Source organism: Eulemur rufifrons, chromosome 10 (genome assembly GCF_041146395.1).
Source record: "Eulemur rufifrons isolate Redbay chromosome 10, OSU_ERuf_1, whole genome shotgun sequence".
Lineage (NCBI taxonomy): Eukaryota > Metazoa > Chordata > Mammalia > Primates > Lemuridae > Eulemur > Eulemur rufifrons.
Window position 1 is genome coordinate 3,688,360 of NC_090992.1, and position 70,337 is coordinate 3,758,696.

At 52.7% G+C, this 70,337-nt stretch overlaps 1 protein-coding gene across 1 annotated transcript; it reads left to right on the forward strand.

The window, feature by feature from the left end:
* Positions 1–6,989: 6,989 nt before the first annotated feature.
* On the forward strand, positions 6,990–37,844 carry TGFBI (transforming growth factor beta induced). The gene is made up of 17 exons (XM_069484071.1): positions 6,990–7,183; positions 11,535–11,633; positions 21,275–21,339; positions 22,214–22,374; positions 22,723–22,887; positions 23,099–23,245; positions 25,205–25,346; positions 27,812–28,024; positions 28,799–28,936; positions 29,526–29,671; positions 30,462–30,598; positions 31,354–31,484; positions 33,663–33,787; positions 34,938–35,040; positions 35,610–35,689; positions 36,700–36,724; positions 37,204–37,844. The coding sequence occupies exons 1-17, from the start codon at positions 7,050–7,052 to the stop codon at positions 37,242–37,244; spliced, it is 2,052 nt and encodes a 683-aa protein (XP_069340172.1). The 5' UTR covers positions 6,990–7,049; the 3' UTR covers positions 37,245–37,844.
* The last annotated feature ends 32,493 nt before the right edge of the window (positions 37,845–70,337 follow it).

Sequence of the window (70,337 nt, forward strand, 5' to 3'; positions counted from 1 at the left end):
CCCAGGCCCCTCTGTAGGAACAGGTGTTACCCCAGAAAGTTACCCCAGAAAGACTCGACCTTTCAAAACACAGGCATCTGGTCGACTGGTGGATCCGTAGATGTTAACTGGGCTCCGTGCTGACTTGTGGGGAGGCTGCGAATCAATCACAGGAGCAAACACACAGGCTGGCCGTGGTGAGGGACAGGAGAGGCTCCATCCAGTGGGGAAGCCCCGGAAGAGAGACCAGCTGAAAAAACAGCAGCCGGGAAAGGGTCAGGAATCTCCTGAGCACAGCCTCTCCACAGCGAAGCTGGCCTTGCAAACAGACTGTCCCGCATGTAAGCGGAGGGAGGAGGAGCACAGAGCTCCCCGCACAGGGGCGGCAGGGCTGTGGGGCCATGTGGGGGGTGGGGGACCAGGCACAGGCCCCTTGGAGCCCGGCTGGCACAGGGGCACATGAAACAGGTCAGCTGGATCAGAGAGGGGATTTGGGAGAGGACTTAAAAGTCAGGAACAATAGAAGGAGGGTGACACATTGCAGGTTCTTTTGGCACAGAGATTATGCATGGATGTTTTCCTTTTATCTAGCTGTTTCAGTGTTTTCCAAACTTCTTGTAATGTTGCATGTGTGCCTTTAATGGGGCAAGATGTCGAGGAGAGGATTAGATGTTCATTAAAAAAAGAAAACCAAGAAGTCTGGATTTTCTCTCCTAAGCCATCGGGAGTGTCCTAGGAGAGCAGTGTTTTGGTGGACGTGGTGTTTGAGGAAGATAAGACAGGGCGTGTTGAGAGATGGACGGCTGGGGAGGGGCGCGGGTGGGAGCTGAGGTCCGAGAGACTGGGGGGCAGGGAGCTGTGGTCTGAGAGGTAGGACAATGGGGATCTGGGGTATTTGAGTGGTATAGAGGGGAACAGACACTTGGGGGGGGGGGGGTTGGGAAGAAACACTTGTAGGGTCTTGGTGGCTGATTGCATGTGGGGGCCGGAATGGGGAGAGGTGAAACTGATGGAAGGTTTCCAACCTTGAGCAGTGCCAATGGCGAGAATGAGGAAATGAAGAAGGGGAGCTGGACCAAGGAGCCGGGGGTTCTGTCTTTGGGAATGCATTGCTGCCGGTGGTCTATTTCTCTGAGGCCCTTGCCCCCCATGCCAGAAAGCTTGAGACAAGCAGAAGAAAGGCGTGGGTAACCTCTGCTCCTCGAGCCAGCTTTCTTCGCCTGTGGGCATCACTCTGCAAAAGTATTTGAGGTCAGGCAATTAAAGCAACCTCAAAAGCACCTCTGAACCTGAGGCCTTCCGATTTCAAGATTGTTCTTTTTCAAGCACCAAAGGAGGCAAAAAATAAAAATAAAAAAAAGCTTCATCTTTTTCTGCTGCACTCCTTTTAATAAAAGGATTTGTTCTGTAAAATGTGGATTCAGTCAAAAGGCTGCAGTTAAGGACGTAGAAGGCTGCAGGTTTCCCACCCCATAAGCTGAGCCAAATCAATGAAACTCTCATGAAAAATCAATTTCCCTGGAAAATCAAGTTGGGTTCTAACCAACAAGAAGCATTTGGCAAGCCCTGATTAAGAAAGCCAGTGTTTGGAGAAGTTGTGAAAACAGCAAGTCATTTAAGAGAGTAAACACTGCTTGCCTAATGCCATTTCAGGGCGGTGACAGCTGTCCTGTTCCCATCAATCGTGGAGCCTGCAGCTGCAGGTTTGTTTTAAGTTCTTGCTGTTACAAACCTGTGGACCCTCCCTGCCCCCTCTGCAAACTCTGAAAGGAGAGAAGAATGGAAGATGGCTAAACCCAATTTCCTGTCCTGTTCAGTGTGGAAGACACTGAATATCCAACAACTGGACTTTGTCTGTCACCAAAGCATGCTGACAGTCATCCACAGAGCAAGCTGGGCCTCAGCGTGAGCTGGGATTTCCGCTGTGGTCATTTCACGGGCACAGATTGGCAGGTGTATTTCTTTTGCATAAACTAAATCATATCTTAATCTTGTCTGAGCTCTTAGCTACGTAACAGACCCTGTCTGTAGTCCTGTTTGTCCTATACAAAGAGCCCAGGGATCTTGAGACAACGCACAGGTGGACTCAGAAGGTTTGGGGAGGATCTAAGATTCCACCTTCTAAGGAGCCCTGGGTGGCGCCGATGCTGCTATTTGCAGATGACATTTTGAGTGGTGAGGTTGTGGAAGATCCTTGAAAAACCATATCCCAAATCCCCTAAATGGTACTACAGTCGCCCCTTAATTTTAGTAAACCGGAATGTTTCTTGCTTTTGTTTGTAAGGTAGATGGAGTAAGTGCCACGTGCAAAGTACTAAATGCCCTGTGTTATACCGGGAATGGCAGTTTTCCGCCAAATTTGACCCATGTGCTCTTTTCGTTTGGATATCTCGTGCCGAAACTCACCCTTCCTTCTCCCTAGCAAGTCCTGGGCAGCTGAATGCGCTGGGCTCTATTTACCTACCTGGTGGCTCGTTAGAAAAGCCAAGTGTCCTCTGGAAATGATTTTGACTGTGTCTCGGCCTCCCCTGCTGCCAAGCACCACCAGGGATGTTGGGGAGGGTGGCAAAGGGAGGTTGGCGGTGCCAGCTCTCCCACCAGCAGGCCCAGAACCAGTTCCTTTCTTAGGTTCCTTTGTGGGGAGCTCGTTGCAACTACTAATTCATCTTGATATGTAAGGCCCGTCATGCACTATAGCTGTTTTCAAAAACTAAACTGTTCTGGTGATCCTGTACATGCCACACAATGTAAAAGTAGTCATTTTTTTTAAAGTCCAGTAATTATTGTTCCAAACAAGCCTCACTTTCTCCTGTTTAGACTGACTAACCTGGAAAAAAAAAAAATTCCTTCTCAAATGAAAGGCCTTTTAGTGCGCTGTGTTTGCCTGGTTGGCTCTGGGTCACCTGGGGTCAGAGGGTCCCCTGCTGCCACCCCCAGCAGCGTCACCCCTGTCTCCAAAGCAGCAGCTTCTGGGGGGAGAACATGTCTGTATTCACAGGGCTTTGCTTTTCACGGTTTGAGAGAGGAGGGTGAGTAGGGCATGGAGGTGGAATTTTTTTTTAATATTTAAACGGTAAATGAAGTATTACTGTAATCTCTTTACTGAGCTCATGGAAAAACTCAAGTCATTGAATGTTAGTTGTATAAACGAGGTAAGTGAAGTCCAGTGAGATTACGTGACTTGTTCCAGAGCCCCTGTATCTTGCTAGAGGGAGAGCTGAGCCAGAAGGCCGGGCCCCCAGCCTCTGACGTAGCAGGGGCATCTGTCCTAGAAATCGTGAGGCAGCCAGATTCCACTGGTCTCGGGGGAAACTTCCGAGAGTTCGCCTGCCCTTGGATCCCTCTGGTGCTTCCCATCATCCGGTGCCAAGAAGTCAGGTTGAAACAGAAATGTTTTGCTTTCACTTAATGAAATAATTATCTCTATAGTTGCTCAAAACTATTATGTCTTTTCATTGACCTCTACTATTTGGAACAATTACTGAGGAGAGGTAATAATAATAATAGCAATGAATGTTTTATGGCCGTTTTACTCGAATTGTATCATGTGATCTACTTTAGCGTCCCATGAGGGAGATTTTATCATCTCTATGAGGATAAAGTACTAGCTCAGGGCCACACAGCTAGTAAGTAGCAGGGCTGGTATTTGAACCCAGGTCACCTGCCTCCAGAGCCTGTCCTCGACAACTTTGCTGTGCCAACGCCACTGCTCAGGCGAGGCTGGCATCTGACCTAGTGGGCACGGGCTGGGGTCCAAGCTATACGTCTAAACGACAAGCAAAGTTGCCAAAGGCTGCTTCCTCCCCCTCGGTGCATGCCCTTCCCAGAAGCTTTCATTTCTTACCCTACCCTTCTGGTCAGGACCACCCCCATTTTACAAAGGGGTTACTGGGACAGCAGCTCATGCTCAGATGCCAGTCCGTAGAGGCCACTGTGGTTTGGACCTTCAGCAGCCAAGCCGCCTCCCAGCTCCTGATCTTAGCGTCCACCCACCCTGAGCCACTGAGCAGACTCGTTGCCAGGGATGCCTGTCTCTGTGCAGGATCACTGGCTGTGTACACCGAGCAGATAGGAGCGGTGTTTATGTGGAAATTACCAGTTCTTCCTACTATGTTCTCTGGATTTTCTTCCTTGAGGCTCCAGGGAAAAAAATGATAATAAACACCACAATGAGGAAAATGATTCATGGACGAAGTGGAGCTAACTCCCAGGAGCCCAGACCCAGGACTCAGCCAGCATGAGCAGCATTCTCCTCTCCCAAATGATTGTTTTGGGAAAAATCCACTTATTCCAGACCAACACGTATGCTTGACAGTCCTCGCCGGTGAGCAGTATGAGCCACGTCAGGACAGAGACAGGACAAAGGGAACATTTTCCCCAAGGGGCAGAGGTCCCCAGCACTGGGACTGGCCCCCACCCGTAGCCAGGGGAGTAAGTCCCACCTCTCCCTTCTGGGGAGCTGGGGTGGGAGAGGTGGCAGGGAGGCCATCAGGGAAGGAGCTGGCTCTCCCCAAGATCAAAGCCACCCCAGAATATCCCCTTGTGGTCAATGCAGAAGATACAGGCTCAGGTTAGAATGTTCCAAGAGACTTTCTATGGTCTTGTAGTTTTTGGTTTCCTAAGTGCCAACCATACATTGGGACCCACTCACTGGTACAGTCCAGCTTGGACTCTTGCCCCACCTGGCAATGATGACGGCTGTCTGAAATTCTCCTCTCCTGTGGCCCCTCTGGATCTCCCTGGGCCTCTTTGTCCTTTCCGGGCTCCTTCTCAGCCTGCCCCTCAACCACTCCCACCTCTCCAGGTGGCTGTTCCCCCAGGTTCTGGCCACCCTCTCCTTTTCCTCCCCTTCCTCCTCCTCCTCCTTGCTTTCAACACATCCTCCCAAGGGATCTGATCTAATCCCTGGCTTTAGCTCCCTCCTGTCCATGGCCTCCTGGCAATGCAGGTGGCTTGCCATGCACAGTGTGAACACGGTGGAGTCACTCTCCTGGCACACCCAAATGTGCACCTTCACCAGGTGCCTCATGCAGGCATTGGGTCCTTCCAGCCATGAGCCTCAAGGTTACCTCTGACTCCTCCCTCTCCCTGGCCCTCCCTGCCCCAGGGGTTTCCAAGTCTAGTCAGTGCCACCACTGAAACCTCCCTTACCCCGTCCCCTCCTCTCCACTGGCTCCACCATTCCCCACCAGCCCTCCATAGCTTACAGCCCTCCGTGCCACACCCTCCTCCAGCGCCCAAGCTGCTTTGCTCCATGCCTCTCCCTGCTCCTGTCCCCTCACTCTCATTATCCCTCCCTCCCAAGGCTTTGACCCCTCCTTCCCACTTTCTTCCTATCAGCGTTCAACATCTCCAAGCCTCTCTTGACTTTTGTCTTTCCATGGCTTCTGTCGTCCTAACTCCCCCCTTCCCTTCTCAGATAAGCCTCTGGACAGGACTGTCTAGAAGCTGCTCGCTCTCCATCAAGCCACCATAACCTGGCTTGTGCCATCCTTTTCTCCACAGCCAGGTCCCCAGTGACCTCTCTGTTTCCAGCACAGCGGATGGGATGCGGACCTGTCCTGTGCGCAGTGTTCCTCGTTCCTGCTGTCAGCAGGGCCCTCCTTCTAGGCTCCCCTCCCCCCGCTACAGTGCCACACTCCCCACTTCCTCCTGCTTTCCTGTCGCTGAAGGATGACCCCAGGTGTGAATCTCCTTCCTGGATCCCTTGCTCAAGCCAGCTTAGATCTCATGGGATGCTCCACCTGGATGAATCACAAGCACCTCAAACTCAGTGTGTCTGAAACCACGTGTCTGCTCCCTGCAAGCCTCTGTGTCCCTCATTCTAAAAATGGCACCACCCTGCCACCATGCCCATGCCACAGACACCTCCATCATCCCTGACTCTCCCTTCTCCCCCACTCTCTCTGCACAGCCTCCGAGTTCTAGCGAATGCATTGCCTCCTAGGCACCCTCAAATTTGCCCACCTCTCTCCATCTCTGCCTCTACCATGATTCAAGCTCTCACACTGTCCCTTCCTGATCACCTGATTTTCCTGCCTCATTAAGCCTGCTCGTGACACTGACCATTTCATCTGTAGGACTCTTAGCTGGGGTCTGGCCCTGCTACACTCTACCCCTCCTCTTCCACCCTTGACTCCAACTCCCCATGCTTCAGACAACGGGGCAACTTGAGTCCCTGAACGAATGCCTTATCTCGCCTTGCTAACTCCTTCTCATCCTTCAGGCCTAAGAGCAGGTGTCTCCTCCTGTCGGGACAGGTGCCTCCTCTGGGCCCCCAAGGCCCCAGCTGCCCCTCTCCATGGCACATTGTTGGATGGTCCATGGATCTCCTTGACTATGAGCTTTTTCGGAAAGAGCCTGGGTCTCATCCATTCTTCCATCTTTGTGCCCTCAGGGCTAGCAGTGCCAGGTAACTGGTGGGTGATTAATAGGTGCCTGGGTGAGCGCTACCGCCCTAGCTACCATATGACTAGCTGTCTGCTTGCTCTGAGCTGCTCCAGGGCAGGGATCCTGCCTTTTCCATCTCTGCTCAGGTTTACCGAAGGAGGGAATGAGTGAGCACCAAGGTGAGGACCCCACCCTTCCCCAGAGCCAAACCTGCCCCACATTTTCTGGCTTCTGTCACTCGCAAGATTTACTCCTCGTCTGTTTCAATGAGCATGGTTGGGGGTGGACGCTGGGGTGGAGAGACAAGTCCGCTGGGCCAGGTGTCCTAGGGGTGGCGCTGCCGCCCCCTCTCAGGGTCAGCGAGGGGTCTTCGGGCTCAGGGCGTGCAGGACCCGAGCAGGGGATGAAGTTGGAGGCGAGCGGCAGAGACAGCTGCCCCTGCCCCGCATGTGGAAGGACCCGCGCGCCGGCGGGGGAGGGCAGCGGTGGGCGCGGGGCGGCGGCCCGCGTAGACGCGAGCGCGGCGGGGGAGCGGGGCTGGGAGGCGCCAGGCGGCCGCGCTCCCCGCCCTCGGCCGCTCCCCCCGCCGCTTACTTAACGTGGCTGGCGGCGGAGGCGTCCTCACTTTCGGAGCTGCCACCGCCGCCGCCGCCGCCCTCCCGGTGCGCGACCCCTGCTCCATGGCGCTCCTCGTGCGGTTGCTGGCTGTCGCCCTGGCGCTGGCCCTGGGCCCCGCCGCGACCCTGGCGGGCCCCGCCAAGTCGCCCTACCAGCTGGTGCTGCAGCACAGCCGGCTCCGGGGCCGCCAGCACGGGTAAGCCGAGCCGCCCTGCCGGGACGGCCGAGGGACGAGTCGCCGGGCCCCAGGCGCTCACCGCGGGGGCTTCCAAGCGGGCTGGGGGCGCAGGGGACAAAGATCGAACGGAAAGCAGGCAGCGTGCGGCTCTGAGACCAGCCCTGCACGCGGCGGAGGGAAGGAGGGAGGGAGGTGGGGTCGCTTTGTAGAGGAAGAAAGTGGGGGAGCTGACCAGCCACCGCTCGGCCAACGTGGGGCCGACCCGCGCTTTCAGCCTCTCCTCCCAGCCCACGGGAGGGAGGAGGAGTTGGCAGCTGTCTGCCCAGGGCAAGGTGGAAGCCCACCCAGCAGTTCACAGCCAGGTCCCTGGCCCGCGACTTCAGACAGGCGCCTGGGGGCCACACAAGGTGGCGGCATCCAAGGCGCCCCAGGTTCCTGTGCACCTGGCCGTGCCCTGCACTCACACTACCTGGGCACGGCAAAGGCACCCCGCCAGTGAAAAGCAGGAGAATTCACTGGGCCTCACACACATTGTACAGATGGGGAAACTGAGTCCCGAGAGGCCATGCCACTTTCCTGCGGTCCTGCAGTGTGCACTGGAGCCAGAACTAGAGTCTTTCTTAAAGCAATAGCTGGGTTTGTAAATATGGGACATTATCATTCCAAGTATTCCTTTGAGACACTGAAGGTGGGGTGGCTTTAGGAGACAGCCCAGGCCGATGCGCTCACGTGGTAAAGACCCTAGCACAGACCCAGGCAGAGCTGGGCAAGATTTCTGCACCCGACACCAGGCCACGCCTGCTTCACACACAGCCAGGCTTGGCTGCGGCTTCCAGCCTACCTGCACCAACGTCCTCTTCACAACTCGGTCAAACTGCATGTGAGTAAAGTCACGTCACGGCTCCTCAGAGGAAGGCCAGATGCCACTGGGGTCTGGCATTCAGAGCCCCAGGAGGGACTGGGCCGATCTGTGCTCTGATCAGAGTTCACTGTGGGGGTGACAGAGTGGACTTCACAGCCCCAGCAAAGCCCTGGCCCTCCACGCCCAGGAGTGCGCTGGGTGTGGGCACAGGCTGCCTGTCCTACGGAGGACTTGCCCTTGTTTCCTCTGCCTGTGGTTTTTATGGTCCAACGTGGCCTTTCAAGTGTTTAGGGCTTCAGGGAAGAGGGGCTGGTGGGAACAGATCTAGGCGCCCTGCAGAGCGAGATCAAGCCAGGCTGGGCCGCAGCCTCCACACCCTCCTGGGACAAGGAGAGCACAGGGCAGCCCCTGGGGAAGCAGGAGAATTCCTCTGACTTAGGCTGTGTGCACCAGAGGGAGCGGGCAGGTGGGAAAGACGAGGGGGGTGTGAGGCCTCAAAGTCAGGATGTGAGCCACCAGCATTTTTACTGTCGCTGTCCACCCCACCCTCCGTCCCTCTGCCTCTCTGGCAAATGAACCGTGTTGTGTTTGGGGCCACAGTCTGCCTGGGAGGTTTCTGTTTCTTGTCCACTAAGTCAGGAGAAGATTCCCATAGCATGCCGTGCGACACTGTCACCCGTAAGGGCATCTCTGGGCACAGCCACAGTGAAGGGTCCCCCAAGGTATTGAGGGCCTTTTCCCCAAGAACCTTCTTTTTAGCAAACCTCTCTTTCCCCTCAGAGCCCAGAGGAGACACTGACCAGCTGGAAAATAGGGCTTGTTTGTTTTTGTTTTTTTTTTTTAATGCAGATGCTCTTCATTATGAGTTTCAGATATTAGATCAACTTCCCCACCAACCCCTGCAGGCCAGTCCTCTTGGTTAACTTCTTGCAGTGCAGTTGGAAAGATCCAGAGTAATTTGTGGTGGGCAGAATGATCTGAGAAGTCCAGGGGTACCCCCCCCCAGTAAAATCTGGATGCACAGGCACACGAAGCATGACAAAAGGGTTGCAGGCACAGTGGCACTAACTCTGAACTAACTGTCCCTGAAAATACCACAGGGCTGCCTGGCCCTGCACACATGGGTGTGGCTCGCTGTGCAAATGGATAACCTTGTTCGAGCTCCAGCCCTTCATTCAGAGCGAGAACTGGTGCAGAGGGAAGGAGAAGTTCTTTGCTGTTTTAAGGAAATGCAGTGTGCTTCAAGCTGCGGTGAAAGAAGCACTGTGTCTTGTTGGTGTGTAACACTTGTCACCCATCACCACTGGTGCTTTCATCGTCACCATACAGTCAGATCTATTGCTCGTGTTCCCATTTCACAGATGCTGAAACATCAGCTTGGTGATTTAGTCCAAACACAGAAAGCTGTCGAGAGATTGTTATTACGACATGGTCTCTCGACTGTGTTGCTATAGGGAAGGGAAGGGGGAAAATAATACTGAATGAGAAGTAAAAATGTGATCGTATTTCCAAATATCAACAACCAAAGACTGGACCCAATTTCCTGAAGCACTTGATTTTTAAAGCCAAGTTGAACAGCAACACTGTTATGCTTGAGGCAGAGGGCCCAGGAACGGCTTGCTCATTTCAATTAAGCTTCAGCATAAATCTTGTACGTACACAGCCCACCCACACCCCCCTGATGTGAGAGGGAGAGAGAGGGTCACGGCCGCCCCCGGCCTCCGCTCCGGTTACAGGGGCAGCAGCGGTGGAAACGCTCTGCAGAGGAATGTTGGAGCCACATTCACAAGAGACTCGCTGAAGAGTCGCCAGACGCCTACGGAAAGTTGCAGGGAATTCATCGACAGTAATTGTTTCCTGCTTGGGCAGATAGAAGAACTTCTGGGATTGTACAACAATAAATAAAACCCAGGGCTGGAGGATGGCCAGCAGGGACTCCTCGGGGTTATTTGGGGACTGTCTAACCTGTGACTTCTAGGCAACAAACAGAGAAGCCAGGACTGTAGAAATCTGGGGGCTGCGGTCATTTGGTCAGACCCGGCTAGGACGGGGGAGGCAGGGACCCTCCCTCTGCGGGCTTGGGGTCTCTTCTCCAGAATTCCCCTCTCTCGCCCCTAGGTTCTTGCACTGATTCACTAATGCCCATGTGTCTCCTTGTCCTACTCCCTTTTGCCTATTAAAAAAAAAACCAAAAAACAAAAAAACTGGACAAGAGGTGACAGTCATATGATAGAAGACACAGGGCAGAGAAGGAAAGGGTGGGAATGAATTCCCAGCCGGTAACTTGACTGCAACTAAATGGTGGGCGGTGGTTGTAGCTCTCACTGTAATATCGGTGTGATACCCTGCACGGCAAATGAGGTCTGTGGGTTACATTTTTAATGTGACTTGAGAATTGACACTAAAGGAACACTCCACCCTTTGGATGATACCTGAAGTTCTCTGAGGCCTCAGTGTCTGTTTTCTTGGCTTTCCTCTGACCGGTGATTCAGTCAGATGAACTGCCTGCCTCCCGCTCGGGAAGGCTGACCCCTCCCGATTGTCACCACACAGCCACAGTCCCCTCCTTTCCCCAGTGGCTCCCGTTGAAGGTCCTGCAGTCACCTGGCCTGAGCACGGTTCCGGTCAGGACTTGCTACGCTAGAATGAAACTTACAAGAACAGAATCCTAAGGCTCTGGGAAAGGCCAGAACCCCGAGGTAGAACCCCAGGACGTTTGCACTCTGCTCTTCCACAGAGTTCCCGAGGATTCCTGTGATCTGGGTGGTTGGGGGAGCGGTATTTTCAGCGAGTTCATTCCAAGCTCCTCCTGTATCCTGACCGGGTGATAGGCCCCGTCTAGAATGTAAAAGATGGAACAAAACAGAACACTTGTTCTCAATGTTCTTTTGAGTGTAGTTGAAAAGAAGAGACATCTGCCCCACACACACCAGTGATGGGATTCTGTTTGGTACCCAGCATCAAACAAGGACTGAGTCCCAGGTCAGAGGGTGGAGAGAAGCATGTCACCTGGGACATTGGAAGAAGGCTGTCTGGGGGAAGTGGGACTTGAGCTGGGGTCTAAGTGACGAACATGGGAGATCACCCCCGTTCATGGTCCTGACAGCAGCCAGGCATGGCCTCTAGTTACAGGAAAGACACTCGTTACAGGTTGCTTTGGGGGCACCGGGGGGTGGTCTAGGGAGCCAGAGTATGTCTGTATGTGGGGCTGCCCAGAAATGCTTTTATTTACACTCACCAATTGCCCATGTCAAAAAGGATACTTACATGGCATTATACCAATGTGTAAGAGAGTCTTTAACAATTTTTAATTCAAGGGGACGCTTTCATGGGGACCAACGGGAATCTACGTAGACAGGCCAGCCCAGGTACCAAGACTGAAATGGCTGTCTCCTCTTCCAGTTCTAGAACATTCTAATGGCCCAGGAAGGCCAACCTGATGGGGAAAATGTCAAGGTGAGGTGGACATGCTAACCGTTTTGCTAACTCTGTTCCTTTTGTTTTCAGCCCAAACGTGTGTGCTGTGCAGAAGCTCATTGGCACTAACAAGAAGTACTTCACCAACTGCAAGCAGTGGTACCAGAGGAAAATCTGCGGCAAATCCACGTGAGTATCTGTAAGCACTCAGGGCCACCAGCCGCCAGGGAGGCCCCCTGGGTGCAAGCTGGCTGCAGGCGCCCCCAGGCCTGGGCGCGCCTTCTAGAAGGTCAGGCTGCCTAAAGAACCGTGAAGGTACATGCGCTAACATGTCGGGACCGTGTGCTGGGGAGTGGCATTTTTAGGAAACTAGGCCAATTTTATTTTGCATTTTTAAGGCTGCTGACAAGACTTGGATACGTTTTTGGTTGGTTTGGGATTGCAAGAAGCATGAAATATTGGCAGGGGGTGGGGTTCTCAATCATCACAAAATGATACCGATATTCAGTGGAGAAGCCACCTACATGTGACTCTGGAATAGAGAGCCCACTGGTGAAGCTACGCTAAAGAACCCACCCCTGCTCTGCAGTCCTAGGGCAAACACCCCAAAAAGACTTTGAGTGCCCAGACATACGCACAGTAGGAGACAGCACAGCATGTTTAGAACACTGGCTCAAACCCTGGCTCTCCACTTACCTGGGCGAGGTACATCATCTTTAGAACCTTCCATTGCCCTGTCTGTGAAGTGGGAATACCAAAAGGACCTACCTTCTGGGGCTGTTATGAGGAATATGGTGCCTGGCGCTTAGTCAGTGCTCGGTAAATGCTGGCTGCTGTTATTACCCCAGAATTTGCAAATCTCGACCACACAGGCAGAAGCAAGAGTGGCAACAGGGAGTGGAACAGTGTGGCTTGTTGGTGCCTCTGTTATAAGGAGGGAGCAGCCTTCGCTCCAGCTGCCAGCTGCCTGCTGGAAACAGGGGAGCATCGTGTTCTGACAGATTCCGGGGAAACATAATCTGTTTTAGCACTAACTGTCGACAGATCTCACAGCTGGCTCTCGCCTACAGATAGGAAGATGTGCTTTGGGAAACCTCCTGAGCCACTGGGGAGGGCCTGACCTTCCTCTTGTCTGCATCATAGGAGGATTAAGACACTCTAAGCCATGATCTTGAACACTTTCCAGTGTCAGGGATTTTTAAGTTTATTGCTTGTGACATTGCTTTTGAGCAGACATCTCCTCCAATTTAATAACCAATGGAAAGCAGGGAAAATGCTCTTTCCTTAAAAATACGTGGAACTAAATAGCCCAATGTGTGATCCTGATTGTGTCAGGCAGTTATTGATCCCAGTTGTCAATCCCTGAGAGCCTGACCAGGGCAGGTCCGTGGCAGCTGGCTGCCCGGCCTTTAAGCTAGAGTTGAGTGAGCTAGCACACACCGCCCGGTTTCAGTGAACAGATACCCAGCTACAATTCTTGCTGCCATGAGCAAAAAGATTATGCCAATTCCTCTTCCACCCATCCTTCCATTACATCCAAGATAAAAAAAAAAAAGGAAGAAAAAGAAATACCTTTAGTACCAATTGATTTTTTATGGCATATATTATTTCCTCAAACACACAGTTAAGTAATTGCTTAATTAAACATTAAGCCAGGCCCCACGAAACTGCTTCTTGGACCAGGAAGATGCCCAGCGCACTGGTGTCGAGCACACAGCTCCTCTCCATCTCAGCGCCTTCAGTTTCAAAGGGCACCACCTCTCTGTTAGTTCAGATTTCTCTAGAAATGCGGCCCACTGGTGATGCCAAGCTGGCCACAGGGCGGCACCGGCCGTGCCATTTCGGGCGCCCTGTGTTGGAGCACCTGCCCGCATGGTTAACAGCAGCTGGAGCTCATTCCCCGGCGGTTCCCAGGCTTTCCCTGTGGCTGGTGATGAGTCGCCTCAGCTATTGGCTCTTGCTACCTGCCTTTCTCCACGTGTGTGCCAGCAGCAGGCACCAGCATCGGAGCTGCGTGTTGGCACACCGTGCCAAGGCATCCCCGCTAAGGCAGGGGTGGCTTTGGGAGTTCAGTGACATGGGGCAGTGCCCTTCCTCCAGTGACCTCAGAGGCCAGGCACCAGGAAAGGGAAGAAATGTAGAGGTGGGGTGCGGGTTTCTAAACACGTAAGTGAGGTTTAGAGCAGCCTCGGGCAAAGCCCAGTGGCCAGGCCCAGCTCTTGGCCTGGTCTTGCAAAGCCAGAGGGGAGGTGAGACTCACATTCAACTCTCGAATGTGGCCGCTGCTTTGGCCACATTCAAAAAGAGGAAATGAAGATAGAAAAACATGAGTTGATGTAACACTTCATGATCCAGGACAAGAGAGGCCCTTCCTGGAACATCACGTGCAGTACCAGGAAGGTGGAGCTGACTTGGAAAAATCCAGAAACTCAGAGAGGGGAAGAGGAAGAGGTTGAACCCATCTCCGTTCTCTCGGAGAGCTGAGTAAGAGCAGCTTGGCAGGGCTCCTGTGGGCCTGGGACTGAGACCAGTGACGGGGCCGCTGTCCGACCACCGGGTGGCCAGAGCTAAGTGCCACGGGTGGTCAGGTGGGCAGGGGAGAGGGCTCAGGTGCTGGCTGGAGTTGACACCGTCCTGCGGAAAGGGGGTCCCAAATGCATCTAGCTGGGTGAGGACCAGACTGGGAAACGGGGCATGGTTGTGAATGATTAGAGCAAAAGAATTGTCCCAGCGTGGGGCCAGCGTGGGCAGGGGGATTTTCTCAGCAAGACTCCAGAGCAGAGGCTGGAGCAGAAGCATGAGCTGGGATGAAAGGGAGCGAAGTGTCCTCAATGAGGAGCCAGCACAGGTCATCGAGGGGCCGACTGAGGAAAGCAGACTAGGGGCAGCCAGCACAGTGGTGGCGTGAGGTCACAGAGTCACAGGGACAGGCCTGGTGAGACAGGAGCCTGGAGCCACCCACCTGCTGCTGTGGGGCCCTGGACTCTGTCCCCAAGGGGGGTCCTGGCCACACGCAGCACCGCTGTCCTCAGGCGGAGCTACGGTAGCCTCAGACAACAGCTATTCTGCATCTACAGGGAGAGCAGGACCCTGGTGTTCTGCATCAAGCCTGACGTTCGGATTTTATTACGGGAAGTGGTTACCAGTGGGGCCCTATTTAGTGGCTTGAGTGAATTTTATTACCTGGAAATTCACTTTAGCATTTGTTTCGGATCCTAAAGCTCACCGGAGTGATACAATGGCGAATCGAAGAAAGAGGGTTGTGGGGGGCGGACGGCATTCCCCTCCTTGATTTCAGGCCCTGGTTCGATTAGTAGCCATAAAATTTTTATATGTCGCACCGTGAGAAAAAGGTGCAGGAAATTGTGGTCAGGGAGCCTGGCTGCCTCTCGACAGGCCTCCTTTGTGCGAGCCCCAGGGAGAGGAGGCCTGTTTAGCAGCCAAGTCTGAGCTGACGTCACGGGGCTGGGACGGTCACAGCAGGAGCACAGACATCATAGACGTGGCACAGGGAGGGCCAGCGCGGGAGCTGGCGGGTCGGGTGGCAGCTCTCCGTTCCAAAGTCTTGAAATTGTTTCATGAGCGACACATTTCACAAGTGCAAAAGCCGTTCCCTGGAGCCTCGATGAGCTGGCAGGACACTCCGCCTCTGTAGTGGCGAGCCTCGCTTTGCCCAGGGGCTGAAAGCCTGATGCTTCTCGGGGCTGCGATAAAGCTGACAGATTCAACTTCACCAGAGCCAGCTGGGGCGTGGTCGAGCTTGCCATCAGCTGGCAGGGCTAATTCCAGCAGTTGTCATCCTGGGCAGGGCACCCAGAGACATCTGACACGATGCTGAGGAAGAGCCATCCTTTTCCTCCTGTTCTCATATCCCACGACCTTGGTCCCAGGGAAAAAGAAGAAGATGGTGAGGAGCCACCTAGGCTGTCCCCAGACCCACACCAGCACCTCCTTCCTTGTCACCTATTCCCTGTGCAGCCAGCTGGGACCCCCTGGGTAATTTGCTCCAAGGTAACTGAGACATAACCAAACACCAAATATCTTCCTGAAGGTTCCATCCCATTCTAGACACTAAGAGGCTGCTTAGCTGATGTGGAGTTTTGTTCTGTTGAACATTTACGTGAATCTGTGTACTACCGGAGGTAAGGGCCTGTGGTCGGTAGGAAAACGACCTCCCAAAGAGGTCCACATTCCAATCCCCAAACCTGTAGATATGGTTCCTTCCATGGACAAGGGGGCTTTGCAGATTTGATTCAGGATCTTAAAGGGGGGATTATCCCAGATTATCTGCTGAGTCCAGTGTAGTCATAAGCTGCCAGGTAAGAGGGAGGCAGCGGGTCAGAGTCAGAGAAGGAGGCGTGATGATGAAAGCTGAAGTTGGAGTGACATGACCACAAGCCAGGGAATGCAGGCAGCCACTAGGCGCTGGAAAAGGGAAGGAATAGAGTCTCCCCCCACAGCCTCTGGTAGGAACGTAGCCTTTGATTTTAGCCTCCTAAGGCCAATGTCTGATTCTAACCTCCAGAATTGTAAGATAATTAATATGTGTTGTTTTAAGCCACTAAATTTGTTACAACAAGCAGTGAGGAAGTAACACAGACCCTATCTATTGAGTTCTAGGGATGCGTTGTGGGGAGTTTATTTGCTACAATGTGATTTGATCAGTGGTCTGATGTAAGACATTGCTTCCAATGACGTTATTAACCTGGCCTCAATCTTAAAGTTTATACCTGGAGTTTTTTGTTTGTTGTTTGTTTTGGTTTGTTTTGTTTTGTCTTGCTTTTGAAATGGGGTCTTGCTCTGTTGTCTGGACTAGAGTTCAATGGCACGATCATAGCTCACTGTAGCCTCAAACTCCTGGGCTCAAGTGATCCTCCTAGCTTAGCCTCCCAGTAGCTGGTGCATCCCACCACACCCAGCCAATTTTTAAAACATTTTTTGTAGAGACAGAGTTTTGCTTTGTTGCTCAGGCTGGTCTCAAACTCCTGGCCTCAAGCAGTCCTCCAGTCTCCACCTCCCAAAGTGCTGGGATTACAAGTGTGAGTGACTGTGTTCAGCCCACAGTTTTTTTTAGAGGAAGCTCAACAACTATCACTTAGCAAATATCAATCATCACATGTAAGCTCATTCAATTCTCACAGTTACCCTATAAGGTCAGTATGGTTATTAGCTCATTTACAGATGGGGAGACTGAGGCTCAGGAAGCCATGTGACTTGCTCAAAGCCATCCGCTGGTCAGCAGGGCAGGTCAGCCCTCTCTTCTGTGCTGCCCCCAGGGACAGTCGAGCCCAGCAGCTGATGTCAGTGACTCAGGGATACACAGTGAGCAGGCCTGAAGGGCAGGCTGCCCCAGGTATGTCTCTCAACAGCCCTGAGCCCGTGGCTGTGGGTCCCAGAGACCAGCCGCCTCCGGGTCAGAGAAGGAAGCCTTTGGCTCAGTTGCCGACCTTCCCCTAGGTGCTCACCTGCTGCTGCACGGGGGCATCGAATGCGGGGCGTGGGAACTGAGACAGCATCCAGGAGCCCCCAAAATGCCCTCGCATGCTGCACACAGATTCCCACCAGAAACGTGTGTCTGTTTTCTGAAGACTCCACCCTCATCACTAAGCAGGCAGTGGACACCATAGTGCTTGAGGCCTGCGGTGTGGACGGGAGGTTAAAGCAAGCCCTGATTTCTGCCGGGAAGCTCAAGAATCAGCTGAGTTTCCAAGGCCGGGAGCGTAGACAGTGAACCGCTCCGGGCCGGCGGTCCATGGGGCGAGGCAGATGTCTAGACGCTGTGGGTCTGTTTGCTCTGCGATTCCTCTTGGAGACGATGTCACCGGAACGGTTGGCCGTTGGTCACAGAGACTGGCTTGCAGGCTCCACTCCCCGCGCGAGTGAGTCCCCGGCACTGACGGCCGGAGCGGCGGCCAAACCCGGGAAGCGCACTGGGAGAGAGCGATTATTTTAACGTACGTTACCTTCTTGGGAAATTACTGTAAGGAGATAAATACCAGTGATTCTCTCTATGCAGTCGTGAGGGGGAACGGCGAGAGCTTCCCGAACGTCTCCACACGAAGACTGTGGGTCAGTGCTATCCTTTTGCCCCTCCTTGAAATCTGCTCAGACACCTTTCCTCACTTGCTTTTTCAAATTATTCTTTTGACCTGGGAAGCTGATACAAAATAATTAGCAGTTCATTACTCTAGAAGGCCTGCTTTTTCTAACTTGAGGTTTTTCTTTATTAGACTGTGTCTGGCCACGGAGAAACCAGGAGCCTTTAATCAGAGCAGCTTTGGCTGATGAGATGAGATTCAGAGACCAACAGATTAGTCTTTTCTGTGCAGGGAAGCCCGGGAACTGCGGGTGGGGGCCACAGCCAGGAGGCCCTATTGTTTCTGTCCTTCCTGCATGCGCCCAAGAGAGATGGCAGCGGACCCATGACTCTGTCTGTCCCCCGGCCCATCATCTCCCCACAGAGTCTGTTCTCCTAGGACCAGAGCCCAAGTGGGGTGGCACGCTGGGCTGAGCCTGGGGGCAGGCAAGCCCCTGCGGAGACTGCCGGCCTGGAGAGGTTTGGTCGAGATTGTCTCAGTGGGCGGCTGTCGCCGTCTGCCGTTCACAGCTGCCCCGTGCGTCTCTGGGGCGTGCAGGCCAGTCCGGACAAGGCTGGTATTGCCAGGGCAGTAGGGAGCAGGCGACCTGCCAGCTGTGGCACCTGCTCAATCCACAGGCTGCTGTGCTCGGGCTGAGAGGCAGGGATGAGCCCGGCACTCCTCGAGAGTGGCGGAGGTGCCAGACCGTGGGCAGCAGGAGGACGGACAGGGAGGGGTCACCAGGGCAGGAGGATTAGGACAGAGCTTCCTGGCAGAGAGCCACACTTGGTTAGCCAGGAACAAGCCTCTGACTGGGGAGGCGGTGGCCTCAGGGACTGAGCCTCGGCTATGCGGAGTGTGTTACGCAAGCCATCCACTTGTGACAGCACAGCGTGGTCCAGCCACTGGGGGCCACAGGTGCAGAAAGCCCACGTGGAGAGGACAGTGAGTGCTGACAGCGGTTAGTCGTGATCACCTTGGAGACACCACTTGTGTCTTCTAGATGTCAAACTTTCCCATTCAGTTTACTGTCTTCCAGATACGTGCATTGTCAAGAGCAGTGGAGAGAGGACTGGACTTGATGAAATGCAAGGAGAGTTCTGGGCCTGTCCCTCCCCACCTGTGATCGAGCCCGTGCAGTTTTCTGATTGCGTCCTAAGTTACCCTGCTCCATGCGGAGACTTTTCTGCGTAGATCTGTCCCTGCCTCCCCAGCCCCTCAGCTCTCCTTTTCTCCTGGTGTGGTTCTCTGCGTTCCCCGCCTCCCCGCCCCGCCAACACACACACACAGACGTACACCTGGCTACAGACAAGTATGTTCACATTTGGGGAGTTGATTTTCTTTTGTCCTCAGTGAAATCCTGGTGAGGCCACTTGAGCCGTTCAATTCTTTTGAGGTTTCTTGGGGTGAGACTCAGAAGCCAGCATTATGGAAGAAAAGTCTTTGGCTGGCTCGGCTGAGGCTTCCAGCTGTGGGTATGCAGCACCCGTGTGCGTGGGCGCCAGAAATGAGGACCCTGAGCATAAGACCGTTGCTCCAACTGTGCTTCTCCAGCTCCGTGGAGTTTCACACAGACACTTTCAGAAAGAAACTAAGTTTGGGGGACTTGACCTAATCCCACCTCCCCAACCCCAGCCATGGAGCCCTGGCATTTATCAGAGAAAGCCTGGGATCCCATGCATGGGTGTCCCCTGGTCCTATGGGTCAAAGGCTTGGAGCTCTTCCTGGATTTAGCTGGAAGAAGTTGGCACTGTTCTCTGAAAAAGTGCATCTCTACTCCCTAGAAATAAGCCTTATGACTAGGATTGGGAGTGTGAGATTGGAAGGAATTTTAGAAATCATCTAGTTTAACTTCACCCCATTTTATAATCAGGAAACTGAGTCCAGAGAGAGAAATGGACTTTCAAGGTCACCCTGCTAGGTGCTCATGGATCACAAGGCAAGTCTCCTCATCCTAGTACCGTTCCTCTTAAACCAGGATGCCCCTGGAAATGTGCCGATCAAATCTTGCTTTGGTTGCAGGGGTGACTTCAGTTTCTGAAGATAACACTGTGGGTTGGTGAAAGTCGGTCCTGAGACCACAGCCTGTGTCGCCCTTATAAAGAGGGATGGCAGGGTAGGCAGGGACAGGGTGGGAGGAGGGCTGGAGAGGAGGTGGGGAGCGGAAGGCAGGAGGATGGAGCGAGCAGGGTGAAGAAGAGGGTGCGCAGCTTGTCACTCCTCAGTCATTTCCTGGGGAGCCTAACTCTAGCAAAGCCACAACTGCAGCTCCCCGGCCGCCTAGCTAAGCAATCCCCGAAACAGCCCCTGGATAACATGTGAGCTGGGCTTCAGCTTCACTTGACTGACTAAGTCTTCCCTGAGACGACTCCAGCTGAATTAACCAGGGCAGAATGTCCCGGGCACACTGAGCGCACCCCCAGAGCCCAGAGCCCCAGCCCTTATTTCTTCCCCATCTGCCCGCCTCTCTTCTGCTAACGTCGTTAAACATCCTGGAGAGCCCCACAGCCAGCAGTTCTGCGGTAAAACCCACTGCAATTAAAGGCTGTGCTCCCTCCTGTCCCGGAGGGCACATTGTGGATGGGAAAGGAAGGGGAAGGATGTGGCTGGTTGCGTTTGGCCCCAGGCCCGCCAAGGAGAGGCCACACTCACGCTGCTGTGCGCGGGCTGGCCTTCCGCAGAACTCGGGGATTTGATTTTAGGCGAGTCTGTTTTAGGTGTAGCCTCCCTTCCTTGCAATGTCATCTGAAATCCCCAGCCCTTTTGGGCTTCCCCAGGATACTGGGTCAGCTGAAGCTGTGTATTTCAGACCTCTGCACAGTGGCCAATGTCCCATGATGGACTGGTCTGAGTTAGGAGCAGAGAAAGTTTGTGGTTTTCCAGAACAAATGATTTCAAAGGCTGAAACTGTGCACTGCTGGCCTGGTATTTATCCAAATATGAAGAATCTTGCAAACTGGCCATGTTGGCTGACTCCTGCAATGACCACAGGATAGTTGAAGGATGAGGGTGGGTAGGGAACACTTTACTATATAAATTCCTTTGTATATTTTCAATTTGAACCCAGAAAAATGTTTTTATTAATTTGTTTAATTTTAAGAAATAAAAAAACCAAGCATATTCATAAGAGGAGCTTTGCTTTTTATTTTAATGTTCAAAGTTTGTGAAGACGGGGAAAAACCTGATGGTCATATATATGCTACCCTTTTTGGTTATGAAATCGGAAAGCTGGAAGGCCACGAGAGATTGAATCCCATGACCATTGCAGGGTACACACATGCATTTTACAGATGGGGAAACTGAGGCCCAGAGAGGTGACAGGGCTGGCTGGGGATGCCCCAGCTAGTTGGTGGCAGACTCAGAGCCAGGACGGGTGCAGGGCTCTTTGTGCTCCTCCCTGCTCCGTTTCAGGAGTGCTAACCACTGGGCTCCCCTGTGTAACGTTGGAGATCAAGTCTCGGTGCATGATGTTGGTTAATCACAACTTTGAATATGCTGCCAGAGTCATTTGTTGTCCCGGCTGGTTTGCTGTGGGTGTTGGTAACCATCAGGAACATTCTCTGAAGCTGAGGAGGGGTGAGAAGCTCCTTGCTAATGAAAGGCACAGATATGATTTAGCAAATGATCTCCCAGGAGGAGGATGTCTCACCCACTATTCCCTTTTCTTGGCCGGGAGGTGATTCTTCCTGGGGGGCCCCAAAGTGTGTGAGCAGCGGCGCCCCACCTAATATGTGCATGTTGGTCTCATTCCAGAGTCATCAGCTACGAGTGCTGTCCTGGATACGAAAAGGTCCCCGGAGAGAAGGGCTGTCCAGCAGGTGAATAAGCCAGGCCCGGCGTGCTGGCGTGGACGGAGGGCAGAGGTGGGAGAGAGGGGCAGGCGTGGCGTGTGACAGCAGTTGGTGGCGTGAGGAGGTGCTGGCGTTCTCCCTGTGTGCTCGCTGCCCGCCGCTATCTGCTGTTTTTTCAGTTAAGAATGTGAGACTGAGACTTGAAAGGGAGGGGGCAGTTGGGTTGGTGCCAAGGTCACGGGGAGGGCGTGGTTGGCCCGGGCAGTGGTTGGCCCGGGTAGAGCTGTGGCCATACAGACTCAAGTGCAAGGACAGGCAGGGGACTGGAGTGGGAAAAGGAGATGACTTGGAAGAGGAGCTCAGCCTCTGCATCTCAGTTCCAGCCCCTTCACTATGAACGTTCAACTCCCTGTCTGAGAAAGCCCTTCTAAACCTCAGGCTACTTTTAAGAAACAACATTTTATTAACTGCAAATATTCACAGTACTTTGAAGATTTACAAAGTTCTTTTATTCCAGTAGAGGCCATCAGGGAACCAGTTTCAATAACTAGATAAATCTGCAAGACTAGTTTGTGATTAGAGTTATCTATTTCTAATGAATATTCCTGCCTGTATTATCTAACTATCTAGGAACAATAGCTTTGCGCTGCTGTGTTTGAAACGATAAAAGTTCCCAATTAGTTGAGTTCACGGAGAGTGGCCTGTGACTCGCTGAGACATTTTAAGAAGCATGTAGCGAGCTTTCGGCTCCCCGGCGTTGGACTGTCTCTGGGCTTTGCACACACTCCCTTGTCCCTCTGCACCCGTGGGCACACCGTCACTCTGGCGGAGAAGGGCTGGGCTGGCCTGGCTGGGCTGGACCCCCAGCGGCACCCCCCTCCTCTGTCCTCTGCCTCTGCAGCCCTGCCGCTCTCAAACCTTTACGAGACCCTGGGTGTCGTTGGCTCGACCACCACCCAGCTGTACACGGACCGCACGGAGAAGCTGAGGCCTGAGATGGAGGGTCCGGGCAGCTTCACCATCTTCGCCCCCAGCAATGAGGCCTGGGCCTCCCTGCCTGCCGTGAGTGACCTCCTTCTGCCCAGGGGACTCTTGCCGGGGACTGCCTGCCTCCCCGAGGGGTGGCCATGAAGAACGGGAATCTGGAGCCATTTCCCACTGTTGCAGGAAGCTGTTCCCTTAAGCCCCCAAAGGGCACTTGTGTTAAAATGCTCCTCACCAGATGGGGCAGATGCCCCCTCCGCCACCTTGGACAGGCCGACCTTGGTGCTCCCTGGGGGGGGGGGGTTCCTGGCAGAAGAGAGGCCTGGGTGCCCAGGGGCTGGGGAGCAAGCTGCCCACGGTTGCCAGGACCTGCCTCTTGAACACGGGGTCTGCAGCCCCTGACTGTCACCCTGTCCTTCCTTGCAGGAAGTGCTGGACTCCCTGGTCAGCAACGTCAACATCGAGCTGCTCAACGCCCTTCGCTACCACATGGTGGGCAGGCGGGTCCTGACGGACGAGCTGAAGCACGGCATGGCGCTCACCTCCATGTACCAGAATTCCAACATCCAAATCCACCACTATCCCAACGGGGTAGGGGCACGCCCAGCTGCACAGCGTGGTCCTTTGTCACAGCGAGCCCCGTGCTGGTCCTCTGCGGGGCTGGTGTCTGGTGTTCCGGCCTGCGGTACCGATGGGCTGTAGGCAGCCCTGCCGCTGTGCCCGCTTCTCCTCAGCCCGCTAGTTCCACGGAGACTGCGCCTCTGCTGTGCTAACTGCGTGTCCCTGCTGCTTCTCCGTGCAGATCGTCACCGTCAACTGTGCCCGGCTGCTGAAAGCCGACCACCACGCAACCAACGGAGTGGTGCACCTCATCGACAAGGTCATCTCCACCGTCACCAACAACATCCAGCAGATCATCGAGATTGAGGACACCTTCGAGACCCTTCGGGTGAGAGCCTGCCCTGGGTGGAAGCCCGGGTGGGGGACACACCACCTCCCAGAGGGGCCTGGCAGGGCCTCTTCCGCAGGAGGAGCAAGTGCCCCTGAATGCCCGTGACCAGGGACAGTCCCCTCACCAGACGCTCTGCTTGACCTGCCCCGTGCAGCCCTCTGTCTGCCTTCTCCTTTGTGAGCCGGGAAAGGTCACTGGTTTGTGGCTGCAGCAGTACAGGGTGCTCCGAGCCCCGGGCCACCTGGGCCTGCCCCGCAGGTGCCAGAGGTGGGAGGGCCCTTCCTCCCAGGGGGCAGCTGCCACGAGGGGACTTCTGGACCACAGTGGCCACCCTGGGACCCCTGCTCCAGCCATTCCCATGTTTCCTCAGAGTCCAGACCAGCAGAGAGGCCACCAGCGTGGACACCAGAGTCTGGCCTGGCTTCTGCCTGCCCTGGGGCCTCTAGGACACCGTCCCCTCTCCCCAGCCTGGCAGGCGCTTGTCTCGCAACTGGAGGGGCAAGTGGTGTCCTCTTGGCAGCGGCTGCCCGGGAGGAAGTGGGTGCAGGCTGCCTTGTCAGGGCTTTTGCTCCGATTCAGGGAGAACTTCCTGACCACAAAGGATGCCAGTGGGAGTGGGGCAGGCCCTCCCTGGAGATCTCCAACACAGAGAGACAAACACGCTCACGCCAGCTGGCATCGCTGAGCCCCAGCAAGTGGGGACTGCTCTTAGCCGGCGCTGGGGAGTCCCGGGGGCCTGGCTCTCCAAGCCCTTCTCCCCTCGTTTTCTGGGTCACTCGAAGGGCAGTGGCCTGCAAGGGAATGATGTTCCCACAAAGTTGGTGGCACATGTGTTACTTAATGGCAATCGATCCGTTGAGTAACCAGCTTTTACTATTAATGGTTGGGTTTGGCGATATCCCGCCCTTCCTCTTGGACCCTCTCTCACGTCCGTCTTTTCTTCCAACACATGCCGCGTAGGCACCTGCTGCTTCCCAGCAGTTCTGTGTGCCGGGGGTGCGGAGGGAACCGAGGCAGACAAATGTCTATGCTCAGTGGAGCCAATATTCTATCTGGGGAGACAGACAAACAAATCGACGAGGTAGCCACAGATATGATAAGCAGTGTGGAGTGAGAAGTACGCGGTGAGCGGCAGTTGCGGGGGAGGCCAGGTGGGACTGCGGGGCCAGGCAGGTGTCGGGGAGGGTGGTCTCTGAGCTGAAGCCTGCCGGGTAGGGGTGGCCCAGTGGTACAGACACGGGGCGGGAGCACACCCAGCGGACAGGAGGGCGAGAGTGAAGGCTCAGAGCAGGACCAGCAAGGAGGCAGCCGGGGTCAGGGTGAAGAGCATGCAACAGGCTCGGGCAGGGCGGGGTGGCCAGGCCACGTCCTGCGGGGCCTTGCAGGCTGGGCAGACCAGGGGAGGGTCTGTCTCCATCCTGAGAGCAGCAGGATGCCACGCAGGCTCTTAGAAGCTCCTTCAGGCTGCCGTGCAGAGGACGGGTGATGTGACCCTTAGATGCATGGGGCTGGCGTAAGCCATCGCCCATCACTACCGAATTGCGGCGTGAGGAGGGCCGCAGGCTGCGAGAGTAGGCGCAGCCGACAGACTCACTTTCATCTGGGGGCAGGATGGCCTGGGAGATGTGCCACGTTGACGCTCCAGAGAAATGACAATTTAGTGGAAGAAGGAGTAGAGTCAGAGAAGCTAAGAAAGGGGGAAGGGAGAGGGAACAGCAGGGGCAGAGGCGCAGAGGGAAGGTCCTGTTAGTGCCTGGAAGGGGGCCCTGTGGCCAAAGCTGAGACCGGGCAGGGCCACCGAGGCTGTGGCAGGAGCGAGCTTTGGTTCTGTTCTCTGTTCATCCCGGGCTCCTGTGAAAGCCTCGCGCCCTGCAGGGAGGATGGTGAGGCTGTGCGCGCGGCTGGCTGCAGAGAGGCCAGAGCCCTCAGGGAGCACACCGTCCTTCCCTCCCACAGGCTGCCGTGGCCGCGGCAGGGCTCAACACCGTGCTCGAGGGTGACGGCCAGTTCACGCTCTTGGCCCCGACCAACGAGGCCTTCGAGAAGATCCCTGCTGAGACTTTGAACCGGATCCTGGGCGACCCAGAGGCCCTCAGAGGTGAGCACCCATCGGCCCCTGCTGCTGCCGCACTGGAGTGGCCAGACTGAGCCCAAGTCCTGCTCTCGTCCAAGATGGACGTGCCACCTGCCATGAGGTGACTCTCGGGACGTCCACTGCAGCTGTGGCTTAGAACTGTCCTGTCCTGTTGCTCCTTGCCAGCCATGTCTGTCCAGAAGCCACAGCAGAGCCCCACCCCGGCTCTAGGGGAACAAGTGCAAGTACAGAATCCAGGAGCCTTTGCCTGGGGACACAGTTGGGCTGAGAAGGGAGGCGGAGCTGGAGGTCCAGGCTGGCTGGGCCAGACACAGGGAGAGTGGAAGGCTCGGATGGCCGAGGCCAGAGCAAGGCCGCCAGGTGGAGCCACAGCTGGGAGGTGTGGGCGGGGACGGCAGGTCCCGGCATCCCTGGAATGGAATCCTCGTGCCGACCCTTATCTCTTCCTGTATGTGGCCACAGGCCTCAGGGATGAGCCAAAATGACAGGTAAAAACCGGTAACAGTTGACTCTCGACTCGCTGCTGGTGGTCCCATCCTCCCCTCCCCAGCGAGCTGCTGGTCAGGCGGTGCCCCTCTGCGGCAGGACCCCTGAAGGGCCGAGAGCGTAGCTGCTGCCTGCTGGTCCCAGAGTCCCCTGAAGAGGACAGCAGGCCCAGGTCCCCTGTGTACCCCCAACCACACTGTCCTTCCCCACATACTCCAGGGCAGCTCCCTTTCTTTTGAGTGCATTTAAACCCACCTTTGCGATGTGCCGTATGAAATGGCAAGCGCATTTCAGACGCTCTGTGAATTTAACATGCTCTCCTTGTGGCCACGCAGGGTGGCACAGGGCACGTTCTGAAAGCACAGGTGGGATCTGTTCTGGGTCCCGGTGACTGTGGGGCCTCTGTGTGCCCGGCCTGTGGGGGAACTGAGGCCACAGCAGTGAGGACAGGACAGTCTTCGCCTTCAAGGAAGCACAGGCTAGCGGGGATGGCAGGTGTCAAAGCACGCTGTCGGGGTCTGATGTGGTCACTGTGACAACAGAGATGCCCCCAGCATGTCCTGGGAGTGAGGGCAGGGGTGCGGCACGGGCCTCCTGCGGGAGAGGGGACCAGGCGCCTCTCAGCATCCCTTGCTTTCTGTTCAGAGCCACGCTCCCCACTAAAACATGTTTCGTACACACACAGTTTTATCTTCACCGATTTCAGAACTCCTTGTCATAAATTATAAGGGTGGGAGAAAAAGCCTCTAATTCATCCCTTTTGCAAATCTGCTTTTTCCTGCTCAGTAACCGGCTTGCTCAAAGCAAGGGCCTCTGTCCGGTGCTGTAGCTGCAGACTCGAAGGACAAGGGTCACGGTCCCCACCGACCCTGCTCACCCTCTGAGCGGCCCTGGCAGGGCCCCCTACGCCACCCTTCTCTGAGAAGCTAAATCCCCAAGGCCTCATCCCCACGGGGCCCTGCCACCCCTGCTCTTGCCCCCGGCTGAGTGTGGTCAGCCCTGCTGTCAAGGCCGTGTCTTTGGCAGCCCGATGCCTCTGCGGGCTGAGCTTCCTCCTGCCCGTGACAGTGTGGTTTCGGTTCCCATGTCAGGGACAGATTGAAACTCACCTCTTTGGTGAGAATGCGAGACAAGGAGTCTTGGTGACCCTGGGGAGCAGCCGTCCAGGAACCTGCCTGGCCTGGGGTGGGGCACATCCTCCTTGACTGGTCCCGTCCCGCCCGCCTGGGCCCTCCGAGGTGATGGAGGCCAGCGAGAGCCATGGACGGGTCAGGAGCCCCCTCGGGCCCCCAGCCCTGCCCTGCCCCTAAAATAATACTCGGACGAGCAAATAAACAATTGTAGTCATTACTTATGGGTGTGGTGATCGGGATGGCCCAGGCTGTGTCTTGCTGATCACCATTCTAACCCCTAAGACAGATCCCAGAAACTGGTCGACGCTTGGGTAAAATGAACACAAACCTGGACAAATAAAATGTACAAATAATTCAAAACTGTCATTTGCTACAGTTTCCATCTTTTCCTACCATGCTGTACGTTTTTATACAGGTCAGTAGGCTTAAAAAATCCCGTGGCAGGCTCTCTGGAGTTCTTCCTTCGTCCCTGAGATTCAGCTACTGACAAGCTACCTGCTAGCTGTGTTGTAAGGCGCTGCACCATGCCAGGTGCTTCACTTTCGGGATCTCACGTCATCCCTACACCCACCTTAGGAGATGATGCTGTTCTTATCTCCCGCTGACGGATGAGCGAAGTTGAGAATCAAAGAGGCTAAATGACTAACCCAGGGTCCCATAGCTGGAGGTGGCCATGGGACTCCAGCCCGGGCTGTCTGACCACAGAGCCGCAGCTAATGTTTGAGGGCAGCAGGCAGGAGGACAGGAGGATCTGGTCCCATGGTGCCCCAGCCGCTTCTGAAGGCCACACCCAAGAGAATAGGATCCTGGGGTGGACCCTGGCTTGACCTGAGTCCGTTTGGCCCCCAGACCTGCTGAACAACCACATCCTGAAGTCGGCCATGTGTGCCGAAGCCATCGTCGCAGGGCTGTCCGTGGAGACCCTGGAGGGCACGACCCTGGAGGTGGGCTGCAGTGGGGACATGCTCACCATCAACGGGAAGGCCATCATCTCCAACAAAGACATCCTGGCCACCAATGGTGTCATCCACTTCATCGATGAGCTGCTCATCCCAGACTCAGGTAGGCCAGGCCTCGGGGGGCCTCGTCCCTTCTGCCATCCCTGGTGACAGTGTTAGGGAGATCTTGGGGGGCCACTTCTCTGCCGAGACCCGGCTCACAGCCTCTCAGCCACCACAGAACAGGGGGGTTGTGGCCAGATTGTGAAGAGTCTTGAACTTCAGGCATGGGAGTCCACACTTGGTCTTGGAGGTAGTGGGGAGCCATTGAAGGTTTCTGGGGAGGGAGATGCAATCTCAGAAGCCTTTCAGGTCTGCCTGCTGTGGTTGTGCACAGAGGGCCATTTGCAGAATATTTGCTTTCTCAGTAGTGCCCAAGCTGTCCCAGGGTCACTGATCCAGGGTGAACAACTGGATGGTCTTAGGCTTGTGTTTCATTCAGCATCCTGGCCCCATTCTGGAATCCTGCCCCTGAGTGAAAGAATCTCATGGGAAAAAAGCACAATACTTTTTCTACGGGCGTGGCCCCTGGCCTTACTCTCCAGAAACCACACAGACAATGCCGCCTTCCTCCCCAGCGGGAGACAGGGTCCTGGCCACGCCTGCCCGGGGCCTGGGACAGAGGCTGACCTCTGCCGAGCTGACACGAACCTCGACCGGGCAGATTTTTCTGGGCCACCGTTTCCCTGATGACACAAACCCGCTGAGCCCCCACAGTGTTGAGAGGGATTGTTGACTCACGAGATGACATTCCTGCTGATGTATGTCATGCCGGGTAGATGAGTGATAAACGAAAACACACTTTTAACTTTTGAACCCACTTTCTCCTTCCTTGAAGCCAAGACGCTGTTTGAGTTGGCTGCAGAGTCTGACGTTTCCACAGCCATCGACCTTTTCAGACAAGCTGGCCTCGGCACTCATCTCTCCGGGAGCGAGCGGGTGACCCTCCTGGCTCCCCTGAATTCTGTGTTCAAAGGTAACATGGGGAAAGCGTCCCGTGTGTTTGTCCCTGGAGGCGGCTTCCCCGCCCGTCACCTGCACAGCCCTCTCCCTGAGCTGCAGCGCCCCACGGGACCTTAGAGCTTCCACCCAGCTCGGCCGAAAGCAGATGTGACATCAGGAGGAACTTCAGGGCTTTGTTAGGCAGAGCAGAGAATGCATTTGGGGATCGGTTCCTCAGAACGCAAGGCTTTGCTCCTGCCAGGAGAGCAGCGGAACAGTCCCTTGGCTTTTTATTTGCAGGGTCAATTGCCAATGTATAGCCAGGCGGTCAGAGTGAGCTTACAGCTGTGCCGCAGCCGTGGGGAGGGCAGAGGAGGCCACGTTGTGTGCGCGCCTGCCCTTCCCTCCTAGGGCAAAACTCCAAACACCCTTGAATTTCTGGGGTTTTTCTCCCTCCTCCGCAGAGGATGCCAGATGTTAAGGAATATTGGCAGCCTCCCTTGATTTCTCAGTCTCCATTTCCAGATGCTAGGAGGGACGGGCTTTTCACTGTATCTGTCTCTCGTCATCCTCTTCGTCTCAAGAGCACGTCTCTCCGGACCTAACCACACCTTCTCTTGCAGATGGGACCCCTCCAATTAATGCCAATACGAAGAATTTGCTTCTGAACCACATCATTAAAGACCAGCTGGCCTCCAAGTACCTGTACCATGGACAGACCCTGGAAACCCTGGGCGGCAAAAAGCTCAGAGTGTTTGTTTATCGTAATGTAAGTTCTGGGTCCTGAATCTCGTTCCTTGTTTGGCTCAGCTCTACGAAGTGCAAGTTGTATTCGTGTAAAACAGACAAACAAAAAAGTCCTCAATAAGCAGGAGCTTGTATGATAAGGAGGGAACTAATTTCTGGGAAGTCTACATGGTATTGGGATGAGATCTTGCAGGATTAGAATCTCTTTTCCTGGAGGCCTTAGAGAATAAACCACACACCTGTCTGACCGGGGTTGTTAAGCAGTAAGTCCACCCTGAACTCAGGGATGAACGCATGGAGGAGGGTTTGGAATCTTCTGAGCTTATGTGAAGAGAAACCCCCGGGGCTGAAGCCCAGCCCTCCTTGGTCGGGAAAGTCTCTTCTCTCTTCTCCTCTCTTCAGCTTCAAACCCGACATTACTCTGGAACATCACTTAGGAACTATAGCTCAACGCAGCTCTTTCCTGGGAGCAACCAGCGCCATTTGGCTAAGGATGGTCGTCATGTGTTAAATCAATACATAGCTGGGCTCGGTCTACTTATTTGCTTGTGGTCAGTGGACCTCAGGTGTAACTGCTGTTCTCATTTTAGGACTTCTGTGTAACTCTCTTGAGGCCTCTATGGCCAGTCTTTCCTCAAAGATGACCATTTTTATTGTTTTATTCCCTGGAGAAAAATATTATTACATCACTTTATCCCAGCTTCAATTCCCCACCCACTATACACTCATTGCTCTTTGTGGGTGAAGCCATCAGCGCGTGCCTGAGCCGATCAGGAGGCCGACAGCCCCCTCTCTCCCGCCCCTTCCGGCAGAGCCTGTGCATAGAGAACAGCTGCATCGCCGCCCACGACAAGAGGGGGCGCTACGGGACCCTGTTCACCATGGACCGGGTGCTCACTCCCCCCATGGGGACCGTCATGGATGTCCTGAAGGGGGACAGTCGCTTTAGGTAAGGGCTTCTGCCAGGCAGTCATGCCGGGCAGGGCGTGGGGGGCCCCAGCTGTGTCAAGCTGCCCCCATCTCCGGGGTTCAGTTAACACTGTCGCACACTGGAGCGACCTTCCAGGCAGGGGCAAAGGGTGAGGGTCACTTCGAAAGCCTGATCTGGGAAGCAGAGTTACTGCTGGGGGTGTGACCCTCACGTCCACGGGAAGCAGGGCAGGGGCTACGTTTTTATCATTGAATCTCGAGGAAAACCTCCCTCTCTCCTAAAGTCCCAAGTGAGCAGAGAGCGCCTGGCTTGGAGGATGTGACGAGTGTCTCGCTCTCTGGCAGTGTCTACACGGCAGCTGAAGCCCTCAGTCAGCGTGCCTGCTTCCTTGCCTGCCCTCTCCGTCTCTGACGTGCTCGTTCACCCCTGGGTGCTTCCCTGTCACTGGCTTCAGCCACCTGCCTGGGCTGGAGACCCCGAGCCTGCTGCCCGCCCCGCCCCCCAGAACCACATGCCCAGGCCCAGTGGTGCCTCTGTGCTTTCCTCTCCTTCCCTGCCCTCCAGTCTCTGACTCCCGGCCACCTAACTGGTCTTAGCGTTCACACCTGGTGGGGACCAGACTGGAATCGTCCCCCTTGTGCACAGGGAGCGCGTGAAAGCCGAGCGGCGTGCGCTGCGGTGGTCTGGGCTCTGCCCCCCCAGTGGGGAGGGACTGGAGGAAAATGCCCCCGTGCCCTGCAGGCAGGTGACGTGTTCTGTGTGTGCGTCTGCAGCATGCTGGTGGCCGCCATCCAGTCTGCAGGGCTGACGGAGACCCTCAACCGAGAAGGGGTCTACACGGTCTTTGCTCCCACAAATGAAGCCTTCCAAGCCTTGCCGCCGGGAGAACTGAACAAACTCTTGGGTAAAGACCGACTTACTACATATTCCTGCTTTTCTGAAGCCACATTCCGTTGGGGTTCCTGCAGGAACCAGCTGGCACATCACAAAGGGGTTGACTCAAAGGGATTTAATGACGAGACTGTTTGTACGAGTGTGGGCAGGATTCAGGGAACCAGCAAAAGGTGGTGACACGCAGGCAGTAGCCGCCGGGGAAGCCTTTACCACCCCAGGCCTTGGGGCTGAGAGGGTGCGGGCAGGAACCGGGGAGGGCTGAGCCTTGGACAGAGGGCGCAGGACAGAGGCCAGAGCCATACGCAGCCACTGTTGGAACCATGTCAAGGGGACACTGAGTGTCCCAGCCTCCCCTTCCTCCCACACGACAGTTGCCCACGGGGCCCCTGTTAGTGGATTACAGGGGGTGAGGACACCTGGGTGACATAGTTCGCAGCGGGCAGCCTCCTGGGCCCCCGGCCAGGCAGAGAAGAGAGGAAAGGAGCTGAGGGTGGGAACGACCAGCCCGTTCACTGAAGCGTGCTTTCCGCTGGTGACCTGGGAGGACAGTGATAACGAAGCCAGTCACCTGCAGTAAATGTCCCTGGGGATGAAAGCTTCCCCTGGGAATCTAGTTGAGACTATCTGGGAGGCAGCCTAGTGGCTAAGAAACAGGAGGACGGTCAGAGTTCCTCGCTCGCTGTGTCGTGAGGTCCAGGGTGCTGCGGTGCGAGGCACTTGTGCTCCAGCAGCAGCAGCTCTGATGACGGGGACGCGGGCAGGAGCTGCAGTGCTTGGCTCTGATGCCTGCCTGCGAGGGACACTGCCACTGTCCCCCCAAGGTTAGTCTGAGCAGGAGGAGGAAGGACCTTGGCCAAACCTCGGGGCCCGTGTTGCCGATTGCAGGCAGCTCCGAGGTGAATGCTTGTCCTGTTTAATTTTCTGTATTGCTGAATGAAGCCTGTGTCTGCGATGCTGACGTCCGTTCCCGAGGGAGAAATTCCTGCTGAATGTAAACTTTCCATCCTCTCTCTGTCCAGCTAGAATGGAATATTCCCCAGGTGGCCTGAGCCTGCTCGGCTTCCTGTTCGTTTCTAATTGTGCGGGAACAGAGGAAGGGCATGAGGAGAGCTTCCCAACATGCCTTCCGCAGGCCTGCAGGCACCCGTTGGGGAGGGAGGGGGGTCCAGGAGCTGCAGATCTAGAAAGAAGGTGGCCCCTTGAGCCCCGGAGGCTAGCTTAGCTCTGCACCTCCGGGCAGTATTTTTATGGAAGGGGAACTTTGTCAGCTCCAGGTTAGGGAAGTTTGGAAATCACTTGGTACCCGGTGGCTCCATGCCCTGGAATTTGTCCACAACCACTGAACTCCCCCAAATGCTTTAAAACTTCCTCCATTCTCAGTTTCAAGATGCTGGAAATTGCCATCCAGAAGCCCTGGAGAAATTCAGCCATTTGGTGGGTGACGGGAGCGTCAGGGATGAGAGGGCAGCTGGAAACGTTAGGAATCGCTGCCCACACTTAATCTGGGAAATGCCTGTGCACCTTTATGGGCAACCAGATGCCTGGCCCAGTGGCCAGAGACGCTGATGTGGGCTGGAAGGAATGCTGAGCCGTGCCCGGGAGGGACCCCGCGGAGGGAACACCCCCTCAGCCCTGACCTCATCGGCTCCCTGGCTCCTCCACCGTGCAGCTGTTGACTCTTTCAAGTTCTCCTTTCAGGAAATAGCCGTCTCAAACAGAATATGCATTTGAGGGCAGAATGTGTAAATATTGCACTACTGTGTTATAAACGCCGGGAGCCACACTGATGATGAAACGTCCCAGATGCCGGTGCTGGAAAAGTCCCTGGCTTTCCAGGCAAATATTTAGCTCATGGAAACATGAGTCATGCTCACAGAGGAGTATGGATTAACTCTTTCCCGGCAGCCGGGAGCCCCGCAGCCCAGAGAGTACGTGTTTAACCCAGCAGCCTGCCTGCTGCGGGGGCAGATTCGTGGCCGTGGCCACGTGCCTTGTGTCCACTGACCATTAGGCAGACGGTGGGTCACAGAGCTGGGCACACGCTGGGTGCTCCCTGAGTGCTCATTACCTGGGCAGGGAGCTCTCCATCTCAGGGGTGACTGCTTGCATCTTCTCCTCTGGGCCCCCCTTGACCATGTAATTCCCAACCTTGGGATTAACTCTGTCCCCTTTTCCCACAAACCTGCAGGAAATGCCAAGGAACTTGCCAACATCCTGAAATACCACGTCGGCGATGAAATCCTGGTTAGTGGAGGCATCGGGGCCCTGGTGCGGCTGAAATCTCTCCAAGGTGACAAGCTGGAAGTCAGCTCGGTGAGTGTGCCTGCCACCAGGGCTCCAGGGCACAGCTCACCCCTGGCATTAGACACAGACACAATCTTTAAGGTGTAGCCTGAATCTCTGAGTACAATTTGTCCAAAGAAAGAGAGAAAAGAGAGAATAGGATCTTCAGGGAAATCAGGTGAGACTGTAATTAGACATGAGTGAGAACTTCCAGATTTGCAGGGGAACAGAGCATCTGATTTGGCATCTGGGACAGGCAGTAGATCTTCCTTCCCTTAAGGAGATGGTAGGCAATTACCTACGTGGCTTGCAAGATCAATGCCCTGTCCTCAGCCCACCCCCAAACCCGGGGGTTCCCTGAGCCATGCTGTGCAGCAGACCCTCGCAGCAGACCCTCGCGGGGGGCTGTTTCAGGGCTGCCGCCTGCTCCATGCGCCGTCCCTTGCTCCGCTCATTGACACTCGTTCCATGCTGCAGCTGTGCTCAGCATCCCTACCCTGGAGGGAGAGAACAGACAGCTCAGTGTCACAAACCTCTTTTCTGCGCTGGCCAAGGCCTCTGACCTCCTTTTGGAGGCCACCACTCAGGGGGGGCTGGCCTCTGCCCCTCTGTCCTGACCTCCAGCCACCCTTTGCTCACCGGATCCTCTCGGGAGCATGGGAGTGACTTGTTTGACCTCAGCTGGCCATCCGAAATCTCCCAGCATCTGGTTTCAGGGGCTGGGGTCCTGTTTGTCCCAGGCTTCAGTGCCCCCTTCCCCGGGTGTCTGTTGCATGGGCCCTTCAGGAAGGCCTGAGGCAGATTCACCCCGGGCGGGCCTCCTGCGACATCTGGAGTGGGCGCCCAGGCACAGGGAAGGAGCTGGGGCCTGGCTCTGCCCCCAGCTGTCCCGTCTGCTTAGCTTCCAGGAGACACTTGCCCTCTCTTGAGTCTCAGTCTCCTCTCCTGTTAAACGGGACAGTATCTACCGTCCTTGCCACACGCTGTGAGGACTGAGTGGCAGTGGCCGTGTGCTGCAGCCACTCCAGGGTTAGAGCGGATCCCCAGACTCAAGGTCATTCACCAGAGCACCCCGACACTTCCGCAGGACCTGGCAGATGTCAGTGTTCGGGAAACGCTCGCTGAATCCATAAAATAAACATTTTTGACATTCAACAACCACTGTCCATTTTTCTCTTAGAAAAACAACGTGGTGAGTGTCAATAAGGAGCCCGTGACCGAAGCCGACATCATGGCCACGAACGGCGTGGTCCACGCCATCGCCAGCGTGCTGCAGCCGCCAGGTACGCCCGAGTGTCCCGTCCCGCCGCCTGTGCAGCTGGTCCTTCCCTGCGCGTGGCCGCTGGTGCTCAGGAGAAAAGCTGAGCTAAGCGACATGCAATTGCGATGGTCGCCCTGTGCCCGCGTGGGTGGCATCCCTGTGGCTGACGGAAGGGTGAACTGGGAACTGCTGGTTTCGGAGGCAACACAATAAGGAAAGCGAGGACACACTGCTCTTTGCAGCAGTGCCCGGCTGTCTCAGCTCCCTCCAGACACAGCCCCATCGTCATTGTCATGTACGTGTGGACGCTGGTCACGTGGTTCCAGCACTGCTCTGTAGCCTCTCGCCTTGTGTGCCCTTTGCCTCCAGCACACTTGAACTTGAGTCCCGCCTCCCTCCTCACGTGTGCACTCACCCTTCTTGGAGCTCTCCCATGGGCCAAACGCCACCATGAGCCATGACAAGCTGTAGAGGAAACATTTATTTGAAATGCCAGCTGGAAAGCCCACCGGTGCCTCTCAGTAGCACGCTACGGATGACGCGCTAATGGTTTCTCTCCCTTACTAAGGCTGCCTTTTCTTACCTCTCCAGCCACCAGACCTCAGGAACGAGGGGATGAACTTGCAGACTCTGCACTTGAGATCTTCAGACAGGCCTCAGCATTCTCCAGGGTACGTTGCCTGTGAGGGTTGCGCCTCACCGGAGCAGCTTCGGGCCTCTGCAGGGCTTTCCAGCCCCCGTCTCCCTTGGCTGCCCCCTGGGCTCTCTCAAAACCTCTCCCCACTCCCACTGGGCATCCTCAGCCCCAGCCTGGGTCAAATTCAGAGAAAGGAACCCCGGCAGCTCCAGCTTCCTCTGTGGGCCAAAGCCCAGGCCTTTGCACAGGCCTCGGAGCTCTGGGTCAGGGGAAGCCACTGTTGGTGAGAAGAGGTGCAGCTCGGAATCCGCCTCTCTGAGTCTGTCCTACAGTGGCCTGGCCTGGCCTGGCCTGGCCTCGCCCGGCCTCCGAGTGGCTCGTCTGTGTTCTGTGGCACTGCCCGTCCTGGGAGATGCGGGGGCTCTCCTGGGCAGCGTGTGGACTGGGCACAGGGACACTGAGCCAGCTGTGGGTGTGGAGCCTCAGCCCCACCTCCCTCTCAGAGCCTCCCCGACTCCTTCTGAGCTTCCTCTCCTGCTCCCCAGCTTGCCCAGGGCCCGGGAGCCCCACTCGGGCTGCTTTGCTGCTTTGGGTTGGGTGGAGCCTCAGGAATGTGGGCGCCTTACGGAAGGTTTGCATTTCCAGAGAAGAGGCTGCAGGGTGCGGTTCTGAACCCAGAGGCCTGGAGCTCTAACATGTCATTTCACTCTTGAACAGAGGAGTCTCCATAGTGGCCTCAAGAAGGGATCTTGGCCCTGAGCCACTGCTCCTGAGAGCCAGCCTTGTGCAGTCCCAGGTCCCCCAGCGCTAGGCTCGGGGCTCAGTGGGAGAGGCTGGCTTGGGGGTCTCCCAGGAATGTCCACCTTAACCCCCACTTGACAGGGGCTTCCTCACCTCCCTGGGGCCCATCAGTTCCACTTTCCCCTTCCCCTTCCTCTCCTGGCCTTTTTTCTGAGTAGGGGTGGCAATGGGCAAAGCCACTGCCATAGGCAGGCACAGGTATAATTTTCACTAGAAAAGCTGACACCTTGTGTTTCCTTTCAGGCTTCCCAGAGGTCTGTGCGACTAGGTAAGTCGGGCTGGGTTTGAAGTCCTCGCAGACCTGTCTGAGCCTCACCCCAGCAGGCCCGAGCCTGCCATCTGCTGTGTGCAGATAAGAACATCAGGGTGCAGGGAAACAAGCCTGGCCTTTGGGGTCAGTGCAGCGGGGTGCATTGGGGTCAGACCCAGAACACCCAGTTTCCTTCTGCATGAGACGGAGATAACAAGAGTAATGACCTTTTAGGGTTGATGAGAGTTTTTGGCTTTACGAGCCTGGGAATACTGCACAGGGGCTTGGCAGGAGCCCACGGGGAGGACGTGACTCCAAGCTGGTAGATGTAGAAAACCCCAGGACATCAGGCATTGAGTAAGACATGACGTTTCACAAACCAAAAAGCACCGTCTCTGTGCAAGAGCACTCGGCCCCTGCCCCCAAGGCCCTGGCAGCGTCCTAGACAGACGTGGGGAAGTCTGCATCTCTTTTACCTTCCCAACTTCTCTTTCCAGCCCCCGTCTATCAGATGCTACTCGAGAGGATGAAGCATTAGCATGACGAACGCCGCAGTCTGCACCTCGGCAGCTCCCCGCCAGTTTCTCCCAGTTTGCCAAAGAGACTGCTTGAATGTTTCTGAAACCGGATAGCACACTTCAGCGTGCATGGGCCAAACCGTAATGAGATCTGAGCCTCGGGCGGTCAGGGGGGAGGGAAAGCGATGTACCTTTTTATTTTTTTCTTCTCCCTCAACATGGCTGTTAATCCACTGCATGCAGAACCTTGGATGTCACTGCCTGACATTCACTTCCAGAAAGTCCCTGTCCCAAACATGGGATTTCGTGCCTATGCCGAGTGCCTGAGGAAGGGAGCTGCGGTACCGTGGGGCTCACAAAACGTGAATCAAGCAGCGCAGCGTCATGGGAAGTCCTGGCACGGTTTTTGTAAAGCTCTTGCGCAGCTGGAGAAATGGCATCATTATAAGCTGAGTTGAACTGTTCTGTCAAATGCGTCTCACATCTACATGTGGCTTGGACGCTTCTGTGGGGCCCTGTCCAGGTAGAAAAGCAATGGTAGGTAGAGCATGTAGAGCACAGATCCCCCAAGTGTGACGGCGCCATGGTGTGTTTGTAATAATAAAACCAAAGAAATGTCTGCCCCACTCGCGCGTGGTGCGGTGTGCTGGCCTGGGTGCCCGGGAGGGTGCGTTTCTGTCCTCAGGAGCGGCCCCTCCTTCCCGCATCAATTCGGGGAGGAGCCCTGTGAGGGCAGGGCTGTGGGGGGTTCCGGCAGCGGCCCTCGACACCCAGACGGCACGTAGGGGGTTGAACTGAGTCTTTTCTGAACTCCTTTGCATTTCGCCATTCACCAGCACCGGGCTTTCAGGTCCTCGGTGTTTGCTTCACCCAGCACGTCACCCCCTAATCTCTCTGAAGCTTCTGCCCCCCAGCACTATGGTCCCCTGCCTTTGTGTCGGCCTTCTGAATCCCCAGGACTACCCTGTGAAGTGGTCACCAGCACAGTCCCATTATACAGATGAGAAGATTGAGGCTCTGGAAAGGGAGAACCACTGGGAACCCACGTCTCCTGACTGCCAGGGACCCCCCATGTGACAAGAGAGCAAGTTCAGGTTTTCCAGGCCTGTCCGCTCTGTGACAACCCATGTTCACATGCTTTCCCTGCTCCTTCAGTCTCCACCTAGAATGTCCTCGGCACTGACAGGCAGGATCGTGTGGCTGTGGTGTCACTGCTCCCTACCTGTGTGGCCTTGGGCCAGTCACGTGACCTCTCAGGGCCGCCTCCTCTGTAGCAGGGAGATGCCTGTCACATCTATGTGGGCCTGTCACGAGGAAGAAATGAGATGACCCATATGAAATGCTGTGAGACGTTAGGTGGCCTCACTGTTACCGTGCCATGCAGGACTGCTCAGGCCCGGGGCAGCTGCGACCCCTGTCCCTGTGTTTCCCAAAGGAGAAGGGGACAGACCCCCACTTGCCCACAGCCCCTCTGCCATGGCTGATTCACTGCAGCAGGTGGAGCTCGGTCCGATTCCTGGACCCAGTGACTCAAGACGTGTCCCCAGCCCGTCACCGCTGGGGACAGAGTGACGGTGGAGGCGGACACAGTCCCTTCCTTACATAGCTCCCAGCCTGGGGGGATACAGACATGACATCAACCCCTGAAAGTCATTCATCCATTCGTTCCACAAATATTTGTTGAGGGCCACCTATGTGCACCCCCACATTAGGGCCTGGGGGACACACATGTCCTTGTTCCCATGAGGCTTCCCTACCGATGGGGAAGAGAATCGTCAGTCCGCTGATGGCACTGTGGTTCTGTGGCAGACAATGAAGGGAGCAGATGAAGGGGCACCCAGGAGCTCCCAGAGTTGGGGGAGAGGAGAGAAACGGAAGGGACATACCTGGAGGGACGGTGTCCTGCAAGGTGAGGCTTAGCCATATGCGTGCACCTGGTCCCGGGACGCCCACGGCTCTGCCCTGCTCAGCGGCCTCCCGGGCAGCCACGCGGGCTCGGACTGCCAGTGCTGGCCTCGCCGTGCTGGGTGTCCCGCAGCTGTGCCTCGCTCTGAGCACCCAGAATACGCACCGGGGCCTTCCCAGGACACCATCAGAACCTGAAGAGATGACTGGTATAACTTTTAAAGATGCTTAAGTTTAAAATAAAAACCACCACAAAACCCCTTATAAAAGCCAAATGCTAAAATGTGTGTTTAAGGCCCTTCCCACTTCTCCCCTCCACTTGTCCCTGCCACCCCCGACCAGCCCTCGCCCCAGCCCCCCATAAGAGGGGCTCCACTCTGCTCTCTGAACTCTCCCTGCAGAGTCCTCCTGTGGCTAAGAACCATGTACACCCTTCCCCGCCCAGCCAAAGGCGGTCAAGTTCCCTTTTTGGGGTGCTAAACACCCACGCCCCTTCTGTTTCTCATGGAGACCCTGCTGGGTGCTGATCAGGGCTGCCACCTGGAGGATGGGCCCCTGGGGGTCAGGGGTCAGCCAGGGTACTTCCGGGGCTGGTTGACTGGGGGAGGGAGTCGTGCGCTGTCCCGTGCTCCAGCCCATCAGAAGGCCAGAGGGCAGCTGAGCCTGAGGAGGTGGCCCAGGCCTCAGCTGAGTCCTGACCTCTGAGCCCCAGCCAAGGAAGAGGAAGGGGAGGGAGGGGGGAGCGGGGCTCTGGTCCACTTCTCTCTCTGCTGTTGCTCTGGGACTGCAAGGCCTTCTGGGATATGAAGAGGACTGCACAGACCCTCAGCGTTGGGCCCAGAGACCTGCGGGACAGGGTGTGCCTTCCCCACGCAGGAGGCAGGGACTGTCTAAGCCCGGACTCGTTGGCCAGCTGCGAGGCCAGCTCAGCTAGGGGCCAGAGTGGCCCACTGCACTGGGCTGTGACAAGCACCGGCTTGTCTATTCCTTACACCAGTGCTGTGACATGGGTGAGGACTGTTAGAATTCTCACTTTACTGCTGCGGCAATGAAAGTTTAGAGAGCTAAGGTAGTTTGCCAGGTCACAGCACAGGAACACAAACCTGGCCCATTTCTCTCTGGAGCTCACACTCTCAACCGCTGCCCCCTCTGCCCAACCACCCCGGGGTCCAGTGAGCTGAGCCCAGGCAGCCCCAGGCAAGTAGACGTGGGTGCCAGTGTGGCCAGAAAGGGCTCAACCCCCCAGCCCTCCTGAGAAGCCCCTGCAGGCCTGATATCTGCTTGCCCCGCCTGGACCACAGCTCGGGAGGGAACCCGTTACTACCCGGGATGCCCGGCTGCGTGTCAGGAGAGAAGAGACAGGAAAACAAGCCTCTGTGCTGGAAACCATGATCCGCTGTTGCGCTCACAGCGCGGCTGCCTGGAATACTGTGCTCAGGATTCTTTCCAGAGCCAGGAGGGAAAGCCATGGAATGAGGGATGGGCCGGGGCCCCGTCCAGAGAAGTCAAATGGGGCCGCCTTTGGCCATCCCTTCCTGGCGAGGAAAGAAACACATCCACCCAGAGAGCCCGTCCAGAGACTAAGCGGGAGGAGGCCGGCTGGAGTCTGGGTAAACCTGTCCCACACATGCACGCACACTCACACACACCCACCCACGCACCCCACGGGTGGGGCGGGGACTCCGGGACCTGGGGGAGGAAGGCGGCAGCCCGCGCTGCGGCCTCAGGCCTGTTGGCGGGGACCCAAAGCCGTCTGCACCTTGCCAGCCGGGCAGTCCCGCCAGGCCCTGCCTTGTGAGCTGGCCATTGGTGGCAGAGGTGGGGGAGTTTACCGGGGCCTGCCAGGAGGAGGCGGCGGGGAAGAGAATGGGGAAGAGAATGCACGTGGGGCCTAGAGAATAGTGCTCAGAGTCTCCGCCGCAAGTGTGAGAGCGTTTTGTGTGGCTACCGGGGAGAGGGGAGAGAAAATTCCTCCGGTGAGAGGTCCGGGGGCCGGAGTGAGAAAAGAAAGGGCAGGAGAGAAGGAAACATTTTCTGGTGTAAGGGCTAGAATGGGCGCCATCTTTCAGGGATCCAGACCCCACAGGTACATGAAAAACCGGAAATCCGCTGGTTCAGCCTCATCCTTCATGACCACATCAGAGGCCCCTCCTTCCACCCCCCTCACCCCCTGGGCCCCGTGCACCCGTCACTGCAGCCCTAAGACTCCTCTGGGGTAATTTCCCTCTTCCTTGGTGGCCTTCCCTGCTCGGGGTGAGCTGCCCAGAGGTAAGTAAGAGCTCCGTCCGGCGCCCAGCACAGGGCCTGGCAGGCAGTAAGTGCTCCGCAGGGGTTAACCCGCAGCCTGGCTTCCGGAGAGCAAATGGCCCCTTCACTCCACAAGGTGGGCTCAGGCCCCTGTTCTCTCTAAAAATAGAAGAGCACACACTCGATGAAACTTTCTGGGGGGCTCTCGCGCATGTGGGTTGGAGGAAGCCTGCACCCAGGCTGTCCCCAGGTCTCTCTCAGGAAAGCAGAGGGGCCTGCAGGTGCCCCCACCCCCAGGGAAGGCCTCTTTGGCCAAGAAGGCTCCCTGACTGAGAAAGGGCACCCGCGGGCCAGCAGGCCCCGGCCCAGGGCGGGGAGAACACTGGGTCTGCAGAACATACAAACGGCTGCCCAGTCACACTGCAGAACGGGTCACTTCATCTTGAGCAGGTGACCCCACCCTCTAACCCTTTGGGGAAGTTTCCTGCTCAGAGGGTTTTTCCCTGCTCCCAGGATCCTCTTCCCCCGGTTCTATCAGAAGGAAGACAGAGGGGAAAGACTTGTAATTAGATAGCCTCATTTGGGCAGAAATGAGTTTTTGAGTGAACAGATGGAAAACTACTCTCTTCCCCTGTCAGTGGGGCCAGTGAGTCCCTGTGGCTTCTTGGCCACAGCCCATAAATAATTCAAGTTCAAGGAAGCCATCTGCACGCAGGGACCTTTCCCCAGTGACAGCTCTCCGTCCGGCTCCAGCGGGGAAAGCCCTGCTGGCGGAGCTGTTCTCGGCCGGCTCTGGAGTGGAAACGGCTTGGCCACTCCTGTGGTGGGGGAGGGGAGGAGGGCCAGGGACAAGCACCCCCGGGTCCTCAGTTCTTCAGTCGTGCAGGGGCAGCCCCTCCCAACATGCTGAGAACTAAGAATAAACAGGGTCCTCCTCGCAGCTTCGAATCCCAGCCCTACTTGGAGAGGTATCACCTACATTCCAATTCTATTCGCCTCCAGCCTAGATCAGAAGCCCCTAATCCTCCCTAGCCGGGGCTCCTGATGAAAGCCGTGGACCCGCCCCTCAGGAAAACACACAGGTGTCTGCAACACGTGCGGTTTGGCTGGAACCTGCCCCTGAGCCCCCACTGGAGATACGTTTCACACAGACCTGATTCTGCGGCACCGTGTGCGCCCGGCAGGCAGCCAGCAAGCGCTCTGCCCCTAAGGCATCCGGCTTAGACGCTGCTGCACGCAGCAGGCCACGGAGAAATGCAGAATGACAGGGCCTTTCAGCCACAGCCCGGTTTCTTTGCCTGCAACGGGCATGGAGGCTGTTCCTCAGTGGCACAGTGGGGGCCCGACAGCAAGAGAGGGAAGAGAAGGGCAATAACTGGGTGTGCAGGAAAGGCCCCCAGACAGAGCTCAGGGTGCCACCCACCCCAACAGACGTACGCGTGGACAAACCCTGTGGATGGCAGGACTGTAGAGGACCTTTATTCACAACACGAAACTGTCAACATCAGGAAACGAACGAACACCGGTGGGAAACCCTGGGCACTTAAATAACATGGAACCAGCTTATCTGTGGTTTATCATTTACATACTCCAGAGAATTCAGCCAGGTAGTAAATCCTCAAAGGCATTCATCAATGGCCTAGCCTTTTTTGAAGATCATGGCATTTATACCAATGAATGATTTATTAATAAAATAAAAAAGCCCTTTTCTCATCTTTCTAATCAGATTTTCAGCTTTAGGAAAATCATACTTGTGAATTTAGTTCTTATTTCCTAATGTGTCTATCATTTTCTTTTTAAGTTAACTTTTTAATCCAATTTGAATTTGATTGACTCTACGATGGAAATTCAGAGCCCTGATGAATTATGTCACCTCACAATTTAGCCCATCATCAGGAATTTATCACTCACTCATTGCATCGTTCTGCCTCCTTGGAGGTAAGTTTTATTCTCACTGGCGAGCTGGTGTGGCCACGGTTCCTGTGCCTTTGATCTACATACCTGTGCTCACACCTGCACCGCACCACTTAAATTGGTGTTAATTTAGTGTCTTTTAATGTCTCACTTAGATCTCTTTGCTTTGGAAGACAACTTTTTTCTTTTTACAAAATTAACACTTTCTCCTTGCAAAAGTTTTAGAAAATGTAGACAAGCAGAAAGAATAAGCGAAAGTAGATGATCATGATTCTGACCGTGACAACCATTGGCAGATCACTGACGCAGACCCTTCCAGATTTGGTTTTTGAGAAAAACGTGAGCACACATAATATATTGCAATCTTCCTTCATTGTGCTGTAAGTCTCAAAATAAAAATAAAACGGGCATTGCGGGAGGCAGAATTTTAAGTAAGATGGCTTCATGGCTTTCACCCCTTAGTGTTATTTTCTTGATGACAAAAAGGAGATTACCCAGGTGGGCCCAATCTAACCCCACAGCCCTTTAAAAGCAAAGGGTTTTCTCTCCAGCTGGTGGCAGAAGTGGCAATCAGAAAGCTTTGAAGCCTGGGAAAGGCCTGCTGGGAGGTGCTGGTTTGAAGACGGAAGGGAAGGGCGTGAGAGCCCTAGGGGACAGTGGCCCAGGGCTGACAGCCAGCGAGGACGAGGACGTGGGACCTCAGACCTTCAGCCACAAGGAACTGGATTCTGCCACCACCCTAACTGCACTTAGAAAGGGAATCCTCTCTACAGCACCCAAGTAAGAGCCCTGCTGACACCGCGGTTTCTGCCTGTGAGACCCTGAGTAGAGAATCTAGCTGAGACCACCCAGAATTCTGACTTCACAGAACTGTGAAATAATTGATGGGTGTTGTTTTAAGCTACTGAGTTAGTGGGAACTTGGTAGGCGTCAATAGAAAACTAATATAGATATGCCTTTAAACTAGTGAATGATAGAAAAGCCCATTTATCATCTAACTATGTTTTTAGCATTCGAAAAATCATATTTGGGGGTAATCTTGTGGATTTTGTTGCATTTTATTCACTCAGCATCTGCAGAGGCCTCTAAGTTGCCTTTGCTCCACAGAACGCCCAGGCCCCGGGCCAAGATGGGGTCTCTGGGCCTGGGAGTCGGGGCCGGGCCCTGTGAAGCCCTACTGTGCAGGTAAAAGCCCTTCCTCCAGGAATCAGGGTGATGTCCCCAGCCCTCACGCCACCCCAGAACCAGCACAGACTTGTTGAGAGCTTGGATACAAAACCCCCTGCAGCTTTGGGGGCACCCCTCTGCCACATCTGTGTCCCTGGGCTCCCTCCCTGGTAGGCTGACAGCCCAAGGACGTCCACACAGTGGGATGACATTTGACTGACAATCTGTGATCCCCATCAGCTAAGCCTATGAGATTTCACAGGGCCTTCTGGGAATAAGTGCCCACCTTCGCATTTTAACACATTTAATCTTCAAATTTCTGCTCTATAGCAGCTAAGTGTGGCCCTAGGGCTGGCTGGAGACAGAGAGGCTCAGGAACAAAAGGTCCTGGCACTCCTCCAATCACACCCTCTGAGGCCAATGGTATCAAAGCCACCTCTTACCGAAGGCCTGGTTTGTACAAAGCCTCATACTGAGTAGTTTATACTCACATTTGCATTTATTATCATATTGTTTCTAGTTTGTAGAGGAGAAAACTGGGCTCAGAGAGGTGGAGTCAGTGCTATGGACTGAATGCTGTGTCCCTCCAAGGTCCACATGTTGGAACCCTAATCCCAGCGTGATAGTATTTGGAGGTGGGGCCTTGGAGAGGTGATTGGGTCATGAGGGTGGAGTCATGACGGGATTAGTGCCCTTATGAGAAGGGGCCGGAGAGCTCCTGCTTCCCCTTTCTCTCCACCGAGTGAGGACACAGCAAGAAGGCTGTATCCAATTTAAGGCTGTTTCTCAGTATAATGGAAATTGTAAAAAGGGCATATACTAGAAATTGAATTGGTTGGCACCTTGATCTTGGACTTTCTACCTGCAGAACTGTGAGTAATCTCTTTTGTATAAGCTACCCAATCTATAATATTTTTGTTATAGCAGCCTGAGCTAACACAGTCATTTACCCAAGGAAACACTAGTCAATAAATGATGGAGTCAGGATTCTGCCCCAACTGACTCTAGACGCTTCTCACCACTACCTTGGGTGGCCAATGGGGGAGGTGTGCATTCAGCAACGGCACACGGAGAGGTGGTTCTCAATCCTGGCTGCATGTTGGAGTCCTCTGAGGAGCTTTTTAACATTCTGATGCTTCGACCTCAAGTCCAGAGATTCTGATTTTTAATTGGTCGTAAGGGAACCCAGACCTCAGCAGTTTTAAAACCTCCCCAAGTGATTTTATTGTTCAGAGCAATGGTTCTCCAATATTGCTATGCATAAGAACCCCCTTAGAACCTAGTTACATATGATGAGTTTCTAGACCTTACTCTATCGGATTCTGTTTTGGGGGTGCCCAGAAATTAGCATCTTCAATATACACCCCAGCTCAAACTTGTTAAAATGAAAATTCTGATTCAAGAGATCTGGGATGGAACCTCAAATTCTGCATTTCAAACAAGTTTTCAGGTGACACTGCTACTGGTCGAGGGGCCACATTTTAAGGGGCAAGGGCCCCAGCAGGTTTGGAAAAACTGTCCTAGGCCAATGTTTCTCAAAGTCTAGTCCTGGGAACTTGTCAGAAATGAAAATTTGGGGGCCCCTCCTCAGCCCTGTTGGATCAGAAATTCAGGGGGCGGAGCCCAGCAGTTTTGGAAAGCCCCCCAGGTGATGCAGGTACAGTCTGAGAACCCCCAGAGGAAGGGCCACGTCGGCCGAGGCAGCAGCTCAGGGCCGGCAGACAGTGAGCGGTGGCTCTCAGAGGTCCCTTCCCTGCTCCAAAGGCAAAGCTGTGCTTCCCCAGGGGCCCATCAGGTCGAGCAGGCAGCAGAGTAGGCTCTTGCCAGCCGCATCTGGACCCCAGCATGAATTCTCCAGTTGTCTGACAAGGTCAGGGCAGCCACATTGGTATCATTATGTAAATATGCAAAAAACATTCTTGAAGGAAAGGCTTTGACTTTGATTTCAATGAGATCTGGCTCAGCCCTCGCTCCAGATGTTTATTTCTGCTTTACCGACAGCCGGCAGGGAGATGCAATGCAGGGTTGATTTGTTTTTTCTCAATTTAATGCAGTAGTTTCTGAAGCCTAAACACCCGTTTTTGGAAAGCCATGGGATTTCCGTGGCCTGAGGAGGCAGGGAAAGTTAGCATCTCCCCGAAAGGAGGGGGTAGGATTATCATTCTAACATTCATTCATTCTTTCCATAAATGCGTGTTGAATGCCTGTTGTGTGCCAAGCACTACGCTGGGTACTGGAGGGAGGAAAGGCAACATCATTTATTGTGTTAGTTAAGGGTGTCTTTATAATTATTATTTTCTCACCTCACCTTTATGAGGTAGGCAATATCATTATTATTAACCTCCCCTTTGCCAGTTTTGCAGATGGATAAACTGAGGCTCAGAGAAATCGCCAATACCCCAGGTCATGCAGTCAGCCAGCGGTGGGGCTGTGGGGTGGGGAGGAGGGTGGGGAGCAGCCTGATTCATCTGTTACCTGGGGTCCCTACAAAACCCTAGACTGGGGCACTTGGTCAACAATCCTAAAGGAGACGGTTACTCGTCCTGTGAAGAATTAGCCTGCTTGTCTCTGCTAGGTTAGCCCACGCCGACTCCAAGTGCCTCCATGCCGGCCCCAGGAGCGCTAGAGAAGGGAAGAGCGCTTCGACTCTGAAAGTCCTCCTCCTGAGACAACTGCTATCTGGTAGGTCACCTCTGCGTCATTCATTTATTCACTGTCCCTTCATGGTTTCTACTCCCTACCAGTTGCAGCTGAACATGGAAGGAGGAGGAGGGAAAAACAAGGGCCATGGGGGTAGGGGGGCAGAAGGGGCCCCTTCTGCTTTCCTGGGGAAAGGGCCCTGGCCTGCAGCTCCTCACCCCCTGGGCTCTGGGGCTATCACATGAGGCTCACATTTAAAGCCCAGCTGCTCCCCTTGGCCCTGACACGGAAGCTTTTAAAAACCAGGACACCAGCAAGATGGGCCAAACATGCAGCAAGACACAGCCCCACCCAGAAGTCTCTTGTAGCAGAGAGATGACCTCTTCACTAAGAAGAGAAGTTGTGTTACTATAATGCTATTTCAAGTCTGAAACAAAGGGAGCATTAAGAGTCACACACTAACTAGCTGCACTTGAGCAAAGAGAGGAGCGCTCTGTCTCCGCCTGTCTTCTGCCAGATGCGTGCATTTTTCATCAGCCAGTGGTTTCCTGCCTGAGGCTCTTGCATTAACATGGGGTGTGTCCCCAGCCGTCCTCCCAAGGTTCATATCATCTACCCATATCCCTCTAGGCCAGCTAGCTTCTGTATCCTAATATGACCCAGTAGCTTTGAGCATTTCCTTCCCTTTTTCATAACAAAACATTAGAAGGGAAGATCACTCCGCTGTGTGCAGAGTGGGCTGGAGGATGCTACAAGAAAGCAGGGAGCCCAGATGGATGGCTGTCAAGTAGTCCCGGGGAAACGGGATGGAGTCGGGATTTATTTGGACCAGATTGCCATGGCAATGATGAGAAGTGACTGAATTCAGGATGTGTTTCAGAAGTAGAACCAGCAGGACTTTGTGAATGGAGTGAATTTGGGGTGGGGAGGATCAAAGATAGCACCTAAATTTCTGATGTAAGCAACCAAGTAGATGGTGGTGCCATTTCCTGAGAAGGGCAAGATTAAGGGTAGAACCAGTTTGGGGGGGAGTGGGAGGGGATCAAGAGTTTTGGTCTATCAAGTTTGAAATGTCTCTGAAACATTTCAAGTGGGGAATTAGAATTCAAAGGTCAGAAAAGACCTGAGCTTGAGGTATATACTGGGAAATCCTCAGACAGTTTAGTGCCCCAGGACTGAATGGGGGCACAAGGGAGACAGCAAGGGAGGAAGAGGCTTGCAGAGCACTGGGCCTGTGGAGGGCTGCAGAGAAGAGCCAGCAGGAATGCGGGAAAGACTGGCCCCCGACGTAAGAGGGAGAGGGAAGGGTGGTGTTGGGGGTGCTTGGAGGAGAATGTGTGGCCACGGTTGTTGGGATTGTTGGGATGGAATCGGATTAAGGAGAGAGAATTGGATTTGGCCTGAGGTCACCTTATTAAAAGCTAGTGGCTGGTAGAAAAGCATTTGGAATGGGGTGAGAAGAGAATGGAAAGCAACAGAGATGCTTTGCCAAGAAGAAGGCCAAGAAAATGGGGTGTTGTCAGGAGCAGACATGGTTAGAGGAGGTGTGTGTGGGGGGGACCGTATCCATTTCCCACTGATGGACAATATCAGGTAAGTGTACAGGCCGACAGGAACAATCTGGCAGGGGCGGGGAGCTGGTGCTGTAGGTTAGGGCCTGGCACCCAGAGTCGAAGGGTCACCTGTGGTGGACGCCCGGACACCTTCTCCCCTGGAGATGGAGAGAGGCGGCAGACAGTGCAGGATGGGGTGGAAAAGGCATTGGCTTAGGTGGTGGCAAGCCCAGTTCCCACTACCCGAGGAAATTCTCCTGGATTCACACGAACTCATTTAATGAAATACAAGGCAGAGTCAACAGCTGGGGAGGAGTTTTGAGAGGGGATGTATGGAATAGTCCCACTAGAGTTCTTTAACCATGCGAGTTCCTGGGCACCACCCAGTTTGGGGGGATGGGCGAGTCTGAAGTTTTAACAAGATCCTCAGTTGATGTTTGGTGTGGGGAATCCTTCCCACAGCAAAGATTTGTTGTCATTTTTGTTTTACATTAAGTAATCTGTGTTCTTTATGGGAAATAGGAAAATGAGATTGACCAAAATGTCAGGCTGAATCCCCCTACCTGCTCGCTCCACCATCACCACTGCCAGGATCTCAGCCTCCAGGCTGGGTCGAGCTCAATAGTTTCCCTGTTGGCTCAGCTCTCTCCCTTGCAAGGTTCAAGGTCGGCTGGTAGTTGGGCCCCTCTTTCTGCACCAGGATTGTCTTTCTCCCAGGTGGAGGTGCTTGCTCCTGGCGGGTCGCTGCTCCTAGTCCCCGTGGGGGATCCTGCGGCTGCTTGGATGGGGAACAGAAAGGGTGTGCGAGCCCCCAGGGCCCTCTCCCACCTGCCAGACAGAGGGAGGGACTCGGGGACTCGCGCCCCACTCCGCCACCTGCTGGCGCTAGGTGCGGTCCTGCCGGCTCGCTGCCCAGGTGCGGGAGGAAGGAGAGGCGCGAGCCCAGCCTTGGCCGCTGAGGAGCGTGCACCGGGCAGGTGGGGACACCCGCACCGCGGCGCAAAGACTTAGAGCCGACCACAGACAGCGGGGCCTGATCACAGGCACGTGTGCTGTCCCCAGAGCCGGCAGGGGTGGACGGCAAGGCAGGGCTGCTGCTCAGTGGTCCCCAAGGGGTCCGAGGGCCCACGGGAGGGGCCCGGACTGTAGGCAGAGGGCGGCTGCAGGATTCCTTCCCTGCGAGCCTTGCACCCCCTGCCTCCGCAGTCTCTGGCTCCCTGGGGCTGTAGGGATTTCTTCCCCTGAGAGACACCCTTCTCCAAACCGACCTTTTCGGACGCAACGGGGGCCCCACGATCTAAACCCTGAGCATGGGCAAGTTCTGACCCACAACTCCACTTACGGGAGTCGAATATGAAAAACACTTGTGCGTGTCTATGTGCATTAATCTCAAATGTGGCCTAGAAGGTGCTAGATGCTGTGGAAACAGCAAGGATGTGGAAGGTTCCTGCCCTCGGGCGGCTTGTCTGGGCGGAATGCAAAGCGCCGGGTGGAGGGAAGATGAGAGGGGACATCTACTTTTAGCGTCCCACGTGAGAACCCCGCAGGCACAGGCCGCCAGGGGAGAAGAAACGTGGGGCTTCGGGGACCTAAAGAAAAATCCTGCGTGGCTGCAAGGTACGAGGGGGGGGGGTCTCACTAGCGGTGGTCGTTCGGGCAGTTCCCCGTGGACCGTGACATATGCGAAGAAAATAGTCTGTGCGGATAATAGTAGGTGGCATCTGCGGTCTAAAGTTGCAGGGGCCTCCCACTGTACTTGGAGTGAATGCTGATAACGCACACCGAGGCCCGAAGGTCCCGCAGGGCTGTGACCTTTGCGGTGTGTCGCGTGAACCGCGATATCATTTTTATTGTCCGCATATATCCGACCTGGCAGCGGAGGCTGGTCTGCGCACCCTATGTGACCAGGGCGACTCCGGGCCGAGGAGTGACCCCCACCATAACTTTCACCAGGCTGTCAAAGCCACCCCATGTTGTACCAACTTATTAATTAATTGAGCAAAATTAAAAAGGACAAAGAACATATCTAAAGTCCTCAAAGTGGGGATCACACCGAGTTCAGGGTGGACGAGCGGCACACAAAAGGGTCAGAAAGCACCCGCGGGTCTCGAACCCCAGCGCAGGGATTAGATGGATGGAAAGTCCAGCGTGAGGAAGTAACCGCTTGAGCTAATGCCGACCCGGGGAGAAGTGTGCGATCAAAACTTCTAAACCCTAGTGGAGTGACGCGGAGGGGGACGGGCCGCATGTGTTCCCCGCCCCCAGAGGCCTGCGTCACCCGATCCCGCCGATCCCGCCCGCTCCCGCCCGCCCTGCGCTGGGCGCCCGGAGCTCGTCCTGCAGGGCCGGTCGGTGCCTCCGCCACTTCCTGCCTGGAAGGGGCAAAGTCCGCCGCGGGAGGAGGGGAGGCTGCGCGCAGATCTCGGGCCGTCTGTCCGGAGCCGGCGGCCGGACTGCAGAGGAGCCCCCCGCTCCTGGGAGCCTTTTAGGGTGTTCCCGAGCAGGCTGGGGTAGACGTAGGTCCCCACAAAACCCCCCAGGAGCAGCCTGTGACCTTGCCGAAGGCAGGGCCTGGCCTTTCACCTCTGTGCCAGGTCCTGCGTGACCAGGGTCCACAAGAAAGCCCACAGCCGGAGAATTTAAAGCCTTGTCGCTCAAGAGAAACTCTGCAGTAAGGCTGAATTAGGATGAGCCATTCCTCCTTTTCCCCGTTCTACCCCGAGTCCATACTTCTTTTCTTTCCAAGGATTCAGGAGCAGGGTGGAGGCCTCACCCATAGGATTGCTACACCTCCAGGATAGCGACATCTGCCCCGGTTTATCTAGCACACACCACACGCAGGCCAAGTTCTGGGTTAAGCATTTACCTCTAATGGCCAGAACAATTCTATGAGGTCAGTGCTGTTGCCCTGTTTTGCAGATGAATACACTGACAATCAGTGGGTTTCAGTAACTGAGATGTTAGGAATACTGAAAAGTAACACAGTTACTCAGAGACACCACCGAAGTCTGGAAGTCTGAACTCGCAAGAAAGGAAGAATTAACTGTGGTGTCTGCGTGTCTTGCTTTAAAGTATTCCAAATAGCTCGTGCTCTGCGTCCCACGGGGACCTTCCGTGTTGTTCTTTGCTGACTCCCTAGTCCCCAGCACAGGGCCCCATTCGCAGCATTCAACAAACGTGTTCAGAGAGTGAGTGGCCGGGTGGAGCAGGGCAGGGTTACACTAGAAACTGCGCTGCCCCCAGCCTAGGTGTGAACCCCGGCTCCCCCTCTTCAAGCTCTTTATTAATTGTATCTTACATTCATTTTGTATTAAGCAAAAACCACACGAGTACAGCAAACATTAGAACCAGCAGAGGTAGTGAAAGCCACCCTTGACCTAGTCCAGGTAGCAACCCAGACCCTTCCCCAGAGGCAACCACTGTTTTAAAAAGTTTTCTGTGCCTCCTTCTAGTCCTCTTTCCACAATGACAAATGAAAATACGAGCTTTATTTTTGTTGAGGCTGCTTTGTTTGATATGAGGGTCTGCACTGCACAAATGGTTCTGCATTTGCTTTGTGGGAAATTCCACGGCACGTCTGGGAGATCTTCCCATAACGGCGTCTGGAGGCCTCTCCTTATTTAAACAGCTCCCCAAGATTATGTGAACCACAATTTGTTTTGCCATTCCCCATTAGGACTGGACATGGAAGTTGTTTCTGGGTTTTTTCATGAGTTTACAAATGGTGCTCCAATGAACATCTTTGTACAGCCTTTTTATGTACACGGGCAAGTATTTCTTGAGGATAAATTCCCAGAACTGGGATTGCTGGGCTGAATAGCACATACATTAAAATTGTAATTGCCAGATTGTCATCCCCAAATGAGGCCATTAATAAGATGGACCTGATGGAGGCATGGGAAGTTAGGCCGAAATAATACTCCTTATTCAGGCCAGGCACATAGTAGGCTCGGTGAACGATTGCAACAGTAATTGCCAGCGTCTGTTTCCCTGCTACCCCTTCCCAGCCCCCAGCCGATCCAGCCCTGGCCGCCGAGCCAGAGCCCTAGTGCAGGGATGAGAGCTGGCCGGCAGCAAGGCGAGGACCCAGTGGGTGCGTTCCAGGTGCTCCCCCTGGTGGGCAAATGTCCCTGGATCCTAAGGAAATCCCTCATCTTGGTAAACCCTAAATCAGATCACATCGCTCCCTGCTCAGAACCTGGAGAGACCTCTCCTCATTCCTGTAATCCGATCCAGACACCATTCCCTGGAGGGCTGCTGCCCGCCTGCATTTCCCACACCACCTGCTTCCCCTCCTCTTCCCTCGCTTTGCTGCCACCTTCTCTGGTCCCTCAGGTGTGCCCTTCCCAGCCTATCTGCTCCTTCTCAGAGATCGTCCCGCCCTCTAATCTCACTCTCGATCCATATGTCACCTCCTCCGACAGCTCTTCCTGGAATGCTGTCTAAAGGGCCACCTCTCTCCTCTCCACACACCACTCGCTTACTCTTTGCCACACCAGCCTGTGTTTTCTCTCCATTAACAATACAAACCGAGGCATTGCCAAGTGCGGTAGAGACAAGTGTCATGACAGACATCATATCTGTCTTAATTAGGATCCTCGTCTCCCCAGGGTCTGCCGCAGCACCTGGCAGCAGCAAGCACCCAATGTTTGTGAAATGAATGGGTGAATTAATAAATGATACTAACAAGCAGGAATAGCATAGAAACTGAGGGCTAGTGGGGGTGACGCAGGAAACATCTCCCAGAGTTTTTGTTCCCTCCCTTCCCAGTGCTCTTCTCTGATCAATAAGAAAGTTTTTTCTGGGAGAGCCTTTAGCCAGATGCATCTTCCTGAGTGTTCCAGGACACAGAAAAGGGGACAGAAGGTAGAGGAGCTTTGCACACATTTGCTGCAGCAATCCTCACCGCAGTCTGCAAGGTAGACCCTAATTATGTGCTGGATGAGAAAACTGAAGTTCAAAGAGGCAAAGTAGGATGGACAGCTAGTGTCAGGCTCCAAGAACGGTGGTGCCTGGCAAGGGGAAGATTAGAAAACAGTCTATTCCTTTAGTCTAAGAGGATGTATAGTCCAAAAGGTACTTCAATCCCATGCTTGTGGCATGGTGGCCCTTCCCAATGGGGAAATCCATGCTGGCTGGAATGCAGTGGCAGGCTTGTCCCTTTCGCACACCTTTAAAGATCATCTATTAATACTATGTGTCAAGCCCTTCAAAATTGGTGAAGGGGCGATTCTAGCCTTCCAAAGCCTTACAGCCAAGAGATGTAAGAGACCATTATAGGATGTCAAGTAATGTGTTTGGAGTATGTACAAGCAGAACTGTCACATACGGCAAGGTTGTGAGTAACTCAAATCTGGGCATTGCACTTCAGAATGACTGCAACATGAATGATGGTTTCTGGAGTCGTGCAGTGCACAACCTGGGCAAACATACATGGCTGCTGGTGGGAATGGGATATGTCATCTGGAATTAGGCATTCAATCTGAGGAGAGAGAAGAGATCTCAGAGGAGCAGCAATACATAGGGGTCTGTGAAAGAAGCAAAAGTCAGAGAGGAAAACCAGGGTGTTAGGGGAGTCAACAGAAGAGGAACCAAGAAGCCAACAGTGCCAGGGGCTGTGAACAGTCAAGCAGAGAAGGGCTTCCAAGTGACTGTGGCAAAAAGGAGTTTGTTGGTAACCTGAGGAGGAGTCATAAGGATGAGAATCCCATTTCTGTTTGTTGAGGGGTGAATGGGACGTGGGGTCAGAGGGAGGGTGCTCAGCTCTTTCTTGCAGTTGGGCTGTGAAAGGAGAGAGAGAGCCAGGGTTGTGAGGGTCTTCAGGACCAGGAGGGGCTCTGTTTTGTTGTCAGTCTTTCAGATGGGAGCCTTGAGCGTGTCTGTGTGCTGCTGGGAAGGAGGCAACAGCAGAGAGAAATGAGTGTTTTCACGAGGATGATTTTTATGGGAAGGTTGCTAGGAGCAAGAAAGTGGGATCCGCAGTAGGCACGGATTCCAGATGGGAGCTAGCAGGATTCCAGAAGGCTTCATGGAAGTGGCCTGTCTCAGTCCTGGGCAAAAGGGGCCCCTGCCAGCAGCTTTAGGGAGCCAGGCCTGCAGCCTGTCCCCTGTGGGATACGGAACTGTGGAGGAACCGAGGGAAAGTACACACCCAGAACTCTTCTAGATCATACTCCAGGAAATGGAATACTCAACTCACCAGCCAGAATGGCCCTGAACCTGTTTCCAAGGTCTATATGGGCCTTTTTCTCGAGGCATGCTCCCAAGAACAGCCCACACCAAAGGGGAAGCCAACTCATTCTCTGAAGCCAGCATTACTCTGACACCATAGCCAGGCATAGTCATTATAAGAGAATAACAAAACAATATCCCTCATGAACATAGATGCAAAAATTCTAAATACAAGTTAAGCAAAAAAAGTCCAACAATCTATAAAAAGTATAATACAACATGACCAAGTGGGGTTTATCTCAGAAATGGAAGGTTGGTTGAACATCTGAAAATCAATCAACATAATTCACTATATTAACAAACTAAAAGAGAAAAACTATATCATCATGGCAATAGATACAGAAAAAGCATTTGAAAATGCCAATATCCCACTCCTGATTTAAAAAAAAAAAAAAAAACTCTCAGCAAACTAGAAATAGTAGGGAACTTCCTCAACCTGCTAACAGTATCTACAAAAGGCCTGTCACTAGTGGCATACTTAATTATTTAATATGAAGGACTAACTGCTTTCCCCTTAAGATCAAGAACCAAACAGGGATATTCACTCTTACTACTTTTTGTAATGTCATGTCAAAGGTTCTAGTCAGTGCAATAAATCAAGAAAAAGAAATAAATGTTATCCAATTCAGAAAGGAAGAAGAAAAACTCTTGGCAGATCAATCATCTATATAGAAAATCTGATGGAATCTACAAAAAACTACTAGAACTAATAAGTGAGTTTAGCAAGGTTGCACGATACAAGATCAGCATACAAAAATCAATTGTATTTCCATTTATTAGCAACAAACAACTAGACCTTGAGATTTTTAAAAATACCATTTGCAAAAGCACCGAAAGTTATGAAATATTAGGGATGGATATGACAAAATATGTGCAAGATCCATACACTGAAAACTACAAAACATTGCTGAAAGAAATTAAAACCTAAATAAACAGAGAAGCATACCTTGTTCATGGGCCAAAAGACTCAATATTGTTAAGTTGTCAAGTCTCTCCAAATTATTCTGTAGGTTCAATACACTCCCAATCAAAATCCCAGCTGGCTTTTTTGTAAAAAATTGACAAACCAATTTTAAAATTCATATAAAGGACCCATATTAGCCAAACAACTTTGAAAAAGAAAAATAAAATTAGAGGGCTAACATGACCCAATTTTAAGACTCCAGTAATCAGGATAGTGAAGTATGGGCATAAAGATGGGAATAGATCAGTGGAATAGACTCCAAAAATAGGCCCACACATATATTGACAAGTAATTCCTGACAAAGTATGAAAGGTAATTCAATGGAGAAGGTATAGCCTTTTCAACAAATGGGGCTCGAACAATTGGTTATCCATATGCAAAAAATAAAGTTTGAACTATACCTCCCACCACATACAAAATGGAATCATTAAAAATAAAAAAGTAATAATGGATCCTAGATTTAAATGTATAATCTAAAAACCATAAAACTTCTGGGAGAAAATCTTTTTGACCTTGAATTAGAAAAGATTTCTTAGATACAAAGAAGTATGATTTGCAAAAGCAAAAATTGATCAATTCCATCAAAATTTAAAACTCTGCTCTTTGAAAGATGCTAAAAGAATAAAAAGGCAAGCCATGGACAGAGAGAAAATCTTTGCAAATGGTATAACTGATACAGGGCTGTGTAGAGAATATAAAAGAACTCTCAAAAGTCGTTAGTAAGAAAACAGCTAATTTTTTAATGGACCAAAGATTTGAGTAGACATTTTATCAAAGAAGATATATGGATAGCAAATAAGCACAGGAAACATCGTTAGCGTCTAGGGAAACGCAAGTTAAAACCACAATAAGGTGCTACGACACATTTATTAGAATGATTGGAACAAAAAAGACTGACCATTCTAAGTGTTGGCAAGGATGTGAAGGATCTGGAACTCTCATACTGATGGTGAGCATGTAAAATGGAAGAAAAAGAGTTTGGCAGTTTCTTAAAAAGCTAAACACACCCTTATCATATCATCCAGCCATTCTACTACAAGGTATTTACTCAAGAGAAAAGAAAGCGTACATAAAAACTACATCTTACACATGAATACTCCTAGCACTTTCTTTCATTAGAGCCCCACACTGGAAACAACTCAAATGTTCACGAACAGGTCAATGAATAAACACTGTGTTACAGTCATACAATGGAAAACTACTCAGCAATGAAAGGGAATGGAACATCGATACGTGCATCGACATGGATGAATCTCAGAATAATTATGCTGAGAGAAGCCAAATGAAGAGTACTAAATTGTTCCATTTATATAAAACTCTAAAAAATGCAAACTAATCTATCCTGACGGCAAATAGATGCAGAACAAAGGTTGGCTGGAGATGGGGGACGGGCAGAGTGGAAGGCGGGAGGATGAGATTACACACGGGTGGTGGGGGGTCTCTGGGGAGTATTCACTAAGCTGTCTATCTTGACTGGGGTGATGTTTTCATGGGTGCTGCACATGTCAAAATCTATCACGGGAAGTTTATTGTGTGTCAATTATACCTCAATAAAGCTGTTAAAAGACTTGTAGTATATTGGTCTCCTTATGTACTTGAGCCTTGGGCCGCACAAAGGCTAGGAACTTGCTTAGTGGTAGGACATTGGTGGAAAAGAGTTAAACATTAAGAAAGATGAGGAGCAGAGTCTTTTCTGAGTGTACATGCGTGAGTATGTTGTTTGTGAGAGACAGAAAAAGATATTTTTCTTAGTTGCCCAAACATCCAAAGGTTTCAAAAAGTCACTGGATAATATTATCGTATTTAACAGCAAGTATTTATTAATATTTAGCAACCACCATGACCCCAACCTTGTATCAGATTCTTAACAAACATATACATTAATCCTTTTTATCCTCTCAACAAATTTATACTATTTTGACAGTTTAGAAAACTAAGGCTCAGAGACCTCAAGTTAGCTGTCCAAAGTTGCACAGCAAGGAAGTGACAGGGCCAGGCCGGTGGGGCCTGAAATGGCTGGAACTGCTTCCTTTCCCTTTCTCCCGGCCACTCCCTGCAGACAGCTCCCAGCTGGGCGTCTCCAGGTCTCTGGCTGCACGTGGGCGGGTGTTGAGACAATGGGCCAAGCCTGTCCAAGTGTGCAGCCCTCAAGGTTAGCTATTGTGTGCGGAGTTATATATAGCTGATTGTTGGAAAGAAAGAGAAAATAAGATTTACTTTTTGGAGGTTCAGAGGGTCTGAGCAACTTGAAAGGTACTGAAGGCCTTTGCAGAACGGCACCGAGAGGTCATTGTCTAAGTGCGTTTGGAGTGTGGTTTCTTGGCAAGGGAGGAGGTGTCCTGGCCCAGGACCTGTGACACGTTCCTCTGCTCAAAATAGAGACTGGCCGTTTCCTGAGTGGGAGTCAGCTGGGAGTGCGAAGGCAGGCCCAGCCCTGTCACTCTGGTGGGCAGGGGGCAAACCGTCGGGGCCCCGAGGGTCTCAGGCCGGGGTTGAAGGATGACAGGCAAGTGCCATGAGGTGGCTGCTCTACTGCCGAGTGTGTGGGCAGGGTGGGCAGGAGTGAGCTCAAGGCCCGAGTGGAGCTGGCGCAAAGGCAAAGTTTTCCAGGGAAGGGTTTCCAGGGACAGGGAGAGGTCAGTCCCCGCAAAAGGAGGAGGGGGTGGGGTCGAGGGTGCACGTCGCTGGGCGGGGTGGTGGATGGTTCCTGTGCAGGAAGTGGCTGGAGAAGGGTGAGGAGAAGGAGGCAGAGGCCGGATGATGACCTAGATGGTGCAAGTGAGCATTCGGAGGTGACATTGTCACCAAGTGAGCACCGACAGCCCTTGGGTCTAAGTGCTCCACAGGATCCAGCTCAGTCGTTCTCTTGGTTAAACGTAGAATAACTGACTGGTAACTAACCACTGCCCAGACCCCCCAAAATACCTTCCGCCATGGGGCCATCCCTGTCCTCCCCCTCATCCATGGGACCCTCCTCCTCACCTCCCACAAATCCAACCACTGGAAGCTCTATGCCTAGCCTCCCTCTGATCAGCTGGTGCCAGCGTTGCTAAATATTGGAATATCATTTTTGTTGGACCCAAAAGAGCAACGGCTATTGGTTAATATTTGCTATGCGCTGGGCCCCATTCTAGGGGATTTACCCACATAAACTACAACAGCAATAACAACAAGACAACAACAATAGCTAGTAAGTATTGAGCGCTCATAAGGTACCAGACACCTTCTGCGTTTTGCATTGACTATGACAGTTAATGTCTACTTAGTCACTGCAGCCCTATAGGGGAGGTTATGATATCATCCCCCACTTTCAGAAAAAAAAAATGCCGGGGCCCAAAAAGGTTAAGTCACTTGCTTTGGGTCACACCGGTAGTAAGTGGCAGGGCCTTATTCAAACCCAGGTCTTGCTGACTCCAAAGCCCTTACTCTGGAGTTTGTATTGTAAGAAATAATACAAAAAATGCTCATAAAATTGTCTTAAAAACCTTGGTTCTAATATTAAAAGCACTCCGTTCCCTTCTGATCTCAGAGTTTAACACCTTCGTGAGGGAGTCCCTCCAACTTCGCTGCTTAATGTTTCTGTTTTCTGGATTTGACGGATACCATTCTCACACTGTGAAAATAAATTTGATGGTCCCAAGCCTCCCAGTTAACCTGATTTCACAGCAGCCTGTAACACTCTGTACAGAGGACGCGAGCGAGTCCAGGCCAGCGCCTGCAAGGGGCCGACGGGAATCCAGAGCCTTCCCCAGCTCCGAGCCACCCACCGCTCTTTAGACTAGCGCTTTCCTGGAAACTCTGCTTCCCGATTCTTTTCTTACTGTTGTGCTGAAGTCAGTGCACAGGCCATGTATCTCTGCGGTGTCTCCTTGGCAAGCCTCATAAAAGATGCCCTGTTCCTGAAGGCAGGCCTCCTGCGGACCGTGTTCCAGGAACTGTCCGAAGCATTAAACGGCTGGTCACGAACACGCATCCATCCATTCCACAGCTACCTAGAGAGCGTCAACCACGTGTCAGGCACCGTGCTAGATACAAGGAATAGGGCCATGGACCACACGGACCCTGCCTTGCCCTCATGGGGTTTCCCGTCTAGGGGAAGAAAGGGATATTAGACACAGGATCACGGAAATACGCCTACCTGTGTGATTATGTTCTGTGATAAGTGCTATGAAATTAAAGAGTGAAATGAAAGTGGATGTCAGATCTTAGATTGGAGAGTCAAGAAAGTAGGAAGAGGGCATACTACAAGTAATACTCAAGCAGACGCATGAAGCGTTGGCCACGGGAAAGAAGGAGGGAGTCTCGGAAGAAAGTTCTGGGCATGCAAACAGCATGGGTGAAGGCCCTGGGGTGAGATAAGAGTGTCGCGTCGTGGAGGGCATGAAAGGAAACCAGTCTGCAGTGCAGTGAGCAGGGGCAACCGTGAGAGGGGTGAGGGGGAGACGGGGTGGGCAGACTTTCTAGGACGGGGATCTTGGTTAGGAAGTCGGTTGACAGCGACGGAACCAGCTCCGTCAGCCGAAGTGAGAGGAGAAATGTATTGGCTCGGACACGGGAGTCCCGGCAGCAAGCCGGGGAGAGAGGTTCAGCCTGTTACCGGTTCTCTTTCTTTTGGTCTTTCTACCTCTCTGTGTTCCTCGCTCTTCCCTTCTCTCTCCTTGCTGATTTACCCTGCGGTGGCTTTATTCCAGGACAGGCAAAGATGACCTCGTGCCATTTCAGATAGAAGGGCTAGGCTGTCATCTGAATTCTGAGTGTCTGACTTGGATCTGATACCCCTGCCGGAACCCACGGCCAGGACAGAGCAGTCTGACTGCTCCGGGTCAGTCCCACCCAGATCAAGTGGGTCAGACTTGAATTCCAGGAGTGTGAAATGTGAGAGGGGTCATTCCCCAAGAGGTCCTGGCAGACAGAAATAGACCATCTAGTACCAAGGGGTGCAAAACTTGTCCTTGCCTCCACATGTGGAATTTTATTGTTTCATTATTTTCATAAATAATAAGAAATAAGTTACCCATAATTCTACCATTGATTGTTAATATGTCACTATATATCCTATCAATTATACACACATAGTTACACACACATAGACATACACATATTTTATTGGTTTGTTCTTTTTTTAAAAAAGCAGTCATTTGCTAGGAGAATTTAATTGCAATAGTATTAATATTTAATTTTTCCAAAGAAACTTAAATCTATATTCCTCTAATCAGTGATGGCCCAAATGAAACCTGTTGGCAGTCCTCTATGGCAAACTCTTGCAAAAGCTTTTCCTCCAGACCTTCTTGCTCAATACCCATACCACTATCCCCAGTCACGTCATCATCATTGGTTTTAGATTTAACCGTAAATGTTACCATGTTCATGTTCCCATTTCTTATACTCCCCACCTTACCTTGGCTTGCAATCTTCATTTTATAATTTAACCTGGTGAGAATACTTAGTACTTTCTCTCAGGAAACACTAATGTACTTTCTGAATTCTTGCACAGCCAGAAAAAAAAATGGTCTTTATGCATAAATGATAACTTGTCTGTACATAGTACTTTAGGAATGTAGTCCTTTCCTTTCAAAATCTAGCATCATTGTTTCATTGTCTTCTAGTTTCTACTGTTGCAGATGAGAAGTTTCATACCAGTCTGATTCATTTTCCTTTGTAAGTGGCTTTCTCTGTGCCCAGAAAGATATTGGACTTTCTCTTTAATCTTGGATTTGAGAAATTTCACCAAGATGTGACTGCTTTGGGTTTTTTGTGAGCTTGAAAATTGATTTGATTTGTAGCCCTTTAGTTCTAAAAATGAAAGTTTTTCTATAGCTTAGAGTTTCCTTGAATTATTTCTTTAATTATTATTTTTCTGTGCCTTTTGCTTTAAGGACCTCCTGTTATTTGCGTATCAGATCTCCCAGAGCTACTCTTTATGAATCTTATCTTGTACACATTATTTGCATTTATTTGTTTGCTTTTTTGTGTATGTGGGAATTTTGGGTGGTGTTTTCTTTTTGTTTTGTTTTTTGTCTATTTTTTACTGTGTGTACGAGAAAGAGATGCTTCTTTCATTTGATTTTCCAGGACACAAATTCCATTTTCATCAGTAATTGTTCTTCTTTTCCAGTTCCTTGGTTAGTTGGTTTTTTTTTTTTTTTTAATTTTTGCAGTCTCCAGGTCATAACGTCTATAAAGTATTCTGTGTTAGAGACCTCGTATCCTTCCTCCGTCAGAGCTGCCTTTGTAGGCTCATCATTGCCTGTTAGGGCTGTGACTTCCCTCCTTAAAATAGCCTCTGAGCTTTCTTTCCTGGAAACGTTGACAATTTTGGCAAAGTGTCTTCAGCTATTTAGTATTGTTAAGGAAAAGTCTGACACAAGCTTGATTTCTGTTCTTTTGTAGGGCACAAATTTTCCTTTGTTCAAGTGCCTGGAACACACTCAGAAAGCAGGGCCTATGGTGGGTGGCTCATGGGACAGCCTCTTTCTTTATTAGAGAAAGAGGCATCTAGCAGGTGTAGACCCCACCGACAGCAGTGGGAAACCTCCCGCTTTCTCTTGTTTTCCTCCCTGTAGCCCAGCAATCAGCCTTTGGACTTCATCCAGGCTGTCATGGATGGAGAGGCCTCCTGATGTCCAGAATTATTGCCTAATAGTCTGGTGTCTAATGTTCTGATAAAATGTCATTTTTTTTTTTTATATGTTTGCATGGGAATTTCCGTGAGAAGATGGTGTGGGGGGAGGAGAAATGTGGTAGTTAAGCTGTTTTATTGCAAACAACATCAACTCTGTCAGTTTATTCAGTAGCTGTTGGGAAGCTCCAAGAACTGATGGACAGATGAAAGCAGCAGGCTTGGAAAATGGGTCGGAACCAATGGAAGTGGGATGGCAGGGAATGAGACTCTGGGGACAGTCTGGTCGCCACACTGTTCCCTGTTCTGCTGCGAGTGCCCGAGGACACTCGCCGTGCTGCTGCTGCGCTTGGAACTTGGCTACTGCCACCGTGAATCGTCGCTGACCGGCCCTGACTCTTGGTGCCACTGCCTGCTCTCGTACGCAGTAGGCAGAGCACAAACATTCCCCACTGGGGCCTTCACCGTGGGAACGGGGCTCAGTCTCCCCCACGGACCTGCAGAGTAAGGGAGTCTCCCCCGAAGAAAGGGCTTTATATTCTGGGCAGCCAAAAAGTGGTGTGTGTCCATCCAGGCAAACAGCAGCAGGTTTCTGATTTCTTCCCCTAAGCGGGCGGTCTGCAGTCCTGCCTGGGGATTACGATGCCTCCTGAGCGGTGATGAGGCGGAGTTCATAGTTTAAATACCTTATTAAATCACTTTTCTCCATTTATTCATAAAAGCCCTAATGTGAAGATAACATCTTAGATGTATATTTGTGCGTGTGTGTATGTGCAAACACATATAAGAGTTTTCTGACTGTGACAGAACCTGGACAGCCTTATTCCCTTTTGCACTGTTTGAATTTTTACCCTGAGGATGAGTTACTTTTATAACATAAAAAGTATACCATAATAGTTCATAAAAAAGACTTGACACGCACACACACTCTTCTCTGTCACAGAGCTTCCCCTTCGGCGACTGGCTCTCTGGCAGCTTTGCCCCTCGGTCCCTCACGGCCACGCCGGACACCGCACGGCCTGCGTGAACCATCCGCCCCGGCAGGGCAGGGAGGAAGCCCTGTTCGACATCCTGATGTGACTGTTTTCTTTTCTCCGGTGCCCTGACAATTCTCTCTCTTCCAGAGATAGTTCCAGAGGACGAGGAAGAAAGCAGGGGAGCATTTTAGAACCCTTCTGAGTTCATAGCTTGAATACCTTGATAAAAGCTTTAAGAAATGTTTTTCTTCATGAAAGGCTTAAGTTGAAGGAAAACAGAGCCTGTCATATTTTCCGAAGGCCCGCCCTGTGCGTGCCTGGCACGCGGAGGGTTCACTGTAAAGCTGTGGCCATTCTGACTCCGAACACAGATTCGTGCACCCCAGGAAGCCACGTTCCTCCATAAAGGGGCGAACAATGGGGTCTTTTACGTTCCCAGTGCTTTGGAGCTCATTAGCTAAATGCTGACTTTGTTGGGCTTTGGAACAGAACACAATATCCCACAGCAAGGTCACAGCTGTAGCAAGCTGGGAAGAAAGGGTCCCTGACACCTGTGTGCAAGCCTGGGCGGGAGAGGGGCCAGGCTGGCTAGTGGGGGGGTGGTGGCTGCCACCCCCTCGCCAGGAGGCCTGGGCCCAGAGGGAAGCGTGAAGGAGGGAAGGCGACAGGTGACACTTACACCTCCTGGGCTGGAGGTGCCAGCGTGTCTGACAGAACCAGTGAATTTCACGCTATTTTTCCTCCAGGCTCTTTTGATCGCAGCTACCTGGATCGGTAAAAATGTCTGAGCATATACTTCTGATGTACGTTGTGATGCTATGGTGAATATTTTATGGATTAAAAATGTCAAAAACGTAAAGATAATTATAAAGACCACTTCTACAGAGGAGCCAGGAGCAGTCCTGTGGTCCCATGGTCTCTGCTGAATCAGGAAATGACCCTTGGCACTTGCAGTGTTAAACATGAGCAAGCAGCCTCACACTAACTCCTGCCCCCAATTTCCCACCCAAATGTTTGTGAAGGTTCAGAAAAGGCCCAAGATTCACCGCCTGGCAAATAGCCTATAAACTGAATTTGGGGAGAATTTCCGCCAAATACAGGGGAAATGGAGTAAGGACTAAGGGCAAAAATGTTGCCAACCATGCTTCACCCATGAAACACGGCCATCCCTGCTTCCTCGAAAGAAGGCAGGAAGAATCTTCAGCAGCCTCCAGTTTTTAGCCCTCTGGGAGGTTCTGCCCCAGCCATGAAATCAGGCCGGCATTTCAGAGCACCAGGAGGCTGCCCTGAAAACCATCATTTCCTGCTCCCGGCCAACTCCACCGGCTTCTACATCTATTCAGAGAGTGCAAGTCCCAGAAGGGAGGTTGGGGGTGAGCAAGAGAGAAAGAGGTGGCGTGGCGCTTTTTAGAGAGCTGAAGTGCTTTCATGAAGATTCAGTGCTTCAAGGAAGAGAGGGGAGATCTTTGTGGCGGCACCTGATGAGGGTTTGCAGAGCTCCTGTGTTCCGTCATTTCAACCTGTGGGAGCCAGGAGCCGGGATGTAGGAGAAAGCGCACCTTAGAACCAGAGGGCCGTGATGGGCAGGATTTGGGGCCATTATCCCTCACTTCACTCAAGCTTGAGTGATTTTATAGGTTTTTATGTTGAGGTTCTAAGTAAGATTTTTTTTTTCCCCTGAAAAAGGGTTTTACTGAAAACCACGACAGTTATTCCTGCCGGACATTGGGAATTGGGCCATGAGCCATTCCAGCCACCTGCTCTGCCGTTGAATTCGTGAAGAACGGGGCCACACAAGCCATGCTCTCCTCTGCCCCGGTGGTTCCCTCTTTGTGCAGAGCCAGGTGGGGCGGGGGGACCTGGCAATGGGGCAGCTAGAACCCAAGTGAGGACTATAGGAACACAAGTAACATAAATGCAGAAGAACGTAACAATGAAAATGACTTAGGGCAAAACCCAGAAGAAAGTTTTAGAAAACTGTTTGGCACTTTCAATAAACATAGCTTCTGTGAACTAGCAGTGGAGAGCCATGAGGACAAAACTAGGGGAGATGAAAAGGCACAGAAGGAGGGCAGGGAAACTCCCGTATTAATGGTAAGATTAAAATCATCAAATTGAAGGCAATAAGAAACTAGAACGAATGCCCAGAAAATTAAATCATTGACATGGAGGATAAACTTTAGCAGTCTTTACAAAATGCAGAGGAAATGGGAAAAGCAATAAAGATTATGAGAAAGGAAATGGTCTACTCAGAGGATAAATAACGGAGACAAATTCCAAGAATTGTAGGCTATCCTAAGGAAGAATCAAAGTATGTGGGTGTAGAACCAATAAAGCATAATTGAATAAAACATTGCAGACATTTAAAAACATTTTATAAGTATATGAGTCAACTGAAACCATAAAAAAAGGAAGAAGAAAATAAGGGTGCATGCTTATCTTATGTCAGAAGGGGTTAGAACCCTCTAAAGAGATAAACAACATCAACAACAGCAAATTATATACGTAAATATATGTGTGTAGGGAGAGAGAAAGTCTTGGGTATATAAATTTTTTAAAGTTTAAACATTACAACATTGAAGTAAATTATAAATTTGGAAAAATGTCTATGACTCATATGACAGAGGATTAATATACTTAATACATAAAGAGCTTTTTAAAAATAAATAAGAAAATCCAGCTACTCAGGAGGCTGAGGAAGGAGGATTCTTGAACATAAGAGTTTGAGACCAGCCTGGACAACATAGCAAGACTCTGTCTCTCAGTATGTAAGAAAAATACAGATACCTCTCAATAAGAAACATGAGCAAAAATCATAAATAATGAAAGACTCAAATGGCTGCTAAATATTTGAAAACAGATTTAACCTCATTACAGAGTCTAAACTCTGTAGCTTTCCTGTGTGCCTGTGAGCAAGTATTTTAAACCTTATTGAGCACAACTCTCCCATAAAATTGAGATAATAAAAGGGACTAGCTTATATGGTTGTCATGAGAGGTATGTGAGATAAATAAGAAATAGCCCAGAGCCTGGCATGTCATACACTTTCAATGAACATGAAGCATTAATATTTCATACAGGCACGTCAACCTGCCAGTGAAAATAATCCTTTCCTTCACATCTTAATTATTTTTCTTTATACCTTAATTATTTTTAATGGAAACATTCTAAGCTGAAGTGCTTATTTTCCAGGCTCATTAAATAGAACATACTGAATATAGTGAATGCTCTTGTTTTTGTCAGGCTTTTGTCACACTTAAATATACCTCACTGCACAAACATAACGCACAGGTCTGTGTAGTTGAGGCCGAAGTCTTGCTCAGGCTGCTCCTGTCCTCCAGGTAACCACCCATACTGTTTGTGGCGTGTCCCTCCTGACTGAACTGTCCCAAAGCCCCGTCCAGTGCCATGCTGCAGGGAGCCCGTCACCTGGAGTGGGGACGGTGTGCGGGGCAGTCCACGCTTGCACAGTGTGACCCAGCCGGCCACCCCCCAGGAGCCCCCGGCCTGCTTCTCCGTCTGCTTCCTCCCTCTTCCTGCGGCTGGTGCGTCAGCCTCTCCCTAATGCCCCTTCCTGCCTTAGTTATAGTTTCTAACCTCCTTTGTTTGGAAAACTAAAAATTGAGTTGATCATAAGGGTGGGCTATTAGGACAGCCATTTCAGGTATTTCTGAAATATGATTATATATTTCTAAGCCTATGATTATGCTACAGAAAGAGGAGTGGAATCCCAGAAAGCGTCCTAGAGGAGAAATCTGAAGATCTGATTTCTAGGCCTGCTCCTATTTAAAACCTGTAAGAACTTGGAAGAGCTAGTGAACTTTGCTAAGCCTCAGTTGTCCCATCTGTAAAATGGGATTCATTAATTAATTCATGAAACTCACAGTTGAAACTCACTCTGGGCCAGGCATGTTTCTAGGTGCTGTGCACACAACAGTGGCCCAGACAGACAGGTCTCCTCAAGGTTACATTCTAGAGGTGGGAGAAGAGGAGATCAAGACAGTACATTCACGAGTTTATACCTGATGTTGCTATCGGATAAGGTCTGTGAAGGCTGGTTTCATAGAACACGGCGGGCTGCCTGCTTCCCAGGATGCTTGGGCCTTTATCAGAGGATTCTGTAAACTGTAAAACAGGACATAAAGCATAATTTAATTCTTAGAAAACTAGAAAACACCCCTACATTTATAGTACCAAGCACCCCAGATTCTGTGATTCTCAAGGAGAAAGGGGCACCCCAGAGGGCGTAGGGACGAGACACACCGCCTGACAGCTGGGAAAACGCTTTTGCCCGGACTTGTCTCAACGTGTCCTCTAAGTTCTCAAAATGTCGTCCAAACACGGAGGCAGAGAGCGACATGAGAGGAGAAAGGGCTTTTCCTTCTACACACACACAGCAGCCTGCGTGTGGCTTAAGCCAGACCCACACGGCTGGTGCTGGAACGCTTTCACGCAACACGGGGGGCAATGCTGTGCCCCCGACCAAAGCTCTGCGGCGCCTCCTGTGGGGCAGCCCCTCACGTGTGTGTTTACAGACCACTTAATAGTTTGGCCGTAGAAGAAACCCAAAGCAAAGCCGTCACTGATGAGGGCCAATGGGACAGTACCACGCAGCGGATCTGGTGTTATGATAGAGGCACGTTTGCGTATCTTGGTTTGGGATTTTCATTTTACTGAGCTGGAACCCGACATTTCTCTCAAGCATCCAGTGAGGTGTGCGTCACTCTCCCCACTTCACAGGTGAGAGGATGGGGGTTCACAGGGAGAACACCCCACAACATGCGCTGAACACGCTTGTTGGTATGCCTGCCTCCTCCCCGGCTCCCACTCGCGGGACCCACCTCGCCCTTGCCCGTCTCGCGCCTTTGCTGGTGGCCTTTTGTTCATTGAAGCCTCCCTCGTGGCCTGCCTGCCTCCCTCCTCGTCTCGAATACAAGTCCTCCTGTTTGTGCTTCCCTCCCGGCACTCTTGTCTTCTCCCAGGCCCTGATGAGGAGACATCACGGTGTTTTCAGACGTGTTTGTGTGTTGTCCGTCTTCCTGCTCCGGCAGTCAGGGTTCAAGCCTGTCTGGGTCACTGTGGTGTCCCCAGCGCCAGGCACAGCGCGTCATACATAGCTGTGAGATGATGGGTGGACAAAGGGAGGGAAGGAAGGAAGGAAGGCCAATGCAGCACTTTTATTTAAAAGTGTAAACATAAAATAATAACTATTTTCCCCACTACTGTGTTATGAAGACGTTCAAATATTAGAACGTGGAAAGAATCGTACAGTATTGATTTAACAATCATTAGCATAAAATAAATATTAATAACGTGAAGTTCATTTCAAGAAAAACTGGATTTAAATTTGGGTTGGTTGGTTGTGACACAAACATTCGCCTCGAAATGCTTCAGGAGTCCTCAGGGTCAAGGAATTAGCTCTGCACCGTGTGACTCAGAAGCAGCGCCCTGGACAGAAAGTGACAGGTGCCCAGGCTCCCGTGCAGATCGTGGTGACAGGAGGTGCTGGTGGGACAAGTCTGGGCCCACAGGCCCACCCAGGGCCCATGAGGCCCTGCAGTGTGGGTCTGCTTCTTCCCTCTGAGCCTGTTTCTTCTTCTGTGAAATGGGGGTCACTACCCCCGATCTGCCCAGCTCGTCCGTCACCAGCGTGGGATGGTGGGAATCAGATACAGGGCACTATGTAAAAGTAGAAAGCACTGAGTGCTATTAAAATGGAAAGGATCATGGCTGTAAAGCACACACACAAAGCATCCGGGTATCTGGTTTTTGTCCTTCTTGCTAATTTGCACTGTTAATGAAGAATTCCAAGTTAACTCCCAACTTCTGTTATCATGCAGGACTTTGGATCCCAGCCTTGTGGCTCCTCCCGAAAACACGGACCTGAGCCAAGGACAAACCTGTAAGGGCCTCGCAGATACTGCCCACTCCCCGGAAGCCGGATTGCTTTGAATATTTTGCCAAATCTCCTTCCCACTCTTAGAAGGAGATCTGAGCCAAAAGCGTATAGAACGGTTGTGTCCGCCCCTCTCCCGCCCGGCTGCAGGATTCCTGTCTCCCAACTGCCCTTCTGCTCCCTTTCTTCTCCTCCCTCCCAAACCCGAACTCGAAGGGGACCTTTTGCCCTGAATTTTAGCAGGAAACACAACCAGCAACCAGATGTCTGACTTTTTCACCCCATTGGCAAGGATTAGCCATCTTCCCTGTAAACTTCCGGCCTTTCCTCTCCGTTAGATCTTTCAGCTTCTTCACGCTCCATCTCCTTTAGCTCAGTTGCCTGCAAACCCTCCAGAGGAGAAACAAAAGGTAGCCTGTGAAGCCCTGCAGACGTGCAGAGTATTCATATACCCTGCCCAGAGAGCGCGTCGTGGGGGTGTCGGAGCCGGGACTGGGGGGGTGGGGGTGCAGCAGTTCAGCTCTTGGATTCATTGGGGCTATCACTAGATTCAGATTCAATGAAAAATAGGTGGCTTTGATCAAAGACAGAGATAATTTAATACATTCACAACTTAAAATAACACGTTGAGGAAAACAAACACAGATTCTGTTACCATCAAAGTATTTAAGTGTGAAAAGATAATAGGTAAGACAGCTTTCTCAGCTGCAGGAATCATGAGATACCCAGATCTCCTTTGACACAGCAGGGGACTTTGGAATGGGGAGAGACCTTAGAGCTCATTCAGCTGCTTCACTTTCCAGGTGGAGAAACTGAGGCCCTGCTTGAGTGGGAAGGATTTGCCCCAGGTCCCTTGCTTGGTGGCAGAGTGGGGTGTCCTAGCTCAAGGGCACCTCTTGACTCTGCTCGTATCGTCCCTAGACATTTCTGGGAGAGGACGGCATCACAGGCCTGGGGTCTGCCTGCCTACTGTCTCTGCGTCCTGTCCTCCCGCTCTTGG

Bases quoted from the DNA above. Each gene is read 5' to 3' on its own strand.
- TGFBI (XM_069484071.1), top strand. From the start codon at position 7,050: ATGGCGCTCCTCGTGCGGTTGCTGGCTGTCGCCCTGGCGCTGGCCCTG. The intron at 30,599-31,353 runs GTAAGGGCTTCT...GTGCGTCTGCAG, and splicing joins AAGGGGGACAGTCGCTTTAG to CATGCTGGTGGCCGCCATCC. The intron at 35,690-36,699 runs GTACGTTGCCTG...GTTTCCTTTCAG, and splicing joins AGGCCTCAGCATTCTCCAGG to GCTTCCCAGAGGTCTGTGCG.